General features: G+C 42.9%; 3 protein-coding genes across 10 annotated transcripts in view; 1 reads left to right on the plus strand and 2 right to left on the minus strand.

The window, feature by feature from the left end:
• Positions 1-2,712: 2,712 nt before the first annotated feature.
• On the minus strand, positions 2,713-3,582 carry Otud6a (OTU deubiquitinase 6A). The gene has a single exon (XM_027431715.1). It carries the CDS (start codon positions 3,580-3,582, stop codon positions 2,713-2,715), a length of 870 nt encoding a protein of 289 aa, XP_027287516.1.
• Positions 3,583-23,878: 20,296 nt separating this feature from the next.
• On the plus strand, positions 23,879-35,305 carry Awat2 (acyl-CoA wax alcohol acyltransferase 2). The gene is made up of 7 exons (XM_027431769.2): positions 23,879-23,963; positions 32,376-32,486; positions 32,844-32,914; positions 33,116-33,320; positions 33,545-33,719; positions 34,738-34,937; positions 35,151-35,305. Exons 1-7 carry the CDS (start codon positions 23,879-23,881, stop codon positions 35,303-35,305), a joined length of 1,002 nt encoding a protein of 333 aa, XP_027287570.1.
• A 5,622-nt stretch (positions 35,306-40,927) lies between these two features.
• The window catches only part of Eda (ectodysplasin A), a 401,969-nt gene continuing 370,969 nt past the window's right edge, over positions 40,928-71,927 (minus strand). Inside the window, exons 3-8 of one of the 8 annotated variants that reach the window (XM_035450185.1) lie at positions 54,338-54,361; positions 49,084-49,263; positions 47,599-47,633; positions 46,663-46,714; positions 42,939-43,054; positions 40,928-41,179 (exon numbers count right to left, since the gene is read on the minus strand). In XM_035450185.1, the coding sequence (XP_035306076.1) occupies positions 40,928-41,179; positions 42,939-43,054; positions 46,663-46,714; positions 47,599-47,633; positions 49,084-49,263; positions 54,338-54,361 (659 nt within the window). Of the gene's footprint in view, positions 41,180-42,284; positions 42,405-42,932; positions 43,064-46,662; positions 46,715-47,598; positions 47,634-49,083; positions 49,264-54,337; positions 54,362-71,927 lie in introns of those variants that run through there. The other 7 variants (XM_035450184.1, XM_035450188.1, XM_035450183.1 and 4 more) reach the window with 7 other exon arrangements.

Raw genomic sequence — 71,927 nt, forward strand, 5'->3', positions numbered from 1 at the left:
CGGTGAGCTGCTCAATTACTAGCCCGTTCCTCTCTCCACACCTGGGGATTCCTTCACTGTGAAGCTCACTTTCCTGCCTTATTATCCAAACAATCCCACTCTTTACAGGACCCCTTCCCCAGAATGCAGTTTCGTTTCTAGCCAGTTTCCCTTTCTAACCCTGGTCCCCTTCTCATCTCTTTCCTTTCTTTCCCTATAGAACTCACCCCAGCTGACTCAACTCTCCTAACAAAAACCCTTCACCAGCCAGCATCTGTGTCTCTGACATTTAGCCAGGCCTCCTACCTCATCCCAGTGTGCTGCATGTAGTCAGTCAGAACCACTGTCCATCAATATTCCCTGCCTTAGCCAAACAGACCTGCTACTCCAACTCTACGTAGCCCGCCCCATAAATCAACTTTTCCACTTCTATAGCCCGTCAATAGCCTTCACTCACATCCTTAGTCAGGACTCTTCCCTAGACCCCATCCATGTCTTCTCCCTTAGCCAGGCTTCCTTTTATAAATCGTATATTTTTATTTAAATTAGAAACAATTTTATTTTACATATCAATCCCAGTTCCCTCTCCCTCCCATCCTTCCATGGCCCCCACTGAACCCCCATCCCATCCCATCCTAGGCTTCTTTAAAACAAAAAAGCAAAACACACACACATACACACACACACACACACACACACACACACACACACACACACACACACACTCACCACTTTGTGGCCTGTTTCTCATCTTGCCCACTTATTCAGCTTGTTGACACCTCCAGCCCCAGTGTCTAAAGGCTTTCCCTAGGCTGTCTCTGTCCTCAGCCTTCACCCTCTGTCCTGGCCAGGCCTCCTTCTGCAGATAACATCTTTTTCCCAAGCATATTTTCCCTTCCCCAGCCTATGCCTCCCCCCTGAAGCTTGACCCGCTTCTTCCCTGACTCACAATCCCTTCCCCAGTGTTCCTGTCCCTATAACAGGTTTATTTTCTCACAATATACCCCAACACTGTGTTTTTTCAGAGATGGGCTAGCTGAGCTGAAACCTTTTGTTTCCATAGTGAAAACTGTCAGGATTTCAGTATTTGTATTTTGGAAGTGTCCTTCAGTAGACTATAGCAGCATTTCTTCCCCTCCTGCAATGTAGCCTGGCCTGACTGAGGTCTTAGAGTCAGGACTCTTTATCAAACACAGCCAAGAATATCAAAGGAAGCCCTTCCATATGTTTCGGGGAGTGAAACATCAACCCAGGGCATCCTTAGTGTGAATTCCTCCCAAAATTCCAGCCTGGGAAACATTTCATTCCAGGTCACCACCAAGACTGCAGGTGTATTACCCAAAGCCTCATGTGTTCTCACCCCAACTGCTCCGGTTCTTCAGGAGCCCTTTACTGAAGGCCATCTGGCCAAACTTCATATGGATAAGTCAGCTACCCAAGAAATGCAAACCAGGTATTTCAAAAGCTGCTTTTATTTTTAACACATTGCAAGTTGTTTTTGAAAAATTTTAAACTTACATACATTGTTTGAGAACATTTGGAAGGGACAAAGGTTTTTACAAATGGTTTTAAATAACTTCACTGAAATACAGGACCTGATGATTAACCTTAAAAATGACTGCCAATCATTCGGTTCTTGCTCTTCTTCTGGAACATCTTCAGCAGAAGCAAAGCTGTACTGGTCACTGTTTTCCTTTACACAAAGCTGCACCAACTACTGTAGAAACTCTCAAAATTGCTTTTAAAACATTTTTTTTTTCTCTGTAAAAATTAAGTCACTAAGACTGGGTGGTGGTGGCACACACCTTTAATCCCAGCACTCAGGAGGCAAAGGCAGGCGGATCTCTTTGAGTTCGAGACCAGCCTGGTCTACAGAGCTAGTTCCAGGGCAGCCCCCAAAGCCACAGAGAAACCCTGTCTCGAAAAAACCAAAAAAAAAAATAAGTCACTAAGTTCAGATCTTCCACATCTTTGGGGCAGCCCTTACTGGCTCATGTAAACTGAATTTCTGTATCTAACAGTTACATATAGCTTTTAAATTTGAAAACACATTTTTTTTACAGCTTAGAAAACATCAAGAAGTTAAAATCCCATTTGCAGCCTCACAAGTCTAAATGAAAATCAAAACAGTCAAATTACTACTGGAAGGCTTGTTTATAACCCAGGCATTCTAACATTGGTTAAAAGCAATGCAAACAGGCTTTTTTTTTCCTAGGAAAACACAATGAAAAACAGGCATATATCACTTCAGTCATACAAACTTCACTTTTATCAAGTGGGTTGATAGATACTGAGGGAAAATCCAACAAACGGAACCCTTCTACTAAACTTATTTAAACCCAGGTAAACAATGAAAAAAATCGAAAACTTCCATTTCCAGGCTAACGTTAATTAAAGCCTGACCAAGACAAAGGTACCTAAGGGCCAAATCAAGTTAGACTTGATGAAACATAAGCCTCTTGGGTGTTCCAAGGAGGTTTTCTTCTGTGATTATGCCCCTCACCACAAAGAAGACACAAATAACAGTGGGAAAACAACAGAACGAAACAAACAAACAAAAGGAGGCAAGACTTGGAAGGGGTAGATTTCAAGATTTAAGTAAAGCTTGAAAGAAATATAAACCAGCCAAGGAAAAGCAATTGCTCCTACTAAGAAACGCCATAGCTGTTTCGGTTCTCCCAGGATCTGTGGTGTCGAGCATGAAAGAAACATGGCGTCCAGGGTCAGAAACTTCTAGAACAGGCGCGGCGCCATACCTCCAACAGCGCCAGAGTTCTCGATGGGCTTCACTGAATTGTAGTGCTCTCCGAAGTCGCAGGCGTAGTGCAGATAGACCAGTGTGAGAGGCTTCCGGTTGTACTCCTCCCCAATAACAATGATGGGTGAGTTGGCTTGTACTACCTCGATAGGGGTCTGCAGGACATGTGATATGGCTCTCAGTTCTAGCTGGCCGCCCCACGATGCCCTGTACACGATGTCATCACAGTACCTCAGGAAATCTTCACGGGTGTAGAAGTTGCCGGCTTCGGGTTCGGTGAAGAAAGGTAAGAAGTCATCAATGTGTTTCCGCATATAATAGGCCGTGCGGTAACGCAGGCTCTCCACCGTCACCGAGAACACCAGTTGGTCCTGGATGGCACGGTACATGCAATGGCCATCGGCGGGGATGGCCTTCATCTCCAAATTTTTGGCTCCCAGAATGGCAGCGATCTTCTCTTCCTCCTCACGGCGGTGGGTGGCCAGCTGTTCGGCCTGGGCTGCAGGCATTCTTTCCTGGCGTTGTCTCTCCACAAAAACTCTTCGCTTGTGCCTTTTCTGGGACTTCGATGGGCGTGGAGGCACATTCTCGAGGTTCATCTTTGTGAGGTTGGCTGTAACTGACTCCAGGTCAGTATCAAGATCTTCAAATTTCTTCAGCTCTTGCTGGTGCCTTTGCTCCATCTCGGCCTCGAGGCGGGCAGCGTCATCAAGCAACTGCTGTCTTCTGTTCTGGTCATTCTTTGGGACAGAACTTTTTAGGGCCTCAATGTTAGCTTGCAGCTCCCTTTTTTCACGATAGTGGCGGCGGATGACCTGCTGGAATTCGCTCTCGGTGTTATCCATCATCTCAGTGGAAATGAGAACTGAAGTTTGGGAGGAAACAACCAGTTCAAATCAACAGACAGCCTCCCAGAACCTCTGCCTGAGGTAGCTGTTTGACTCTGTTTGACTCAGAGGCTGGTTGCCCCCACCCTACTTACAGCCCTCTCTGCTATTGGCTACTGCCTCACGGCCACGCCCCCAGACAAGCCTGGCTTTGTAACTGGCTTTCAAGAACCCTTAAGAATGCTCTCATTAGACCCCGTAGCACCTCATGCCTCCGGTTTTTAACGGACTTCAAAAGTCACTCCTAGTAGTCTGCCTTTCTACAATGCATGCCGTAATTGGGCTTGTAGAATTTTCAGTCACTCTTACTGCCTATTTCTTTTCCAAGTTTGGACAGAACACAGGCACAGGCCATGCTTGATAACCACATGATAAATATTATCAGCTGAATATGTTCTGACCCCGAACTTGGCTTTTTTCTTTCTGTCCAGGAGGCAGTGTGGCTTTCTCTAGTTTTTCAGGTCTCTTGACAAGTGAACTCTTAAATCTTTGTGTATCAGAACATAGACATTCCCTTACATTCCTGGGAACACAGAGTCCTTTTAATTCATGCTTCAAAACCGGTGGGTCCCATCTCAGTGTAAGACAACCACCCTCCTCAGGAGCACACTACAAATAAATGGATCTTTTGGCTGTGCTAACAGAAATCACCCAAACGCCCCTTTTCTAGGCCCCCATCTTCCTACATGGTTCTCTAGAATATTTGATAACCATCACAAGCCAGTGTTCACTAGGTCATTTCTTCCTGATTCTTCCAGTTTGTTTCAGAAGACTGTTGCAAAAGTTCTGGGGAGAAAAAATCTCTTTCAAATATGCTTTTATTATGTGATAATCTGTCTCTTTGTCAAAATGGCCTTTAGATTGCCCACTTGAGAGCCAGGTTTGTTAACAGAAGCCTGTAACCCTAGTACTTGTCAAGTAGAGGCAGGAGAATGAAAACTTTCAAGGTCATCCTGGGAGATATAGTAAGTTAAAGGCCAGGGTGGGGTATATTGAGACTCTGTCTCAGAAAAACTCAAACCAACCATACAGGACAAACACTAACACAGCAGTGTATTCTCCACACCATATACAGGCTTTTGTGTGAACCTAAGTCCTCATTTCTCTGGACAAAATGCCCAGAATGAAATTGCTGTGCTGTTTTCTAAGTGTATATTATTTTCTTTTAATTTTTAAAATTTTAATTAGAAAGAAGATTATTTTACATGTCAATCCCAGGTCCCTCTCCCTCCCCTCCTCCTCTGCCCCCTCCCAACTAACACCCTACCTATCCCATACCCTTTCTTTTCCCCAGGGAGGGTGAGGCCTTCCATAGGGGCTCTTCAAAGTCTGCTACATCCTTTGGAATAGGGTCTAGGGCAACCCCTGTGTGTCTTGGCTCAGGGAATATCCCTCCATGTGGAATGGGCTCCCCAAGTCCATTCCTATGCTAGAGATAAGTACTGATCCACTACAAGGAGCCCATAGATTTCCAAGGTCTCGTCACTGACACCCACATTCAGGGGGTCTGGATCAGTCCCATGCTGGTTTCCCAGCTATCAGTCTGGGGACCAAGAGCTCTACCTTGTTCAGGTCAGCTGTTTCTGTGGGTTTCACCAGCCTGGTCTTGACCCCTATGCTCATCAGACCTCCTTCTCTGCAACCGGATTTCAGTTCAGTTCAGTGTTTAGCTGTGGGTGTCTGCTTCTACTTCTGCCAGCAGCTGGATGAAGGCTATATGATGGCATATCAATTAGTCATCAATCTCATTATCAGGAGAGGGCATTATTTTTAAAGAAGCTTTTCCAAAAAGACTATAGCAGGTCTATTTTCACTAGAAGTGAATGATCGTTCCAGTTTCTTTGCGTTCTTACCAGCATTTTGGTGTTGTCACTTTTAAAAAGCTTACACTGTTCCAGACCCTCTGAACGAGGATGCCAGTTTGGAGGTCTGGTTAATCTATGGGGCCTCTGGTAGTGGATCAATATTTATCTCTAGTGAACGAATGAACTTTTGGAGCTCATTCCACATAGAGGGATAGTCTCTCAGCCTAGACACACAGTGGAGGGTCTAGGCCCTGCTCCAAATGATATGACAGACTTTGAATATCCCCCATGGAAGACTCACCCTCCCTGGGGAGCAGAAAGGGGTTTGAATAGGGGGTTGGTGGGAGACAGGGGAGGAGGGGAGGGAGAGGGAACTGGGATTGACATGTAAATCAAGCTTGTTTCTAATTTAAATTTAAAAAGGAAAAAAAAACTAATAAATAACGAAGTCCTTGAAAAAAAAAAGCTTCCACTGATGCATCATGATAATCTCATTATGGCTTTAATATTCTCGTGTCTAATGATTTTTTTAGTAGTGTAGATGGAACCCCAGAGCTTTGCATATGCTAGGAAAGTGTTGTACCTTCATGGTCATATTTTAAATTTTTTATTTGTTGTTGCTGTTGGTGTGCATGTGTGCCTGCACAAGTGCCTCTGTCTGTGTGTGTGTGTGTGTGTGTGTGTGTGTGTGTGTGTGTGTGTGTGTGTGTGTGTGATCTATGTGCATGGGCCTACATAGGCCATTGGGAATGTGTAGAAGACAGAGAACAATTTTGTGGAGTTGTTTTTCCCTTTTGCTTCGGGTTCTGGGGATTGGATTCAGGTCAAGTCAGGCTTATAAGGCAAACATTTTTACCCACTGAGAAATTTTGCCTGATGTTTATCTTGTATGTCCTCATTTTTTGTCTATAACATATATTTCTCGATAAAATGTCTATATAATTTGCATATTTTCTAAATGGATTGCTTTTTCTGTTAGCCGTGAGAGTTTTTATATTCTAAATGCCAGCTCTTTGTCAGATGTGTGGTTTGCAAATATTTTCTCCCAGTCTGCAGCTTGTCTTTTCATTTTCTTAGCAGGGTCTTTCTCAAAGCAAAAACATTTCATTTTAAGGCTAGTTTTGTATCTCAGTGGTAGACCACTTCCCTAGCATGTGTGAGGACATGTGTTGCATTGCTAGTGCCACAAAAGGATTTTAACTATAAGTAATTTTTCAGATGGGGGCTTCAAACTCATAATCCTCTGCCTTATGCTCTCAAATGCTGGGGCTGCAGATATAAGCCATTATACTTGCAACATTTTTTAAATTTTGGATTAAGTATAACTACTAGTTTTTCCTAAATGACATTATTTTTAGTGTCAAGTCTAAAGAACTCTTTGTTTAGCCTGGTAGTGGTGGCACATGCCTTTAATTCCAGCATGTGGGAAGCAGAGGCAGGCAGTTCTCTGTGAGTTCGAGGCCAGCCTGGTTTACATAGCAAGTTCCAGGGCAGCCAGAGCTGTTACACAGAGAAACCCTGTCTTGAAACACCCCACCCCAAAAGGAAAAAGAACTCTTTGTCTAGTCTTAAACCCAATGGTTCCACCCCTTTTTAAACTATGAAGAAAAAATTTAAAAATTACATGTATTTAGTGTACATGTACTTGTGCACATGTCATTGTGTACACATGGTAGTCAGAAGACAACTTGTGGGAGTCAATTCTCTCCTTCTATTGTCTACTTGTACCATGTAGGTCCAGGTTATCAGAGTTGCTACAGGCTACTTTACTCACTGAGACATTTTGACATTTCGACAGTCCCCTCAGTTTGTCTGTCTGTCTGTCTGTCTGTCTGTCTGTCTGTCTGTCTGTCTATATCTATCTATCTATCTATCTATCTATCTATCTATCTATCTATCTATCTATCTATCCATCTATCTTCTCTCATATATTACATCCTGACCAGTTTTCTCTTCCTCCACTCCTCCCAGTCTGCAGCTTGTCTTTTCATTTTCTTAGCAGCTACCCCACCACCTTACCTCTTCCCTGTATCCACTGCTCCTCCTTTTCTCTTCAGAAAAAGGCAGGTTTCCCAGGCATATCAACCAAATATGGCATGTCAGGTTACAATAAGCCTGGGTACCTCCCTTCATATTAAGTCTGGATGAGGCAACCCAACAGAAAGAAAAGGGTCCTAAGAGCAGGCAGAAGAGTCAGAAACAGCCTCCACCTTCCGTTCCCACTGTTAGAAGTCCCATAAGAACACCAAGCTACACACACACACACCCCACACCCCCCACACTAATTTTAATTTTTTGGTTTTATGAGACAGGATTTCTCTATGTAGCTTTGGAGCTTGTCCTGGAATTCGCTCTGTAGACCAGGCTGGCCTCAAATTCACAGAGATCCATCTGCCTCTGCTTCCCAAGTGCTGGGATTAAAGGCGTGCACCACCACCGCCTGGTATTTTTTAAATTTTTATTTATTTTTTGCATAAATGATATTTTATGTAACCCCCACTTGTTTATTTTTGTTTTCATTGCTTCCCTGTGCTGTGTGTGTGTGTGTGTGTGTGTGTGTGTGTGTGTGTGTGTGTGTGTGTGTGTGTGTGTGTGTGTGTGTGTGTGTTTGTGTGTGAGAATCAAGAAATTACCACAAAGGACAATGTCATGAAACTTTAAAATGTGAAAAGTATTTGTAAAGTATATGTGTGTTGAAGAATTAGTATCTTGGTGAAGGCTACAGGTTTAGCTGAGTGACAAGGTAACTTGTTTAAAATTCATGAGGCCTTGGATTTGGTCCTCAACATTATGCACAAATATGTGCACACATATACACAGACATTCACATGTGTATATGTTTTTATATATACATATATATACATATATGATTTATTTTTTCTATAACACATTGGAAACAAAAATCCTGACTTTAGTATGCAAAGTGACCAAAAAGACATTTTCCCAAAGAAAGCATGCAAATGACAAACGACCCATGTAAAGTGCTCAATATTACTAATTGTGGGAGACACACAAATTAAAATCCTACTGTCGTACCATAGCACTCTTACTAAGATGTCTATTATCAGTAAGAGATACATGTGCTCTAACAGTACGGCTACTTCAGCCATTTTTTTCCACTGAAGAAACTCCATCTGTTCCCTGTCTTGGCTGCACCAATTTGCATTCTTACCAATGATTTATATTAGCTTTGTTTTCTTCATATCCTCCACATTTACTATTGTTTCTCTTGTTGATATGCTTGTGGCAAGTGGTGGGGCCATCTTTCCTGAGTGTGTGTGGGGGGTGTGCTCCCCCCATGAGGGGCAGAGCTGGCTCTCTTGCTGCAGTATCCAGCAAGGGGCAGGGGCAGGTATCCCAGTGAAGGATAGGGCTGGTTCAGCACAGCATGGTTCCAAGGCCCCCTTGTGATAACGTGGGCTGTGGACATCATCACAGACTCCAGTTGCAGCAGGACTATGACTCTGACATGGCCCTTGGCAGCAGCTCGGGTCCAGCAGCTCTGGGGGCAGCCTGGCCTTTGGGCACCAACATGGTCTCAGGTGACTGACCAGACCCTGCACAGCCCTTGGTGGTAACAGGAGCCACAGAGACCACCTCAGACCCTGGCTGCTGCAGGGCCATGGACACAGACATGACCCTAGGCAAAGGCCTGGGTTTATATGTCTTCATAGCCCCAGGTGACATCACCAGCACCCCCCCCCCAAGATACCTATGGCTTCAGCAGCAGCATGGACCTTTGATACTGACATGATCTCAGGTGGCTGACAAGACCCTGGTCATCTTCATGGCTCTTGGTGGTAACAGGAGCCATGGATATCAAGCCCGACACTGGCTGCTTTAGGGCCACAGACCCAGACATGGCCTAAGACAGAAGCTCTGGCCAGACACCATGGACCCAGGTGACAGCATAGGCCACTAAGATCAGCATGTTCCTGGTGTCAGCACAGCCCTCAGACAACAACATGGTCACAGGTCATGGCCCAGATCCCGGGCATCCATGTGTCCCCTGGTGGCAAAATGGGTCAGCAACATTGACACATACCCTGGCCGAGGCAAGATCATGGACCCAGATATGGTCCACGGTAGCAGCCTCGGCCAGGATGTTACCATTCCCCGGTGGCTGCACAGGCCACTCTCTGATTGGCATAGCCTCCAATGGCAGTGTGGCCCTTGGATACCAACCTGGCCCCATGTGGTGAGGGTTGGGTATAATTTTGTGAATCTGTTTCTGGGAGCTCTGAAAGTCTGTATCTCCACCACCAGACAGTTTTGATTAATTGTATAATAAGTCTTAGAATCAGGTAAACCATTTCCTTTAACTTTATTCCTTTCTAAGTTATTTCAGTGGTCTAGTTTCTTTAACTTTCTGTGTAAATTTTAGAATACTCTTGTCTATAGCTGCAAAAAAAGTCTCACTGGCGTTTGTAGTGGCTATTCTTTGTTGTAAACTTGCTTACACTTGGAATTCACTAAAACCCAAATGGTTCGGCACACCTGTGAGGGATTTTCTTAATTAAATCATTTGAAGTGGGAAGACCCTCTTTTAATCAGGATTTTTAGAGGTGGGGAGATCCATATTTAATACGGATCTTTTGGGGTAGGAAAATTCACCTTTAATTTGCGCAACACCTTCTGCTGGCAGCCTATATAAAGGATATGGAAGGAAACTTCCCCTCTTGTTGCCTGCCTGATCTTGCTCTCACTAGCAAGTCCATTCCTTCACTGGCATTAGTGCTTACTTCTTTGGGATTCTGGCATATACTGAAGACCAACTGAGATCTCCAGCCTCGTGGACTGAACAACTACTGGATTCTTGGAACTTCTGTTGGAAGACAGCCATTTTTGGCCTAGCTGGACCACAGCCTATAAGCCATTCTAATAAATCTCCTTCCTACATATACACAAATTCATTCTATAAGTCTGTTCCTCTAAAGAACCCTGACTTATACACTGCAAAAACCGGGAAGTAAAAAAGGATCATAGGCAAGGGGAAAGAACTCTAGAGAGGTGAATAGTAGGACACTGGTACTATGAAGGAGGAAAGGGGAGGTAACACATGACTCTGGCATCTCCAACATCTTGGCAAGGCAATCCAGGGTTCACATTTAGAACTTCACACAATGGCCTCTCTGGGCCTTCATGCAGGGACACCCCAGACACACACCTGGTCTCAGCAGCTTTCCTTAATCACATAGGGAGGGTCCATAACCCATTTCTTCTATCCTTGATTCTAAAGCCAGAACCATATGGCCAAAGCTGCCAAGTCCTGCTGCTTGCTGGGGCTGGAGCATGATCCTCTCCTTCAATTACGTTGGCATCTGCTTTCTATTGTTGATAGTTTCCTTCAGTGCTTAGGTTTTTCTTTAATTCCTTTTCACAGGTTGGAAGCTTAGTTGGGTGGAGTTTTGTGCTGAGATCACCACTCCTTTTATTCCATTTAGCAACAGGCTTTTCTATAAATATTTTTTATCTCCTTGAGCACTGGACTTGTCTCCAACCAAACCTTTTTGGTTCTCTTTTTATCCTCACATACTTTCTATTTCTCCTAGCCCAACTTGCTCTTTTTCACTATAAATTTACATAAAAGTGACCATTAAGCAGATGCAGAAATCTACAACTAACGAATGGACCAAGCTCTGGAGTACAATCAAAGTGATGGAGGAGCAAAAATATGAACAAAGGAGTCAAGACCATGATGATAAGGAAACCCACAGAATCAGCTGACCTGAGCTAGTGAGAGATCACTGACTCAGGACTGACAAATGGGGAACCTGCATAAGACCAAGCTAGACTCCATTAATAAAAGTGACAATGGTGTGAATGGGACAATATATAAGACCACAACCTGACTTAGTGGAGCCCATTCTATAGGGAGAGATACCACACCTAGCTTAGGCATGGAGGTGTGGGGTTGGGGAGGTGCCTTGGTCTTGCCTCAACGAGGTGATTGGACACACTTAATAGACTTCCTAGGGGAGGCCTTACCCTCTCTTTGGAGCAGATGGGTGGAGGGTGAAGTGGAGGGAGTGGAAGGAAAAGAGGGAGGGAGAAATGGGATTGGAACATAAAAAATAAAATTTTAAAAAAAAATGACCATTAATAATCAGAGGACACAGTCAATATTGTGCTATCTTGAAATCTCCTCTGCCAATGCCATTAATCCAAGAACTCTTCAGTTAACTTCTGACAGATTTTTAGGACAAGAGCAAAAAACATTCTTTGCCAAAATATCACAAGAATGGTCTTTAGAGTAGCTGATAATATTCTTCCCTCCAAAACCTTTTGAGATGGGCCCACATTGTTCTCAGCACCACTATCCTGGTTCCTAGTAGGATGGCCCAGTAAGCCCCATTTAAAGCATTCGACTGCTTTTCTAGTACAAAGTTCCAAAGTTTTTCATATTCTTCTAAACAACAGCATGCTCAGGCTTGTCACAGCAATACCTTTGTCCCCAGTACCAACTTCTGTCTTATTCAGTGTTGTATTGCTCTGAAGGGACACCATGACTAAAGCAACTATTATAAAAGAAAACATTTATTTGGGGACTCGTTTAAAGTTTCAGAGGGTTAGTCCTCCATTATCATCATGGCAGGAAGCATGGCAGCACACATGGCTCTGGAGCAGTAGCTGAGAGTTACATCCTGACCCATAGTCAGAGAGAGAGAGAGAGAGAGAGAGAGAGAGAGAGAGAGAGAGAGAGAAGAGAGGAGAGAGAGAGAGACAGACACAGACACAGACACAGAGAGAGACACAGAGAGACACAGAGACAGACTGGGCCTAGTATGAACTTTTGAAACCTCAAAGCCCACTCCAAGTGACATATATCCCCAACAAGGCCACATCTCCTAATTCTTTTAATCTTTTCAAACAGTACCACTACCTGGTGACTAAGCATTGAAATATATGAGCCTATGTGGGCCATTCTTATTCAACCCACCACAAGGTGTGTATCAATTTGAAGAAAGTTGACATATTTTTATGTTGATCCTTCCAACCCATGAACACTGCGTTCATGTCTCTATTTATTCAAATGGAAATTCTGATGTTCTTTTTCATTACCACTTTATCATTCTTGGCATGTAAATCTGTGTGTATCTTGTTAGATTTACATTTTTTGTTTTGTTTTTGTGAAAGTGAATGAAACTACACTTTAATAACTAGTATTATGGAATTCAAAGCTAACTTTTCAAAAAAAAAGACAATTCAGAAGCTGTATGAAAATTCCAAAGCCACTTCCTAAGCCATTCAATAAAATACCAAGTTTATTCAAATATATTGTTACACACAAAGCCCAGATTTTCCAAATGTGTGTACTTTAAATTGTATAATCTCAACCTCCTGGTAAAAATATAAAACTTTAAGTATATAATTATTTTTACCAGAAAACAAAGGTTTGTGTACTAAAAACTGTCAAGCATATAAGGTAACGCTAAGCATATGGTTGTTTAGATTGGTTTCAGTTAAAAATCATAGATTTACATTTTTTGGTGGTTATGAATGGCATTTACATTAGTTACTTTCCCTCCCTGCTGTCATAAAATACCCAACAAAAGCAACCTAAAAGAAAATTTTATTTTGGCTCATGGTTTGAGAGTATATAGACCATCACCTTGGACCATCCTCAACATATCCCCCTCCCAACTTCATGTCTTCTTCTTTTGGCATCTCACTGAGTTCTCTTAGTGCTGCTCAAATGCACTTGGAAAAATGAGTGTGAGGTCCCTCTCTGGAGCATGGGTAACCTACCAGAGACCATACCTCCAAGGAAAAATGACTTCCCCTCCTTAGAAGCCATCAACTGCCAGTAGCTACTCAGCTAAGACATGCTGTTCCTCCATCCATGCTGGAATTTTGAATGGCTTGATTAAGCCACTTGATCGAGATCTTTTTCAGATCTTATTCAGGTAACCACAGCTGCTCTGAGTTCATGAGTGCAATGGCCATGTGATGTCCAAAAGACAGCATGTCATAGCTCTCCTTTCCATGAACAGATTCTTATTTCCTCTCACCTTCTACTTCTATGATGTTCCTAGAGTCCCAGGGACAGGGGGTATTTAGTATAGATGCTTCATTTAGAGCTGAGCACTCAAGTCACTAATTCTCATCACTCTGACTAGTTGGGACTCTTTACATTAACATCCACTCACTACAATTAGACACGCCTGTGGCCAAGGTTGACAACAGCACAGATCTTTGGGTATAGGCATAAATATTTAGAAGATAGGTTGATAACATGGCCACTTAGCAAAATGATGATAGCAGGTTCCCCCATAGTCTCTGTGACCTCCCAAGCCATAGGCTTTTGACCAAGTTCTTAGTACAAGGCAAACATTCCCTCCTATGATGCAGGCCTCAAATCCAATGAGAAAATGGTTGATCACCACATGTCCATCATGGAATTATTGTAACAGTTAGAAAATATTTCCTGGCAGTTTGATATTATAGCATGCAGGGTCCAACGCTGGGTAAGACCATCATTATTTTTGTCCCTTGGAAGTTTGCATGGGTCACTCTGGAACTATGAAAGCTATAGATCAGGAAGGAAGTTTCCCAGTCAGTTCCCAGATTGATTTCTCTATTCTCTGCAAAACAAAATGTGTGGTGTTCTCAGCAATAGGGTCTTAAGTCAGTGAAAGTCAAATTTCTTCACTAAGTCCCTCAGGAGGGAGAAGGGATGGCTTCATTACTTCTAGATGGGACTGGAAATGGAAGCTCCTCATGTCTCTGCCAGTGTAGTGTGTTCCGGTGGGAGTTGTTACCAGCTGCACACATGGTGGTTTCTGCTTCAGACTTGACCTTCTTTATTTCCACGTTGTCAGAGGATTTAAAGTGTTGAGACATGTCATACAGCCGCATGAGGCAGAGTCTAGGCTCCCCCATTTGTCTTTGCTGGCATGGGTGTATGTATAGATGTGGGTGGACCCACAGGCTTTTCCCCACTTTGGGCTGGATTAGGGTGGTTGTTGTCTGCAAATTTTATGTCTTGCAAGCTTGATATCTTTTGTAACTCTTTGGCTAGAGAGAATAGGTTTTTGTGGGGTTTATTTTGGTCTATGCCTGTTAATGCTTTGGGTCACTATGTTCTTCAACTCCAGGCCTGACACAGGTAAGAAAAAGAGAAGATTGTTGCCATTCCTCCCATCTTGAGGACCACAGGTGGTCTACCTTCTTTCTACTTTCAAGGGCCCCTTTTATGTTTGTTTTACACATAATATACAGGGCTTTAGTTTTAATAGTCAGCTGAATAGAGCAAAGGATTCCTAGTTCATCTTTCTTCCTCCTAGTTTAATTACATTTATTTATTTATTAATGTGCAGTGAGGTGTGTGTGCCATGACACATGTGGAGGTCAGATAACAGTTTTGTGGAGTCATTTCTCTTTCCCCCTTCATAGGGATGCTGGGGATTGAACTCAGTTTTTCAGGCTTATTGACAAGCACTTGTACTCACTGAACTATCTCTCTGACCCTCTTTCTTCTATTAGTTTTTAATTTAAACTTTTTTCCATGCAATATATTTTGATCATGTTTTCCCCTCCCCCACAACTCCTCGTAGGTTCTACCTATCTCCCTACCCACTCAACCTTATGTTCTTTCTTTTAAGTAGAAATGATAAACACCTTCCTTTCTTTAACTAATGTCTCAAAGAAATACTATGTCTTAAAATGATTCTAAGACTATTTTAGAAAATTATTATGTTGATCCTGAAAAAGAAATCTTTTGGACTTTGATAGCTCAATACTAGTGGTCACATATGTCACATTTGTCTGCTGCAATCAAGTTACTTTGTCATATTCTGTGGAAGAGATGACAGATCCTTGAGGTCTTTGTAAATGCCAAGCTCCATTGTGTGGGTTTGTTTCTGTGGCCTGAAGTGAAAAAACACCAGCTTTGCAACATTGAGCTTTACCCTCCATCTTTGTGTTAAGGAAACCATAATTATTGCAATATGTAATATGCTTTCTCCAGCTCTACAATGAAGTTTCCTCTTTCTTTTTTTTAAATCTTTTTTTTTGAAGATTTTATTTATTTATTATGTATACAGTCTTCTGCCTGCTTGCCAGCAGAGGGCACCAGATCTCATTCAAGGTGGTTGTGAGCCACCACGTGGTTGCTGGGAATTGAACTCAGGACCTCTGGAAGAACAGTCAGTGCTCTTAACCGCTGAGCCATCTCTCCAGCCCAAGTTTCCTCTTTCAACATACTCGACCATATAGAAATTATAGTCTAATTATCCTCTATAGCACAGGCTTTGCCTGTATAACTTGCAATAGACAATCTGTCTGCTCTTTAGGCTTTTCTCCAAACTAAATTTTTGATAAGGAATAGATAGCAGAAAATTCAAAATTGTCATTTCTAATAAGAAGTACTGTAAATTGTAAATACCACATTGTTGATCAAGGGCGAGCTTTGCCAGTCAGTGAGATGAGAATGGCAGGAGACTGGATGTCTGTCTTGCAAGGGACTATGATGACTACATGTGTGTCTTGGCTCTAAGGAAGTCAGTAATAAGTGGCAACACTTTTCCTGTGCCTCACCCCCAGTCCCTGCCCCCTAGCTCCTGATCTGCATTCCATAATCCCACATCTTTTTTCTTCCACTCACTACTTTATCAACCCCTGTAGAGGCCTTTAAAGACGGCCAGAGAAAGTGGTTTGACATGCTAATCAGCATTTTCATTCATCTGACATATAATGGTCCTGAAGTGTTTGTACTGGGCTTTCAGTCCACTCCAAAGGAAGGTTTTTCAGTGAGCCGTTGAAAAGAGCATCTAGAGGGCCATTGAGAAAATTGCCATATAGAAGTCATTATATCTAAGTCATCCTCATAGACCACAGCACATGGTGATATCCTGTCTAAAAAGCAGGGGTGTGAGGAAAACATCCCCTTTTGTCCTGGTACCCCAGCTCTTAGGCATCTGGAGAGCCACTGTCTTATCAGGCAGATGAGGGTTATGTTGATGGACTGTAGGTTTTGGAATGTGAGTAAGGAGGTATAGATAATTGAGCAACAGAGAGCCAGCCTCACTGAAAGCTTTTGAGTAAATCCCCAAGGATTGCGCTTTCTTCACTCTCCCACCTGCTCCTAAGGCAATGGGGCCACAAGTTCTTTCCACACCACTTAGGCCTGTTTTCTGTATTGATCACCCAACCTTGTTCTCAACTGTGTTCCTAGATTTGACCTGCTTTGCCCAGTCATTCATTCTGCCACCATTTGTCAGCTGTACAATGTGCTAGACACTGCAAAAATAACAATGAATAAAGTAGACATAAATCTATAAATTCACAGAGTTTATAATCAAATAGATAGATGAAAACCAGAAACTGTAGAATGGCATAGAACATTATGCCAACTTGTATGCAAGAGTAGAGGAGACAGCCATCTCCAGTCCCCTAAGTCATCAGGGGTCCACTTTGGCTCCTCTGAAATGAGTTAGACCTTTATTGCTTCCCCCTACATCATTAAACTATTATTTTCTTTTCTTTGTCAGGCTTCCATCCCTGATCATTCTTGTTTTGCCAAATGAGAGAAGTGGAAAAGTGGCACTTGAGGCAGAATACGTAAAAACACTCTTCCTTTTATAAGGGATGAGCAGCATGGGCATATGGGGGTGGGTGCCAGGCATGCAAGAACCCTGACCACCCTGAACAGTGAAGACACTGTTGAACAGGGAATAAGGATTAGGGAAATGGGACATCTGAGAAATTACATGTGATAGACAAACAGCCTTAATCCACTAAGTGGGATCTTCCACAGTGTAACTTCCAGTGTGCCACTTGCCTTGATCATGTGATCGGGACTCTTAGGGTTGACAAATTTTAGCAAATGAAGGTACAGAACTCTATTAAATTTGAATATTATGTTAACAATGTCTTTATATAAGTATTCCCTATGCAATATTTTTCTGAATCAGTGATGTTTTAGAGTAAATATATCCAGAATATTGCATGAGATATACTCACTATTCACTTTTTTATCTGAAATTCAAACTTAATTGGTCTCCTGTATTTTACTTGGCAATTATGCCTAGGTGATGTGAAAATTACTATGTGAGGAAAGGATTGGTTTTATTTTTGGTCTGTTTTCAGGAGCCTAGAGCAGAACTGGTAAGTGTTGGGCTTGAGTCCAAAGCAGGAAGATGGCTTTCACTAGTAAGGGCTCAATGAAGGCCATGGGCAGGCCATCTCAAGAGGTGGCTTTGAGTTGGAGAACTGGTGCCTCTATTGGAGAATAGCTGTTTCCTTGGGCATGTATGACCATCAGCTATGTTGGGGCAGGGGTTACCATGGTGACCTACCTATACAATGCTTGGCCTTATAGCAATGAAATGCACAAGCAATATAGTGATAGTTAGTTCTATGGTAATGGTTATAGGGTTGTTTATACCCCTTAGTAGAAGGAGGCAGGGAGGGTCAGGAATGCTCACCTGGAACCCACCACTCTGTCCTGCCCCCCCCCCCAGGGATTTATGATCTTAGTAGGTACTAGATTATAAGAGGTAGGATAACTGAAGGTATGTCTCCATCCATGCAGCTTTTGTGAAGTCATCAACCATGATGGGATGGAACTTTTAGGTGATAGAGCTTCTTCAGAGCCACTCACACTTCTATAAGTAACCCTTATCCATGTTCCTTTAAGCAAAACAAAATCACCAAGTTGGTCTTGGGTGAAATGCTTTCTTGGTTCTGAATTTGGCGCATTATGTGGAACCAATAAACATTTGGTCATGTCTCCCCAGGAAAATTAACACAACATTCTCTGAATCTCTAAGGATCTGTGCGCATAAAGCAAAGGAATGATACAAGGGCTAGGACTAAGGATTGGAAGATATTATAAAAAGTCTTGGCCATTCCCATGGTGTTAGGATGGGGATACACACACCAATGCTGAGCACATGATCTTTTCTGTACAGATAAGAAGGAGAGCTTCTAGAATGTTTCAAGTGCTCATGCTGTCAGTGTGAGCTCTTCAATGTCCAACCCCTGCAAGATAATGCCTCTCAGAGGTAAGGCCATCCTAGGACAGGATCACTTTAGCTTTGAGTCTTCCTTAATGTCCTTCACCATTTTCTCCCTTCTCTTAATGATGGTGACGTAAGTAGCCTATGTAGACACCATTTTACAGTTCACAAACTGGCTGGCTATCTGTTGCTGCTTATCATCTCCTATTTACAAATGAGGAAGCCCAGAGGTTTGTTCAGTGCCTCTTAGGCTGAGCCTTTATCTATGTGGACATTTTTTATAACAAATGTCAGCAACCATCTCTTTCCATGGCCTATGTTAGCAGCTTGGCCACAGTAATAGCCCAGAGTTCCCATAGGAGAACAAGTGCATGAACTGTGGGGAATAATACAATTTCTCATGGCCAGATGAATGAGGCCCCTCTGTCAGGGGTAGCTTGTTGGAGGGAAGCTCCATGTATGCTTCCTCTCCAGTGGGCAATTCTTCCTCTCAGAAAGTCTCTATTTGCTGCCTTTGACATTAGTCCCTGGAGGTGTCCTGGATCCCCATTCATTTGGCCCACAGCTCACCACTGAAACAACCCCTTCTTATTGGATAAGTACAAATCTTTGTGCCGTGGGACCCCCAAAGGGCATCACAGAATATTCAGCTCCAACCATTTTTGTCAATTGCAATCTTTCTTTCTAATTCCAACATTAAATAGATTAACAGAGAACTAGTGCTCCATTCTTTTGTTTGTTTTGTAAGACATAGCTTCTCTTATGTAGCCCTGGCTATGTAGACCAGATTGGTCTTGAGCTCAAAGAGATCCACCACCTCTGTCTTCCAAGTACTGTGATTAAAGGTGTGCACCACCATGCCAATATAGGTGCTCTGTTTCAAGATGGCGTGTTGAGGCCAGAATCTTCTATTCAGCATTCCCCTTACTGCTCTGCTACAATTGCCTCTGGAACAAGTCTCTGGAAACCCAGGGTTGACAGAATACACTTCCAAAACCAGCAACTGGCTTTACTACTCACCATGGGACCTGCTTGCCATGGACCCCTTCACTACTGGTGTCCTTACAGAATGTTCCTCTTCCTGTCTTCCAAATCCCCACTTTCCACTGAGACAAAGATGGAATCTTGGTCATCAGTGACTCTTCTCTCCTTGAACCAGCACACTAGGTCCCTGGGCCAACCTTTTTATCACCTCCTTGTACCTGTTCTGTCCTTCATCTTTCTCAGTGTTTATGGACATGGAGCTTTGTTGCCCAAATAGCGATGGTCTTAGAAAGTTGCTCAAATGTGTCAGTAGTAATGGTACATGTCTATAATCCTAGTAGTTTGGAGGCTAAGGGCATGAAGATTGTGAGTTTGAGGCCAGCCTGGGCTATATAATGAGACCCTGTCTCAAGAATGAAACCAGAACCAAAACCAAACAAATTTCCCTGGCAGGAGCCTGGGTCTTAATAGGGTGTGATATACTCCTGTCCTGAACAATTAAGTAAGTGAGATAAAGATGAGATCTGGGCCAGCAGGCCTTCCTATACTGGCTAAGTCCCCATAAGCCTTTAGGGGAACTTAGATCATGAACCATTTACTCTATGTACCTGGTACTGCAAGTAGGTGATAGAGATGAAGGGGATGAGCCATGTGTGAATAATAGAGGTGGCTAGGTTATGACAGCCCATCTCTGCCCCAAAATTACCTTCACTTGGCATTTGGGATGAGTCACTTCCCTGTTTTGAAGCTGACTGCACCTCTCAGTGTCAATAGTTTGAAGGGCAGACTCTATGTATTGGGTTCCAGACTGTTTTAGAGACTGACCCTGATAGCTTTTTCACCCCACTTCTCACAGGCCCTTCACAGAACCAGCAATCTAGGCAGGCAGATGAGTTGCACTCAACATCCACCGTGGGTTTCCTTTAGAGCTACCTGACTCACACTGGGGAGACAGAGATCCTTAGATCTCTGTGAGTTCAAGGCCAGCCTTGGTCTTCATGGTGAGTTCCAGAACAGTCAGTAAGACCCTGACTTCCAAACAAAAAACAAAACAGAGATGCCTGACCCAAGACCAGATGCAGGAATGACTCCAAGCCAGAGAAAGGCTCATGGCAGGTACTCATACAACTTCCCTCTTGAGGCATCTGGGTATCATAAAGGAGAAGGACACCAATGACTTCTATCTCTAAGACCTAACCATGTCATCACCTTCACTATTGCTAACTTAGCTTGAGGAACCATTGTACACCAGAGGATTGTTGAAATAGCCCTTCAAAGATCCTCTCTTTCTTCCCTATTCCTTCAAAAATATAAGCCAATCCTTTCTTTTCTGCTCAGAATCCTTTAATAATTCCCCATTTTGTTCAGGATGAAAAGCGAAGTCCATACATTGTCCTATACAGCCTTTCATGGTCTGAGTCCTACCAATCTCATCCACCTTACACCCTCAGTTCCTGTCACAGATTTGTCTCATGTCTTCTTGCTGTTCCTGGGAACCTGCCAAGCACAACTTATTTCAAGGGCTGGGTGGTGACTGGTCCCTCTGCCTGGAATCATCAGCTACTTGGCTTGCTTCCTCATCTCTTTCAGATCTGTACTCAAGAACTGCCTTTCCAGTGTGGCCATCCATAATACTCATTTTGAAACCGTAATACCTGCTCTTCCTACCCAGTCCCTCCTCAATCTGTATCTTTCCCACTCTGCTCTAACTTTTATCACTCTATACTCGAAGTAATTAATTTAAATCAGCTCTCTCCTCTCACCAGAATGTAAACTTCTTGAGAGCATTAAGTTGTTTAGATTTATTCTCCTCAGTGATGCAACCCAGTTCTGTAGAACAGTGCCCAGCACATTTTATTATCGGCAATTATGTTGCCTGAAGAAACCCTTCTGGTCATTCACTCTTCATGTACTTGGCATCTAGCACACATGTGGCTGGATTGAGATACCTTCATATTTTTCATCTTCACAGCATACACACTTGGAGATGTCACCAACTGATAGGGGTATATAACAAACATGAAGACAACTATAGCTATTTTTGTACATATATCCCCATGTGTAAGTGATGCAGGTACCTGCACTGAGAAATCAGAGTTTAAAATTTGTTTATTTTTACTATGACTTCAAAAGAACTTTAAAAAAAAACATCATTGATCTTGTTAATTATTTTTTGTTGTTTTTGTTTTTTGAGACAGGGTTTCTCTGTAGCTTTGCAGGTTGTCCTGGAACTCACTCAGTAGACCAGGCTGGCCTGGAACTCACAGAGATCCACCTGTCTTTGCCTCCCAAGTGCTGGGATTAAAGGTGCTCACCACCATTGCCTGGCAGAACTTTTTTAAAACTATATTTTATATAGTTTTTTATTTTTATAATTGTAATTAGACCAGTTTTAAATTAGAAACAAGCTTGTTTTACATATCAGTCCCTCTCACTCCCCTCCTCCCCTCCTCCCCTATCCCAACCCCTTTCTGTTCCCCAGGGAGGGTGAGGTCTTCCATGGGGGAATCTTAAAATTCTGTCATATCATTTGGAATAGGGCCTAGGCCCTTCCCCGTATGTCTAGGCTGAGAGAGTATCCCTCTATGTGGAGTGAGCTCCCAAAGTTCATTCATGTACTACGGGTAAATACTGATCCAGTACTAGAGGCCCCATAGATTGCCCAGACCTCCAAACTGACATCCTCGCTCAGGAGGTCTGGGTTGGTCCTATGCTGGTTTCCCAGCTATCAGTCTGGAGTACATGAGCAATCCCTTGTTTGGGTCAGCTGTTTCTGTGGGTTTCTCCAGCCTGGTCTTGACCTCTGCAACTGCAACTTCAGAACTTTTTTTTTTGGGGGGGGGTTCGAGACAGAGTTTCTCTGTGTAGCTTTGGAGCCTATCCTGGCACTCGCTCTGGAGACCAGGCTGGTGTCGAACTCACAGAGATCCACCTGCCTCTGCCTCCCGAGTTCTGGGATTAAAGGCGTGTGCCACCAACGCCCAGCAGAACGTTTTTTTTTTTTAAACAGAATTTGATTATAAAAAGTTGAACCTACAGAACAGTTTAAAGAACCATGTGAGAACCTGACACGTAGGTTGTGCAGATAACATTTTGATCTACCTGTTCCCTACTACGTCCCTCTGTGTGCCTATAAGATACTCTTTGCACATTGAAAATGAATTGCAAACATATTCTTTACCCCAAGCACATCAGCATCAATACAAGTTCAATTTTTTTTTATGTTTTAGGTAAAATTTACATGCAGTGAAATACAGAAATTGTAAACATCTATGTCTTGTATTTAAAAGACCCCTTTTCATTACACTTATTTGTTTATTGTGTTGGGGTGGGACATGAGTATGCCAAGGCACATGCATGGACGTCAAAAGAAAATTTACAGGAGTCAGTTATCTCTATCACTTGGGTCCCTGGGATTGAACTCAGGTTGTCAGGCTTGTTGGCAAGCACTTCTACCTGCTGAGCCATCTCTTCAGCCTGAGTCATTGTATTTATTAAAATAATTTTTTAAAGATTTGCTTATTCATGTGCATGCGTGTTTTGTTTGTGTGTATGTCTGTGCATCACCCAGTGCCCAAGTAGGTCAGAAGAGGGTATTAAATCCCCTGGAACTGAAGTTTTGGACAATTATAGGCTGCCATGTGGGTGCTGGGAATTGAACCTGGGTCCTCTACAAGAACAACAAATGCTCTTAACTATTAGGCCATCTCCCCAGCCCCCCTCACTGTATTTTGACACCTGCTTTTGATATGTGAAACTCAGAATTTTATCAAGATATTGAAAACATTACTGCCCCCCCCAATTTCCATCAAATTACTAGTCAGTTAATCCTTAGCAGATGCAACAACTGCTCTGACTTTTCACACTAGACAAGTTTGTCTATTTTAGAACTCTAAGGACACAGAATAACACAGTGTGCACTAGCATTTATGTAATCATTCAGTAGGAAATTTGCTCAGCACCCACTATCTGCCCACAGTTATGCATGTGATGTCTTCACTTCACTGTAACGATCTGAACGTCAAAGGTGGTATTAGGCCTGCCTTGTGACCTCATCAGCCCTCCAGCTATGTTCTTACTAATCATCAAGAGTTGGGTCTCCAGAGATGTAGGCCCCATGTCTGTCCCATCTGAGTCCAGGATTTCTCCTGCCTACAGCTCTCCCATTTTCAGACAGCTTGGCAGCCTCTCACCAGCCCCATCCCACCCACTCACTTCCCACATCGAGGCTTCATCCACTCTCCAGGTGTACAGTGGGGGTGTCACAATTTCAACCCAGGCTGAGCACAAGTGGGTAAAAGTGCAGGTGGGTAGGCAGCTGGAAGGAACTGGGCAAGCAGAGGCGGTAGGAGGGCCCGCAGTCCTTGGAAGGGTGGGGCAAGGGGCGGAGAATAAGCAACAGTTGGAGAAGAAAGCTGGAGAGGGGAAACATGGTAAGCCCTAGAGCAGTGAGGGCGGAGAGCTGAACAGCATTTACCCGGAGCTACTGAGATTCCAGACATAATGTTCTGGCCCGCCAAGAAGGACATCAAGACTGCCCTGGAGGTCTTTGCTCTTTTCCAGTGGGCCCTCAGTGCCTTCGTTATAGGTGAGTCTTCAAGCTACTTGGGGCATCCAACTACATGGGCTTGCCTCGTATTGAAGGTTCTAGGGTGGTAGGATGTTCAATGTTCAGAATTAGTGTTGTTTTAGGCAAACTAGGACAGTTGTTTACCCTGGCCCCTGTGGCCTCACCAACCTGGGCAGAGTGTTTGTGAAATTTGTGTATGACCACATGGACATGGACATGACATGTATGTGTCTGTGCATCGTCTCTCTCTCTCTCTGTGTGTGTGTGTGTGTGTGTGTGTGTGTGTGTGTGCTCTCACGCACCTTGCTTTAGGTTTGCCTAGTGAGCACCACCCGGTCTACACTGAGGTATAGAGGCCATGTTATGAAATCATGTCAAATAAGTTCATTGAACTCAGCCAAAGAGAAGGGCATGTCTGCAAGCACAGGAAATCAAGCAAACTGTGATGAAAGAGTTGACTTTATGGTAGAGAGAATCTTTTTAAAAATTTAAATTAGAAACAAGCTTCTTTTACATGTCAATCTCAGTTCCCTCTCCCTCCCCTCCTCCCCTGCCCCCCATCGAGCCCCCCATCCCAACCCCTTTCTGCTCCCCAGGGAGGGTGGGGCCTTCCATCGGGGAATCTTCAAAGTCTGTCATATCATTTGGAGCAGGCCCAGTGTGTCTAGGCTGTAGATTGTTCAGACCTCCAAACTGACTTCCTCTTTCAGGGGGTCTGGAACAGTCCTATGCTGGTTTCCCAGCAATCAATCTGGGGGTCCATGAGCTCCCCCTTGTTCAGGTCAGCTGTTTCTGTGGGTTTCTCCAGCCTGGCCTTGACCCCTTTGCTCATCACTCCTTTGGTAGAGGGAATCTTTAGAAACCTGCTGCTGAGAGGAATTTAACCGTATTTCCACCATTTTTCAACATCTATACCATTGGCCCTTCGTGAAAATTCATGTTGGTCATGGTGTTCTATATACTGGAACAAACCGTCCCTGCAGGAGGGGGCCTGAAAAAAAGTCTTGCTTGAACATTTAGTTCATGTGAATACTGACAGGAGTCAAGGGCATGAATCAAGTGATCTCTGGGAATGAAGACTATATATAGGCAGGCCCTGGGAACGTGAGCCTGGTGCAGTGGCATGCCAATGAATAGGATCTTGGGCATTTCTTACTTCAGCCAACCATCAGACTAGAGACACTGAGCAGGGGGGAGGCAAAGGTAGGTACCAGAACCATCTAATACTGAATGATGGATGAGGGCACTCAGAGCTGGAAACAGCCAGATAAAGGAATTCTTAAACATTATTTTGGCCCATGTGTTTTCACATGTATTAATTATTTCATTTTAGCTGGTACTAGCCTTATGAAGTAGAAGCTATTATCATGTTAAAAAGTCATACTGATAGCTATACATGTAATGCTAAATAATACTCACATAGTGTTCCTTAGCATACACAGGCCTCTTTAAATGCTGAACACTAGTCTAGCCGCCGTATGTGACTAATAATCTGCCTGGAGTAGCTGAAGAGGTGAATTCCATGTAGTCAGAGTCTTTTGTCCAAGATCACAAGCTGGGCAGTGGAGGAGCTGGGCTGGTAGTAAACTCACAAAGGCTAACATTTTGTCTGAGATTTTCTTTTGGAATTTTAAATTTTTATTTAAATTAGAAACAAGCTTGCTTCACTTGTCAATCCCAGCTCCCTCTCCCTCCCCTCCTCTCCCGCCCCCACCAAGCCCCCCCAACCTCCCACCCCATACCCTCTCTGCTCCCCAGGGAGGGTGAGGCCCTCCGTGTGGGATCTCTAAAGTCTGTCATATCATCCCAGACAGGGCCTAGGCCCTTCCCCCTTGTGTCCAGGCTGAGAGCATCCCTCCATGTGGAATAGGCTCCCAAAGTCCATTCGTAGTCCAGGGATAAGTACTGATCTACTACCCGAGGCCCCATAGATTTCCGAGGCCTCCTCACTGACACCCACGTTCAAGGGGTCTGGGACAGTCCCATGCTGGCCTTTCAGCCATCAGTCTGGGGATCATGAGCTCCCCCTTATCAAGTTAGCTGTTTCTGTGGGTTTCACCAGCCCGGTCTTGACCCCTTTGCTGTCTTTGTTTTTGGCCTTGGCTCACTGCTGATTGGGAGGTTGGGTGTGGAGCTTTGTGTGCACACTAGACTGGCAGTCTAATGACACTATGTTCTTGTTCACATTAAATGCTCCAAACAGTTTGGCAGGAGTCTCAGCTCACTGTGGACTTTTGTTAAAGTTGGTACAGGCACCACCAACTGTAACTGGAAAATGAAACTTCAGGGGTTACCAAAGCATAGGAAGGGAAGTGTATGGAGAACCATACCAGCTGTTGTGGTAAGTAAGTCATAGTCTTATAGACTTATTAGTGCATCTAGAAGGAGGCAGGCAGGCCTTCTACATTTGCTGAAGCCCTTCAGTAAAAGGTAAAAAAAGACCATCAGCTCACAGTGACCTCTCTTAAGTAAGGGCCAAGATCCTTGTGTGGCTACAAGCTCAGCTCTCCTGTTATCCCTCCAGCTGCTGACAGGGGTGACTGTTACCAGGGAACTGTGGAGAGCACTTGGCCTGTGCCGGCAGGGGTTCATCTACTTAGGTTCACAGGGTGCTTTGACTTTGGTTCCAGGATTCTCAGAAACTTGAATTAGTGGTCTTGCGGCACCTGCAGAGCTACTGTTTAATGGTATGTACCTGTGATCTGAAATTCTTGAGACCAGGTGTTCCAGACTTTGGATTTGGGGGAGTAGGATGGAATTATCTGCACACACATAATGAGGTATACTGAGGGTTGCCAAGACTGAACATTTATGTCTGTGGTAACTTTTATACACTATTTTAGTGCACCTGTATTTTGACAGTGACTGTCACATGAGGTCAAATAGTGAATTTTCTACTTGAAGTGTCATGTCAGTGCTCAAGAATTTTAGACTTTTGGAGCATTTTGGATTTGGGCTTTTTGGATTAGAGATTTTTAACCCACATTGTCTCTCTCAAATTCTTCTATCTCCAGTCTTGGCTTGTTACTATCTTTCTACCTTTCCATCATTGTAACTATATTCCCACAAGACAGAAAAGTTCCCAAGGTCAAAGGGCTGAGTCTGAATTTGGGAAGAATGACTATTCATTGAAGGTCTAGGAAACTTGCACCTAGGCTGCCTTCTCCCCATCTTCAATCCAATCACCAATCTCATTCCTCAAACATAGCTGTGTTTATTGTGTATGTATGTGTATGCATAGCCATAAATGATGGAGATTATAAATGTGTATATAACACATACATATGCACACATATATACATATAGCTATGAGATTATACATATAATATAGGTGTTGAAAACTGTTTCTGAAGTCTAACTGTTCATATTCTAGCTCTACTGTTTATTATCTGTACAACTTTTAGCAAGTTACTTATCCTTTTTCTTTGTAAAATGGGTATATTTAGTGTATATTTATCAGGATACTCTAGGTGAAATCTTGTGGCTTAAGTGAACAAATTATTGTTTCTTGTTAGCACCAAATGTACCAAAAAGGTTGGCAGGAGTCTCAGCTCACAGTGGACTCTATTGTTCAGGTTGGTACAGGCATCACAACTGTAACTGGAATTAGCTTCAGGAATTAGCATAGAATAGGAAGGGAAGTAAATGGAGAACCTACCTGTATGCAGTTCTAGCTACTGTGGAGTGAGAAGATAAACAAGTCACAGTCTTCTTTTGAACTTCCTTAATTGTAAATGAGTTTGAGAATCTTTCTGCATGTCCATCAGCAATTACTTTATTTTTGAGACAGGATCTCACTATGTAGCCCTGCATGGCCTGGAACTCACTATGTAGACCAGGCTGCCTATGTAGACGCTTCTGCCTTTCAAGTGCTGGCTTGAAAGATGTGTGCCACCACACTCAGCTTGAGTTGATTCTTGAAGGGCAAATAAGAAACCGGTGAGGAAGGGATGAGCCTTGGGGCACCACGTGAAAAGGCCAGGATGAGTGAGAAGCTGGAATATTCACAGGGCTGACAGTGACTGAGATGGGAGTGAGCTCAGAATTGTTACTTAACATACCTTTACGGGGAGGAGGAATTGGTGAAACAGGTTGGGGAGAGGTATAGAGAACACTGGAAACTTTAAAGGAGTTTGTTTTTTTTTCCCCCCTGCAAGGTCATCTGGAGCCAGGATAGGGTTTGGCATAGGGTGATGACATTAAGTTTTCGGTTTTCAAAGTCTATTTTAGCTCTTTGGAGTAAAATGACTACAAGAAGACAGGAAGGGAAATGGTGATAGCAGGTTTGGCAGGCTGTTGAGAGAGGGTGGTGATTTGAACCAGGCTAGTAGTTAGGGGGATGGAGAGAAGAAGAAAGGCCATGAGAAAGTCAAGGAAGCAGGGAAGAATTAATATAACATGAGGATCAAAAAAGATGCCAGTGAGCAAAAGAGAAAGCACGATCAAGACCATAGGTTCCAGCATGGGCTGGCAGAAGGGCAGCTGGTACAGAAACAGGTCAAGAATGGCTGAAACAAGGGTGAGTACAGGGAGAAAGCTGTTCCCGAGGCCCTGTACTTCAAATTTGGCTCTGTACAGTACCTACAGGTTGTCTGGCAAGAGCTCTTGGTCCTGGTGACAGGATATGTGGGCACCAAAGCAGGCCTTTCTTTACCAATGGGATGTGTGTGTGTGTGTGTGTGTGTGTGTGTGTGTGTGTGTGTGTGTGTGTGTGTCCCTTCTCAGCCCTCCCAGTTCTTCTCCCTTGGTGGGGCACCATAACCATTTGGACACCAAAGAACTTGAGAGAACACTTCCGGAGGAACTCTGAGAGGAGAGAGAAAACACTTTTTGCACATGAGGAGCTAAGGTTCAATATCGTAAGTGGTAGATCCAAGATCCATCACAGGGCATTCCCCAAGCCATGCTCACAAGATGTCTTTAGCTGTGCTTGGGTTTGAGAAAACCCTAAGAGAAATGAGGTGTCCTTTGGACTAGACCCACACATCTCTTTAATTATCCAAGAAGTTTTCTGTGGTTTGTGTTCTGAGCCTACAACTGCTGGCCTTTGTACCACTCATAGTTCTGTTCCCCAGTAACAGTCATTTTGAAATGTGTCTTTTTCTTTCTTTTCTTTTTTTTTTTTTTCATTTTTCGAGACAGGGTTTCTCTGCGTAGTTTTGGAGCCTATCCTGGCACTCTGGTGGAATGTGTCTTTAAAAAAAAAAACTTCTGAATTTTATTATTTGGAATTTCTAAACACTAATATTATATGATGTAACAATTTTAGGCATTCTCTGTGGACTTCCCAACACAGGAAATGAGAATTGAGTTCTATATGATATTGCTTGAATATATTTACCTCTTCCTTCCAAAGTTGTTGTCATTTCTTCTTCTCCTCCTCACCCCGCCTCTGCCTGCTCTTCCTCTTTCTTCTCCTTCTTCAAGATAGGGTCTCTACATAGCCCTGGCTGTCTTGGAACTCACTATGTAGAGGAGGCTGCCCCAGAACTCAGAAATCTGCCTGCTTCTGCCTCCCCAGTGTCAGGCCCCTTCCAAAATTCTTATAATATTGTTTTGGTTAAATGTCTAACAGTTAGGAAATAATTGTATTTTCTTGTGTGACTTGTTTTTTCTTGGAACTAATATTGTATTTTCTTGGAACCAATATTGTATTTTCTTGTGTGTCTTATTTTTTCTTGGAACGAATAATCGACTCATTTATATTTTTTCATTTATATTTTTAATTAACAATTTTAAAGATTTATTTATTTTTACTGTATAATGTGACTGTTTCATCTGCATGCATGTGCATACACCATGTGCTTGCCTGTTGACCCTCTGGAACTGGGGTTACAGATGATTTCGAATCATGATGTGAGTACTGGGACTCAAGCCCAGGTCTTCTGCAACAGCAACAAGTGCTTTTTTTTTTTTAACTGCTGAGCCATTTCTCCAGCTCCCTGTTCTGTTTCATTTACTAGATATCTCTTAGTTATTCCTAATTTACCCACAAGCATTTCACCCACATGGTAATCTTTCAATCTGTGCAAACACATCGGGAATCTTTAATATGTCTCATGTTTTCTTTCTTTGAGGACAGCATTGCTGGAACCTAGCATCTCCCTCTTACAGTCTGGCCTTATACACAGCTGTTATTACCAGAGTGCTTGAGGCAACTTAGGCAAAATTTAAGGCGCTCACTCTTGGGATATGCAATGTTAGGCTGAACTTGAATGTGGCTAAGAGTGGGTATCTCTTTAAATTTGTACCCTAGGAGCCTTACTTATTTATTTCCAGCCGTGCCCATGCTCAATTTCCTCCGTTCTTGGACCTTTTGCCGTCATGGATTCTATGCCTTCTCCCTCGTTTGGTGTAGCATGCCATCTAGTAGTATTCAGAAAAAAGGACATGGGAAACCAATTACCCGAGACTGTGTGTATCTGAAATTGTCTGTCCTCTCATTTGAGCAATTATTTACCTGCACATAGAATATTTCAACTGTAGCTCATGCCCATGCAGAAGTTCTCCAAGTTACAGTAAGTTCTAAATACTATGAATCACGAAGACATTAGCCAGGCAAGATGTCTTACAACTGTAATCCTAATACTTTGGAAGCTGAAGGAGGAGGACTGCTATGAGTTGAGGCCCAGCCTGGGCTGTCATACTGTATTGTGAAACAGTCTCAAACCAGTCAACCAACCAACCACCCACCCAACCAACAAGAATACATTGGATATACCTATTGTGTCGAACACCATAGCTTGGTAACACAGCACACTTGCCCATGTTGGTTGTGTATCCTCATGGTGGTGTGGCTGACTGGAAGCTGTGGTTTGTTGCTGCTGTCCACCATGCAACAGAACAGTACCATATATTGCTAGTCCGGGAAAAGAGCAAAATTCAGTTTCTGTTGGATTCCTGTTGCTTTCCCACCATCATAAAGTATAAAATGTTGTAAGTTAATCTGTTTTAAATTGAAAACCACCTGTATCTGGGTCCAGAATATTTTTTTATTCTTTTCTCACATAGTAGATCCTCACCACAGTTTCCTCTCCTGCCACTCCTCCCAGTCTCTCCCTCCACCTCCAAAAACAGGCAAAAGGGTCAGAGATATCCCCTCAACGCCCACTTTTGGGAGTCCCACAAGAGCACCAAGCCTCATAACCATAACATATGTGCAGATGACCTGGTGCAGGCTCTGTGAATACAGACTATTTTTTGGTTCAGTTTTTCAGAGAATAATCCTTCCACTGACCGTTTGCCTAGAGGAGAAACGACCCAGTGTTCTAACTAGTTCCTTGTCAGGAATTCACCCAGGCTTCTGCTGTTTGAGCCTCTTGTGATGCCTGATCCTTCAGGTGCCAAGTCTTGCCTGACTTTTCCAATGCAAGCGGGCATCTCCTTTGCAGCTGCTTAGAGATCAGCTTGCTGCTTTCTGTTATTTCTCCCGTCATCCACTTCATGTGAACAGATGTTTTATTGATACCTCTAATCTACTGTTGGCACATTTCTGATTCTTCTCTTTGTGGACCTATATTCCTAAAATATTTAAATCATTTTTGCTAAGCTCCAATAAGAAGTCAAGACACAATGTGTTCGATCTAGTATGTCTTTTTGTCTTTTCCGACTTCTATTTGACCCATTTCCCACATAATTTCTTACTCTTGGCTGCTTACATTTCTAGTAGTAATTCCAAGTGAATGTGGTGTCCCGTGAGTGACACTTGAGTCATTCTTTCCCATCTTACTTCAGCTGAGCACAGCCCCTTATCTTATTCCAGTCCAGCTTTTATTTTCCTTTGCTCCTCGCTTTGTCTGCTTCCAATCTGGTGAAGACAGGTTTTAGCTTTCTCTGGCATCCCCTCCACTGATAGCTTACAGCAGTGCTTCTCAACCTTCCTAATGCTGTGATCCTTTAATACAGTGCCTCATGTTGTGGAGACCCCAAACATGAAATTATTTTCATTGCTACTTCATAATTCTGCTGCTGTTACGAATTGTGATATAAATACCTGATATGTAGGATATCTGATGTTTGACCTCCAAGGGGGTCAGACCCACAGGTTGAGAACCACTACCTTACAGGGATGATGTTAAGAAAATATATGTCAGAGAAAACTATTCTAAGAGTTCAAATACTCAGTGGCCATCAGTAGCTCCCTGTCCTGACCCACACTATATACAGATCCCAGTACAGTGCTGCGGCAGGTTCTAGGGATGGGGGCTTTGTGTTTTGAACCAAAATCAGGTTCAAAAGGTCAAGGGGTTAGCACAGGGTACATGGACGTGTGTGTGTGTGTGTGTGTGTGTGTGTGTGTGTGTGTGTGTGTGTGTGTGTGTGTGTGTGTGTGTAGAATGGGCCTCAGTCAGAGTGTGACTTTGGGGTGGGGATGATATGGATAGGAGAGATTGTTCACAATTCATTGACTTTGGGCTGGATTCTCTCTAGCAACCACTGTGATCTTTGTCAACCTCTACTTGGTGGTGTTCACATCATACTGGTTTCTCACTGTGCTGCTGCTTATCTGGCTGGCTTTTGACTGGAAGACCCCTGAGCGAGGTAAGGGCCTACCGGGATGTATTGCCATGTGTTCCTCCTGCTACTCTCCTAAGCCTGGGAGGCTCTGGTCGATTCCCAGGCAGTCTTTCAGCCTGTTCCTCTCTGGGCTGGGAAATCTGAGGGAAGCAGTCCTTTTAAAGTCTTAGAAAGACTCATTTTGAAACTGGAGTTGGTAAGAGGAAGATAGGGGTGGGTGCGGCTAATGAAGCAGAGACTGGGCCCATTCTCAGTTGTTCTTGATATGCCTAATCTAGTTGCCATGTAAGAGGGCAGGAAAAGGTTAGAGGACCCCGTGATGTCCCCAAAGGGACCTAGAAAAGGAGAGTGGGGGTGAACAGTGGTTGTCTGTGCTTTCAGGAGGCCGCCGTTTCTCCTGTGTGAGGAGGTGGAGTCTGTGGAAACACTACTGCAATTACTTCCCAATCAAGGTGAGCCTGGGCCAGCATTTGGGTCAGGATTGGGGTACACGGTGCAACCGTATGGGTGCTTGGGAAAGCGATGATCCCTGGAGATGCATATTGCCCAGCCCACAAGGTGGAACCTACAATCCTTTTTTTCCCCAGTTCTCTAGCCAAAAGAGGGGTTTCTTTCTCTATCTTTAGCTCTCCTGTCTCCACTTTCCTCTACAGATTCTGAAGACTCATGATATTTCCCCCAGCCACAACTACATCCTTGCCTGCCATCCTCATGGGCTCATGTCCCATTCATGCTTTGGCCATTTTGCCACTGACACATCAGACTTCTCCAAGACCTTTCCTGGCATCACTCCTTACATGCTCACACTAGGAGCCTTTTTCTGGGTGCCTTTCTTAAGAGAGTATGTAATGTCTACAGGTGAGTGACATACAGCCATATAGAGGGTGACCCTAGGGAGAACCACAGGATGTGTAAGAGCAATGTGAAATCTGAGATCTTTTTAGGTGCTAAACAGCTCCCCAGAATCACAGGCTGGAGATAATGCTCCTTGCTTTGCTGCTCCTAAGAGAGGGGCCTGGGGGGGAAGGGTTTACAGGGGTTGGGAAGTAACTAAGGACCTTTGGGCTTTTTCTGCCTACCAGGGGCCTGCTCTGTGAGCCAATCCTCCATGGACTATCTGCTTACCCATAAGGGCACAGGCAACATGCTTGTGGTGGTGGTTGGTGGCCTGGCTGAATGCAGATACAGCATGCCAGGCTCTACCACCCTGGTCTTGAAGAAGCGGTATGGCTTTGTGCGCATGGCCCTTCGACATGGGTAAGGATAGCTGCCGGACATGGGGGTGGGATGCGGTGGGAAGGATGTCCAAAAGCCCAGCAGGGAAGAATACTAGGCTTTGTGGTATCTAAAGATAAAGGAAGAAGTATGCAAACAATTGTTAATAAATAGAGCCATCATAAAAATATACACATGGTGTGTGTGTGCGTGTATGTGTGTATGTATGTATGTATGTATGTATGTATGTATGTATGTATGTATGTATGTGTATACGTGTGTCTGTGCACACGTGCAAGCTTGCCATGAGTCCCTACATGTGGAGGACAGAGGTAAATTTGTGTATTGTTTCTCAGGCTCTCTCCATCTTGGTTTTTTGAGACAGGGTGTGTCACTGGACTGGAATTTGCTTCGTAGAGTAGGCTTAACCAGCAAGCTTTAAAGATCCACTCATCTCCATCTCCCTAGCACTTGGATTACAATGGCATATTTTTTGAGTATGGGTTCTGGGCATTGAACTCAGGTCCTCATGCCTGCATAAGAAGCATTTTACCAACTGAGCTAGCACTCTAGCCTTCTCTAAACAAATTTTATTCAGTTTTGTCAGTTAAAAATAAAGAAAAGAACAGAGGGAAAGAAAATCACCTATGGGTTAGAAGAGAGCTGGGCAGGGTATTGCCCAGGTCCTGCACTAGCCTAGACTCTCATTTAGGCCAGTCTCTCTACAAAAGTACTGTGGTTGTACCATACAGCAGAGAAAGCCAAACTTCTTACCATCTAAGGGGAAGAAACCAAATGAAATGGCCTTTGGGCATGATCTGACATTGGTTCGGATTTGGGTATTCCAAGGAATCACTGAGCTAGTGGAAGCTTCTGCTTTATCCCTAAAGGCAGCTTGGCCTAGGCCATCGGCCACCAGAGTCAGCTGGGACTTTGGTACAGCTGGATTCGAGGTCTAGGGAGCCTGTACTCAGACTCAGGGGATGCTGGTGTTCAGCATGTCACCTTCAGCATGGTCCCCATCTTTCTGGATATTCAAGGACATGCTTTTCTTCTGCAGGGTGTCACTAATCCCTGCTTATGTCTTTGGAGAGACGGACCTCTACGATCAGTACATTTTCACTCCTGGGGGCTATATCAATCGCTTCCAGGAGTGGTTCCAGAAGATGATACATGTCTACCCCTGTGCTTTCTATGGGCGTGGCTTTACCAAGAACTCCAGGGGCCTTCTGCCCTATTCTCAGCCAGTAACCACTGTTGGTGAGTGGGCCCTTCTATTGGTTTAAGTTCTAGGATTCACTTCTGTGGCTGAGCCTCAGAACCCCGACTGTGGTTGGAGGCAGGGAGGCTGGCTGGGATGAGTGGTGAGCAGAGGGTCAGGGTGGAGAGAAACTGAGCTCCAGGATGTGGGCTGTGTTATGGAGTGAGCTATTCTGATGCTTTTCTCCTTCCCTTTTCGATTCCCCTTGGCAGTTGGGGAACCTCTACCACTGCCCAAGATTGAGAATCCGAGCCAGGAGATTGTGGCCAAATACCACACACTTTATATCGACGCCCTACGCAAATTGTTTGATCAACATAAGACCAAGTTTGGCATCTCAGAGACCCAGGAGCTGGTGATAGTTTGAAAGACATTCCCCTGGCTGGATGGTGTGGAAGCGGTGACAACAGGCCAATGTTACATACAGAGCTTCACTTGGACTGCAGCAGTCCTCACTGGAGGGAAGTGGGGGCGTGTCCATTTGGTTGTTTTCTGTGACCATGATTTTTTCTACTTCCACCTCTTTCGCCTAGTTTTCATTTTCTTTTTCTCTGAGACAGAGAAGACCCTAGACAGAGGTTCACTGAAGTCACTGGAGGTTGCTGAGGAAACTTGGGATACAATAAACAGCCCATCTCTGGTACTGTGTGCTCCAGCTAGTCTGTTTGGAGAGCTCTAGGAACTTGTGTGTCTGTCATTTCATGGCTTCAAGACTCTTATAGGACTCTGTACGAGAGCCAGGGGACACTGGGTTCAGACAGCAGCATATCCAAGACCTGTGATTCTTTTAGGGGCAACCCATCACCTCTTCTCTTCATCCTGTCGATCCTGACAGGGAAGGACTAATAATCTTTCTCTCTGCCTACCTTAAAGACTGCTGCCAAGTTTAAATGCTACTGCATGTTACTAAACCTGGTAAACTGGAGAGATACATAAAGTTATTCTTTGCCAGCCGTCTAACCCATTTCCTACCCCTAAGCAATCTTCCTAACCCTAAGATACGGTTCACAGTATCTCAGTTTCTAAAAGAAAGTGCAGGGTGGTATTTTGAAAGTTTAAGTAATTTGATATCCCTTGGTGACTCTTGTCCATTCCTACTTTTCAGGATTGGTCAATGGTTTAGATCTAATTTTCCCATTTCCACTCAAGAAACTTGCCTGCACTACTCTGGCCCTATTAACTCTGCTGTTCATTGGCGAATCACATGGGATGCCTGGCTTCCAGTAGCCATTGAAGAACTTGCTTTCTGAGTTTCTAAGTGGCAAGTCTCTCACACTCTTAGCCAAGTGGTTGTTGTAATCACATATTACACATTTTGGTGCACAGGCATTCTTGGATGGATGTCATCTGGTCCAATCATTTACCTGCATCGTTTGTCAAGTTAGTTTAAGACATCCTGTGTACTTATTACAGTGTGACACTCCTTCTCTGTCTTCAATGCCTATCTCATGTGGTTGGTTGTACACTGTATGACAGAGGTGTGATCTTTAGCTATTTTATACCTTTGCTGTTTCTTGTGCCAGAGGTTTCACTTTCCCTGACATTTCCTTTCCTTAAGGTGCCATTTTTGGTGCTGGTAATCAAACCTGGGGCCTGACGCTAAAGATATAGTCTACCACTGAGCGACATCCCAAGGCATTCTTAAATTTTCCAGATTTCTGCAACTGAAACCCTCTCTCCAAAGCAGCCAGAGGACCAACCTGGGTATCAATATCCAAGCCGTGCTCATCTGACCATGGCAGGTTGGTCCACATTACTTGAGGGTCACAGTCTCCACAACAGGACAAAGGCTGCTGGGGTTGTGAAAAGTCCCATCAACTATTCTGGGCTACCTATTACTTGCTATCTGTTCTTGTGATCTTCCTTAAAATAGCTTGTAAGAGTTTCTCCAGCAAACAGCATGGTTCCAGGCAGTGCAGGCAGTATGGCAGAGCGGAAAGCATACCAGGGAACAAGCTAGGCTGAGACACTTACTAGTTGAGTAGTCTTGGGGGAGCTACTTAATATCCTTGAGCACTGGCTTTTGTCTGCAAAATGAGCCACTTTGTGTATTAATGAGAAGCTGAAAGTTGGATCTCTTCAAGCTGTTTTGGGCAAGGCTTGAAATGTAGATGCCGCATTCTCAAGTTGAAGGTGGCTCATGCTGTGTGTTCTTGTCTTGTGACAATATGACTCTGGCAAGACAACATGCTAAAGTGGAGTGGAGGTATGTAGTTTGGTGGAAGAGACCACATGGGATGTACTGTTAAGAATCTTAGACAAGTTTCCTTCTGGTGCTTTCACCAAAATGGGTTTCTTGATCCTTTCCCGGAGCTCATGTGTAGTGGCATCATTTATGAAGAAGCATGTGACATGTAGGAGAGCTCAAGCTGATTTCAAGAGTGGGGAGGGGAGCACTTTATTTGCAAAGAATAAACCGTTAATTTACACAAACTTACATCCCTGTTTATATACATTATATATAGTTTATATACACAGTATCTCACACAGGATGCTGACCCCCAAAGCAGCATTGGCCTGCTCCAGGCCATTCTCACAACAAATCCCCTCACCCCCATCTCAGCTGGGAACTTTTTGAATAAAGAAACACACCTCAGCCCTCTCCTGGAAAGAGCCCTGAAATGGATTAAGAAAACAAATCAGGTTCTGGGTTGCACATAGCCTAGGTACACCCAGACAAGGGTGGGAACTCATGTAACACTGCGGAGGCTTAAAAGCTGCCTGGCTCTGAGCCAGTCTAGAGCCTTCCAGCCCAGAGGCAGGAGCTGCACAAATGCCTTGGGGGGAGTGTGTGTGAGGAGGCGAGTTCGGATGAAGACTGCAGCCACAGTCCCTGCCTGGCCAGGCTCCTGAAGGGAGACAAGCACTTCTAGCCTTGAGTCTGTGGGTGTATGAAAGAGGAGACCCTCATGGGACAAGCTGCCCCTTTCCATTGCTGAGTCTGGAGGTGGAGACCTGCTCACTGCCCTAGGCAGACCACTTTCCCTGTCTGAGCATCAGTTTCACATGAGTAACAGGATGGGATGTAGGTTGGGCTGAATTCCCTCTAATTGCCTTTCTAGGTCAAAATTTCTCTAAATCTGTTTGCATCTACTAGAAGATACATAAAGTACAAGCACTCAAATGAGGATCAAAGTCCTTGCTTACCTCTAGGGTCCTTAGCTCTTGCTTCCTAAGCTACAGAGATTTGACTCAAGATGGCTAAAGGGGCAGCTAAGGCAAATGCTACATCTTCCAGGGAACCAGTAGCCAAATAACACCCAGCAGCTGCATTTTGTGCCGGGTTGGCTTCTGAATCTCAAGCAGCTGGTAGGGGCTCCTGCCATGCAATTTTCCTTCAAACCTGTCATCTGCTGACCCAAACATGTCCCATTCTGTATGCTAGCCTTGGGGTAACTTCACATCATAACAATTCCAAACTGTAAGTCTATCTCCCTATCCTCCTATCACTAAAACACTCCACCACTTTGCCAATGATCACAGCACAAAAGGCCTCCTACTCTCTACTACTTCCTTCCCCAGCACTCTTCCTCTAGGGCTCCTTGTGAGGGTTTAGAATGAACAAAGGGTAGAGAGAAGCCTAATTCTCCTATGGTCTCTATGCACAGAGGATGTGATGGATGGGGTTGGCATTTCCTGCAGGGACACAGTTAGGAAACTCCTTCCCTCACAGCCATCTGGCTTTGGAATGGTCCTTTCAGGTTCCCCCCTCCCCATTCTTGAGAGACTCTGGCAACATCAAGGTCATTGTAACATGGCAGTTGGAGAGAAGGAATTCATGAAACTACAGAAAGCAGACTGGCTCCCAGCACTTGTGTCTAGGGTTAGGAATGGAAGTGTGATGGCTTGTGTGACAGCTGCTGCTTTTATCAGATGGGTGACAGATCCTAAAGGCTATCCACTCTGTGGGACCCAGAGCTTGAATGGAAGATTTTTCTCAAGACAAGAACTCTTAAGATTGACCACCGGGGCTGTTTTCCAAGAAAATACCCAGTCTTCTTCCAAAGAACTCCTGGCAGGGATTGGCTTGGGAGTCAGACCTCACTAAAGGCTCAGGTCTGTGACTTATGCTGGGTGAGGTCTTAGTCAAAGCTCTTTACTTTTCCTGGCCTTCCCTATACAATGGAACTGTGATATTCTCTACCCTGCCTTCTTCAAAGGAAATAGTAAAAGAGGAAGTGATCTTCAAATACTGAGGAGAGGGTTTGTTAGTTCCTGCTACCACTGCTGATTGTTCAAGGCCTTCAGGGTCAGATGCATATCTAAAGTTTACCTCAGTTCTGGTTATAAGGATGTCATTAGCATTAGACAAAAAGGAGGCTTAGCCTACCACTTCTTGCCCTGACCCTTTTAGGACCAAGCAATGTGGCTACTTGGAAATGGAGGCAGGAAACCTTTTGTGCTTGATGAATGTCAGGGATGTATTCTATCTCTTCAAAAAGAAATAAATTTCAAGAGCAAGGGGATCAGGCTGTACAAGGTTGATCCTCCCTGCTTTGGGCAGCACCTGGCACCCTGAAGCCAGGCAATTGGAAAGAAACTTTGTGAATAATCCTATCATATGACCATGCAGGTAAATTGGTGGAGGTGCCTTTGGATCTGAACTAGGGGTCAGAGCCCTACCCAATAGCCAGACAGTTGATTTCTCTTGAGTCTGGCTCTAGGAGAGCAGCACAGACCTCTATGGCAACAGTAATTGGTTTCTGAAGAAAGACTGGGTGAGTGGGCCATCAGCTGCTGTTCTTTCAGATAAGACCCGACCTAATGGTCACTTGGGTTGACCTAATGATCACTTGGGTTGACCTAATGATCACTTGGGTTGCAACAAACATGAACAAAACTCCCTGTTTTAGATTTCCACTACTCCCCGTTTCTGGGAAAGGTATAAACATCCTGCTTTGGTAATGTCCAAGATAGCCTAGGGTTTGGGAATTCAGAAGTCTACTGTGGCAGGTCACTGTTGAGAGACACCAATATTCAAACTCTAAAGGGCTTTTAGAGGTCATCCTGTTTAACCATCTGTTCCCAGACACAACTTGGTTAGAATTAGATGACTAATAATTGTATTGCTTATTAGTGCCCAGGTTATTTAAAGACTACACCAGACTCATGTGAGCATGCGTCCCACACAAGGCACCTGTCTCAGACAGAGGTAGGCACTGTGGAGAAAGAAGATAGGATTTCTAGGCAGTCTGGGGAGGGTGACTGGTGGGAAGACTCCAGGTAGTTTTTGGAGCGTGGAGCATAGCTGTAAACAAAGAGAAATGCATGGCCCCAAGTCTAGATTTGGGTTCTTAAATAGGCAGGCTTATGGCCATGCCTGCAATGATTCCAAGGCAGAGCAAAGTTCCCAGCTCTGGAGTCCAGCAAGCTGCCACAGTGTACTTCTCGGCCTGAGTGGGAAGAGTTTTTTGAGCCTCTTGTAGGGTATAGTGCAATACAGCAAGGGTGGCTCCTCTGCCAAGGATGCTTGCTTGGCAGGTTATCGTCTGGGTCTCTGCCATAAGCACTTGCCTTCTTCCTGACCCTCTCCTTAAGTTGCAACCTAATGCCACTCCCAGCCAAGAGAGAAGCAGCAGCCCCCTTGGAGTCAGATAGTCACCCCTAGAATCTGGAGTGCACTTTTGCTTTTTGTGACCTACTGTCTTAGATCCTCAGTTTAGTGCAACAAATGATAAATCTGATGAGGGACCTAGGGGTTGAGGAGTCACCACAAGTCAGTCAGCAGGTAGCCTAAGAAGGCTCTGATTCTTGAACACCCTGGGGCTTCATCAACTGTCCTGGCAACTCAAGGTCATTCTGGGAAGTCACTTAGGCCTCGTCATCCTGGAGTCACTGGGGAATAAATAGCACTGGGGCATTTCTCTCTGTGGCTGCAACGCCAATATACCTCACTCCACAGCAGCACTTAGAGGTTCTGGGAGTCCTGGCTCCCAAACCCGGGGCAGGGGCAAGGGCCAGGGCCAGGGCCAGGATGGAATGGGAGAATCTAGGATGCAGGGGCTTCGCCCAGCCTGATGGCCCCAAAGAAGGTGGTGTGCTTGCTCATATTGATCGAGATGTCAGCGTGCACCATCTTCACGGCAATTTTCTGCCGGGCCTTGAGGAGGCACACGCCTGCAGTATAGCAAGTGTTGTAGTTGGTCTTTCCTGTCTCAATGCTGCGGGTGCACTGCAGGAAGGGCTTCTCATCCACCACCACCTCGTAGCTGGCAAAGTCAGTGAAGTTGATGTAGTACACCTGGGTGAGAGGCAACGAGAAGGGATTGGGGGAGAGAGGAAAAAGAGGGTGGGGCCCTCCCCTGGTGAGCTGATAAAACCTCCTCAGATGAGCTGCCAGTATACTCTGTGCAGGGGGCAGTGCTACCTGAAAGTGTGCCTGTTGGTCAACAGGAACATCAGGGTGACAGGATCACTGTCCTTCCCCTGCTCCATGGGTTCAGGGGGCTGAGCACACCTTTCTTACAGACTGCTTGAGTCCAAGAACTGCACCTTACTTGCCATTTCACCGGCCCCATTCCCTAGCCCTGATATGAAACAATGCTTTGCACATTGATGGAGGTGCTTAATCAACGCTCCAGATAAGCTAACTTCCAGTTCCCATCCTAGAGACTACTTAGGAATACACTTAGGAATCCTTGATGCCTGAGGAAGGTCACAGTAATGACTTCCCTTTTCTCCAGCTTGTGAACAGAAATGCCCCGAGCTTGCAACATACTCTCCTGCACTGCATTCCTCTCCTCACTCATCACACCTTGGCCCTCTCACTTGCTGACTGAAGAAGATGACTGAGAGATGGAAAGCTAGCCCATACAAATGAGATCACGGATGCAAACCCTAGTCTCCTAACTTCATTCTCAGGCCAGGAGGAAGTATAAACCTACTACCTGGTCTCATGGAGACTTTTTAGCTCATATGGGCCACTCCTAATCCTCTCCTGGATCCAGAAATTTAATTTCCATCCTTCATTACCTTTTGTCAGCACAGTCCACTCTGAGCTTTGATTTTTCACCACTACCAAATGGAATTTAGTCCACAGGATATTGGTGTTATGGCCACATGTCCCATAGGAGTGAGGACCTTCTTTCATCTGACAACTTAAATTACTTCATCAAAATGACTCCATGGGCTCTTTGATTGAAAAAAGTGTATTTAAGTGCTGCATAATCTCTTGGGTCAGGACCAAGCTATGTCAGGACATGCTGTGTGCCAGGCAGGTGCTTGTTAGCCCAACTTCTCTGGTCACTTCCTCTTGAAAGCCAGCTTGTTGGCTCTTCAGTCCTTCTGTTCATCTGCCTGTTTGCTGCCTGCCTCCCAGAAACCATGACCTCTAGGCTCATCTACTTCTAGCTCTGAGGAGAGCCCTGATGGAGGCACACATGAGGGATGGAAACAGATGGCCACTGGCAGACCTGGGGGGAGTGGGCCCAGGGCAGGAAAAGGACAAAAGTGGAGGGGAGAGAGGTCTGGGAGAAAGACATCAAGAAGGAGGCAAGAACAACAGAAACAGACAGAAACACATGGGAGAAAGAGGAAGGAAAGACAGTCAGAAATCTTTTTGAGGTAGAGAGAAGGTCCGCAGGAGCACTGCCCATTATCATGCCCAAGCTAGCAGTGTTGTGGGGAGGGGTCTGAGCAGCTCTGGGACTTAGTCTCAAAAACTTAAGAGCAAGGTCAGGTCCATCTGTGGAACCAACAACACAGAGGGGAAACAAGGGCCTGGGGCCCTGCAAGAGGGAGTCAGACAGCAGGGTGTAGGAGGGGTCTCTTTACAGTTTTTCAGTGATATTTTGCTAGGGAAAAAAAATGAAACAGGTTCCCTTGGTCTTTCCTCCCTTCAAAGCCCTCCCACTGTGGAATCCACCACCCCTTTCCCCAGCATAGCAGGAAGTAAGCCATTGGATGGTCTTGGCTTGCTCCACAGTGCCCCTAGGTGGCCTGCACCAGATCTGCACCCTGGATATAAAAAGAGTTAGGCCTAAGACCGTACTCACTTCTACCTGACTATAGATGAAGTAGGTGCCGTCCACCAGTACCTCCAGCTCCCCGCTGCGGGGATGTAGCTTAAACACCTTGGGGTTCATAGTGATGCGGGACCAGTCATTGAGCACTCCACCTGAAAGATCTCAGTATGAGAGAAGGGCAGTCACTCAGTACATGTCAAAATAATCTGGGCAACAGAAATAAATACCAAGCAGTACCACTCCCTCATTCCCCACTAACCCTATCTAGCTCTGGTGACCACAAAAGTTTCAAGTGCCAAGCTTTAAGAAGAACATTTGGAAGCAGGAAAGGCATACTCTTTGTAAAATGGTTTCTAGGCCTGTCTCAGGACCTACAGATCTGTGTGTCAGTCGTTATCCTTGCATTCTTGACCTTTCATCAGCAAGGCTCTTTACCTTCTAGCTGGAATCTGAGGTGGTGATGCTGGAAGAGGAGAGTAGGTACATAACCATATTTTCTTTGTTGTTATGGTGACTGCACAGGCAAAATCCAGACACTGAGTGGCAGACTAAGTCTTAGTATTCAATTTCACTTTCCTGGCAATATCACCCGAATTCCTCTCTTGTCTCAGAGGTTCGTGTGTTTTTTGCCTTCTTCTTAATAGATTCTTTTCTGTGGCTTCTCCACACCCACTCCTTTCTGGGAAGCCTCCAGAGGGCCCCAGGAAACCACTTAATCAAACGATCTATCTGTCTGGAAAACTAGATAGTTCAGTATCAGGGGTGATCAAACATACTCCAAGGCAATTGGGGATAGTGAGCACCAGTAACCAGGTCCCATGGTTGAGGGAGAGCTCTATGATACTTGCGGATAACCTGCCAGGTTACAGTAGACCAGCTAGGAGGATATGGGAAAGTGTGTAGGGATTGAGGCATCCTTGGCAAAGCATCTGTTTCATATACCCAATTCAGTTGGGGACACAGCATGGGATGACAGAGGGATATTTCTCTTTCCATCCTGCAGATAGAAAGATGTCCCTTCCTACCATAAAAGGAGGGAACCTACACACCGGGGGCTTTTTCTCTCAGCCATTTGTTCTTCACATAAAAATATTATGGTTTAAACATCCACACTTGGCCAGTGTCAGAAGGTCGGCCTCTCTGAAGTATGAGGGAAAAGGAAGCCATCTGAGTTAACAGTAGATTCTGGTTCCAGTACTTCAGTGGCCTTCTCTGTCTAGTGTCCTCTCACTGCCACCTCCCTCACTTCTGGTAGTCAGTGTAAACTACTACTGTGAATTAACTAGCCTAAGGGATTAGAAATTGTCTTGCTCTTTTATGGTAGTGGAGGCAAGATGAGTGGCTTCTGCCATAGAATGAACATTAAGGCCACCACTTAGATACCCAAGCAAATCTTGTTCCTTTCTGACTATGGTCTTCCAGGTGGGTGGTGATTACGGCTCACTTGGGACCCTGGGTCCCACAGTGCTTGATCCTCTGCAGGGATCCTAGGAGTTTTCTCTTCTCTGCTCCTATTTGTACTTGTGAGGCTATTAGGCTGGGGTGGTGGTTTGAATAGAAATGGACCCCACAGAATCTTGTAATTGAATCCTTGGTCCATAGGGAGTGTCACTGTTAAAAGATATGGCCTTGTTGGAGAAAGTGTGTCACTGTTGTGGCGGACTTTGAGGTCTCATATGCTCAAGCTATGTCCAATGTGGCTCAAAATCTCCTTCCACTGCCTGGGGATAAAAGAGAACTCTTGGCTCCTTCTCCAGCATCAAGTCTGCCTGCATGCTGCCATACTTCTTGCCATGATGATAATGGACTAAATCTCTGAAACAGTAGGCCAGCCTCAATTAAATGTTTTACTTTCCAAGAGTTGCTGTGGTCATGGTGTCTCTTTATAGCAATAGAAACTCTAACTAAGACAGCTGGGTATTCAAGTCACAGTCAAGTGAGTAACTAAGTCCAATGATTAGGGGATCTCAGCACAGACAGTTCAGGACTGACTGAACTCTTTTTTTTTCCAACTTTTTAAATTTGAATTAGAAACAGGATTGTTTTACATGACAATCCCAGTTCCCTTCTCCCATCCATCCTCCCCTACCCTCCCAACTAAAACCTTATCTGTCACATATCTTTTCTGCTCCCCCTGGATGGTGAGGCCTTCCATAGGGTGTCATCAGTGTCTATTGTATCCTTTGGGATAGGGCCTAGGCCCACCCCTGTATCTTGGCTCAGGGAGCATTCCATATGGAATGGGCTCCCAAAGTCCACACCTATGCTAGGGATAAATACTAGGCTTCTACAGGAGGTCCCATAGATTTCTGAGGTTTCCTCACAGAAACTCATGTTCCTGGGGTCTGGATCAGTCCCATGCTGGTATTCCAGCTATCAGACTGGGGAGCAAGAGTTCCCGGATGATCAGGTCAGCTGTTTATGTGGGTTTCACCAGCCTAGTCTGGACCTCTGTGCTCTTTTTTTTTCAAGACAGGTTTTCTCTGTGTTACAGTTCTGACTGTCCTGTAATCCACTTTGTAGACCAGGCTGGCCTCGAACTACAGAGATCTGCCTGTCTCTACCTCCCGAGTGCTGGGATTAAAGGTGTGTGCCACCACTGCCTGGCTGACTGACTGCACTCTTAGAAGCTGTCCCCATGTAGCAGGTTTTGTAGCCTTCATTTATTGTTTCTGCTCACAGCCCCTCCCTTCCACTCCAAGCTCTGTAAGCATCTGGCATCTTGGCTGGCTTGTTGTTTCCCAAGACTCCTGGGGGTTCATGTATTTTAGGCTTTGGGCACCCTGGAGACTGGACATTATTTCAAAGTGATGTTCTTTAATGAATGCTCATGTCTCTTTGGGGGAAGTGAATGAGCCTAATCATTCAGTGGAGTGTATACACACATCACCGAAGTAGCATAGCACAGTGCCAAGAGTCAGAAAGATGTGCTTTTGAATCTTAGTTCCCAACTTAACTACAAAATCTTAGACCAGTTAATTAAGTTCTCTGAGCTTTGTTTCTGTGTCTGTAAAAAAGGAGAATTGCAATGCCCACCTCATAGAGTAGTTGTGAATGTTAAATGAAACAAAAGACAAAATATTCGGGATTTCTACAGTGCCTTGCAAACATAAGGCAGCATGGTTCCTCTTTGTATTTCCACTCTCTTTGGGACTCTGTTTTCCCATCTCATAAATGAGGGTATAACATTAAATCAGCATTTCTCAGCCCCCCACATGTTTTCACGTTTGATAGACACTAGTGTGTCACATTTTCTGGTGGAAACACCCTTTCCACCCATTTTCTGTATAGAGGAATCAGACAAAATAATTTATTTAATATAGTTCTATATTCCTTAGTTTTCACTGTGAAAATGCTTATCAAAATACAAATTCTGTGATGACTCTAACATAACTATCAAGACAACCTAGATAGATGATGTCCGAGGTCTATTCAGATCCCATATTAGTGGATTTCAAGAGCAATTTAGGGCCTGAGGATGCACTTCAATGGTAGTGTGCTGTGCTAGCATTCACAAGGCCCTGGGTTTGCCCCCTTGCACTGCAAAAACAAAACTAAATGCAATTAGGGTGTAGCAACTGGCCTTGGTGCAAGCAGTTACTTATTATAGCCAGTAGAGGGCACGATGGAGTAGGAAATGCCCTTCTATACCAAGGATATGCAGGGACTTGGGAGGAGCTAGACTGGCTGATTATTTGGAGGCTGGGAATGAGGGAAGGGAGAAACTCCTTGTAGGGAGAGAGACTACTTTGATTCTTACCATTCTTGACTTGAATTGCTGACCCTTGGCCCTGAAGATGCACCACAGCTGGCTGGGAGGATGAGAAGAAGAGAGTCACTGTGATGGCTGCTTGCTATGTCATGCAGTCCCCGTGTTTTTACCTCTGGCTCCTAGACTCCTTTTTATCCCAATTCTGACCCCTTTTCTCTGTCTTGAAATAGCTTTCTTAAAAAAATTAGTAGGACTCTGTAGTTCTACCACTTCTTCAGCCAAATTTGATGCCTCTGAGCTTTATTTCCCCAACTGTAAAATGGGAATTACAAGAATCTCTGTCTGGCCATTCTCACAAGGGCACCTGCAGATCTAATAAGGAAGTGAATATAAAATTGCCCACAAGCCATGAAGAACTGTGCAACTGTGTAGATTTATCATTGTGGCCAAACAACTGTAGTTGCCGGGAGGAGACAAGGCCAGACTAGGCAGTAGAATTTGCCAGAAGAGACAGATTGGGAAGCTCAAAGAACAGGAAGGACCCTATCAGGACATTAAGGGAAGCCCAGACTGCCCTTGGCCTAGAGCTAGTTGGCTGCTTTTCAAAGACACACTTTTAAACTTCTCAGCTGCAGAGTCTGAGTGCCCATTGGGCATCTGGGGTGGCTTGGAAGTCAGAGCCCTAGATGTATAGGCTTGGCAGGCAGGTTATTTCTATGGACTACTGAACCTGGCCGTAGAGACATTCTGTCACTCATGGAATGAGTAAAATGGTCCAGGCAAGACTGTTCTCTTAGCTAAAGGCACATCCTTGGGGCAAATCTTTTCAATTCAGACCTTGGCAGTGGCTGCCAGTGAAAACCTCAGAACCTCCAGGGCAACACAAAATAAAGGCTCTCAGAATTTCGTAGGAAGCAGACTCCAAGGTGACCCCAAGCCTGAGGTCATCCCTCATCCCCAGGACGACAGTAATCGACAGCTAACCTGGTTTTCTCGAGTTCCAGTTTTATCAGCAGCACCTGCAAAATAGGACAGGGCAGTGAGTGTTGTACTCTTTCCTACTTCCCTTTTCTATTTCAGCAACCAGGGGTTCAGAGTCCAGATCCCCACAGCCATCCCTGGAGGAATTTTCTACTCCAGGTCTTACAGCTGGAGGGAGTCACAGTACAACATGGGGCCTGTCAACGGGGGTAGAGAATAGTCCCTCCTTCCTATTCCTGTGCCTGACCTTCATCTTCAGAGGGCCCATATCCCATCAAGGCAAGCCCCACTGTGCTCCCATGGAGACCAAAAAGCAGCCATGCTATGCCTGTCATTGTGTGTCCCTAAGACAATGGCACTTGCTTTTTTAGCCCTTTGTTCTTTTCTTACTGACTTCACAAGGACCACTGTCATTTATAAAGATCTTGTTCCTTTACATGTGTCTCTTTGACTCTAGGACATAAACTCTGAGAACAGGGACCACTTAGCAAAATATATCTTTGCACACAGAAATTGCTCAATTAATATTTGTGGAATGATTGGACAAAAAACAACTTTATCTCTTGTGGCCATGGTAACACTGCTGAGCCCTGTTTGAATTACAAGTGAAAGAATCTGCATCCTGCTGCTGAATTTTTAGAGCTAGAGGATTCAGCTGTAAGAGTCCATTTCTTAAAAAACCTAAGATACAGGAGGAGAGCAGGAGAAGGAAATAACAACTAGCATAAGTTCAGGCAGTCTGCCTCCTGTCAACTCTAATTAGGCAGGTTTGGATCTGCAGCTGTACCTGTTGCATGCCCTGCTGGGCTCCAGGAGAAAGATGCAAAGGGATGGAATGGCATTTGAATGAGCAGCCTGGTATTTAAGGATGTACTATGAGAAGTACTTGGCTCAGGGTCAGAGTGGTCTTGGTGTCTGGGTTTGCTACAGACACAGCCTGGGTGATTCATAAATTTCTAACCACTTGACGAGAAGTGGCTACTTGTCCACACCAATGGGAAAGGAATCTCAGAGTACATGGGGGGAAGCTATGATAGGGTTGTCATTTTGTCCAGTCCCCAACATTCCTCCTTACAAACTGTTTCCATGCAAACATCATGTGGCACTCCATGCTGGAAATCAGAGTAGGCCAAATCTGTAAGTACAGGAACTCCTCTGAGTGGCTGGGACCTCTTTCTCATACCTCTGTTTTTGGCTCACATGAGTTTATTGGCTCACTATATGAAGGCCTAGAGCCAAAGACGGAATGTGATGGAAGGGTTGGCATGGACCAAGAACAGATGGCCTGTCTGGCACAGCTTGATCTCAACAAGAGTTAGAGCAGGCCAGGCCCTACAAGAGCTTGTTGAGTTCCTAGCTCTACACTGGACTAGGGATTTCTTACTGTACATCACCACTGTTTGAAACTTCCCTGAATATTACCTGCTCCTACTCTACAAAAGCACCTTTTGTAGAGGTTTCTAAGGGGTGGGAGATAGGAGAACTTACCAGAAGGTCCTTGGAGGCCAGGGGGTCCTTGAGGACCAGGAGGGCCAGGAGGGCCAGGTGGTCCCATAACCGTTGTTCCTGGAATCCCAGGAATTCCTGGAATCCCTGGGGGTCCCTGTGGTCCTGGAGGTCCTGGAGGTCCAGGGGGGCCATTGGGCCCAGGGGGCCCTGCTTTCTTTCCTATAATGATAGGATTCAGTGTTATAATTGGAGTTAGTTACTGTGAAGAATATAGTGTCAAGAGTTTACTTTCAGGGGTTCCAGAGCTTCCCAATGATACAAGGTCAGCCATCTAGGAGTTTTTGCTAAAGAGCTGGACATGTTTATACTGCCTCGTCTGACCTACACTTCAAGGAATATTTAAAGACATAGAAATAAACAGCCCCTAAGGAGCCCTGTGCTGTAGGGAAAAGGTTATAACATATTAGAAGTGCCACATTAATGATAGGGACCAAATGTTAAAACAGGTCAGAATGCAAACTTCAAAAAAAGGAGCCTTTGATCTGAGTCCAAAGGATAAGAAGTATTAGGAAATCAGACTTAGGGGCCTCTGTGGTTCTTTTTAGACTTTGACTGTCATTGATAAGTGTGGGGCTTCATTTCATGTCCAGTTGGGTGGACTTGATGTGATTAAAAGAGGATAACGGAAGTCTGACCCCAGGAACACCATCAGCTCCAGGAAGATTTGTCAGGAGTCAGATGTGCAAGGGATGGGGGTGGATCGGCGGCGGCGGGGGGCGGGGGGGGGCAGCACTGGTTGCAAAAGGAGAGTGAGAAGGAGGTTTGGAGATGAAGGTGGAAAGAGAGGGCGAGGGACAAAAGATATCAAGAAACAACAGAAAAGAAGGAGTAGCAGGCAGAGAGAGACCTGATGAGGAGGCAGCAGGCACAGCTTTCTCAGCTGACCTCTCTAAACTCTATTTTTAAAGATCCCTGGGAAAGGAAATTCTGCAAACTCTCTTGGTTACATGTTCCAGTGTTTATCACCCCTCACTGCTCACTGTTAGGAAGTTCTTTGGTATATTTAACTGAAATCCCTCCTGTGGCCATTTGAACTTTTATTCTATTCTTTGTGTAGCTAGGGAAGAGTAGTTATCACCATATACTCAAAACCTCATATACTCAAACACATTAGGCTACCTATCAACTTCCATCTTTGTAGGCAAAATAATCCACCTTCCCAGAGATTTTCTTTAGAGGCTGTATTCTCAAGTGCATCATTTATCTGGCCTATCAACTCGCCTCCTTTTCTTCTCACTGTCTTTCCAGAACATCCTCAGCCCTCCCATTTCTTATTATAGTCCTTCTAACATTGCTTCTAGGGCGTAGTCACAGTAAGCGAATCATAACTGTTCCTCCTATAGGCTTGCTTTTTTTTGTAGCAGACCCACCAAAGGACTGTAGGTGGTCATAGATAGGCTTCTTTCTTTCCTTTCTACACTCCTAGAATTTCAATGAAAGTCCTAGGATTGGAAATCTTTAATGGTATCCGCCCCTGAGATAGTTTCTCAGCTTCAAATATAAACTTCTTTACCTTCTGTCTTAGTGTTTCTACTGCTATGATAAACACCATAACCAAAAGAAACTTGGGGAGGAAAGTGTGTTTTTTGAGTCCTTTGAGGAAACCCAAAGAAGCAACTCAAGGCAGGAACCTGGAAGCAAGAAATGAAGCAAGGACCATAGAGGAACACTGCTTACTGGCTGCCTCCTCAAGACTTGTTCATCTTGATTTCTTATACAACTCAGGACCACCTGCTTCTGGGTGGCACCACCACAGTGGAACAGGCCTACCCATACTAATCATTAATCAAGAAAATGCCTTGCAGAGTTGCCTATAGGCAATCTGATAGAGGTATTTTTCTCAGTTGAGGTTCTGTTTCCCAAATAACTCTAGCTTGTGTCAAGTTGACAAACAAACAAAATCCCCAAATCAACAAACAATGACACAACAACAACAAAATAACAACCAGGACACCTTTACTTCAAAACTTTCCTACTGGCTCTACCTCCTCAGTCCTCAAGCATTTTAGTCTGGAAAATTCTGTCCTGACTTACAAGGTTCTCCTCCTTACCTGTCTAAAAAAAAAAAAAGAACCCAAGTATTCAAGAAAAGGCCCATAAAGAGGCCAAGCATCCATGTGTAAGCACATGCTCATTTGGAAAGATACAGTGGGTCACTATGGAACCTCCTCTTCAGAGAAGAAAGAGTAGTCCTGAGAACATTTCTTCAAGATGGCCTATAGGGCAGTAAAGACTTAGAGGGCCGAAGTAAGGCATTTGCTTTGAGCTTAGTAGTTAAGATTGGATCTGCCCAGTTTCTAGACCTAGTCAATTTTAAGATTCTAAATAGGAAAACCATCTCCATTTGGATTTGTGTAGCTTCCAAATCAGGCTTATTCGTCACCCAAATTTCAATTCTAGTTAGTGTAGTGGAAAGAACCCAGGATCTGGACTCTGGAGATAAGGATGCAAACCCCAGCCCTGCCACAGAGTCACTTTGAACCTTAGTTTCTCCATCTGGGAAACAAGGAGCTTGACCTCAGTGCTTTCTGTCTCCTTTTAGACTGAGGTTCCACAAGGAAGACTGAACTATTGTCACTTGGGAAACTCACCCAGCCTAGATGTAAGGTGTGCTTTTCCCTGCTTATTTTCGAGTTAGAGTATACATAGAAGTTGATGCATATTAGGCTGTCCTGGGTTCCCACATTTTCAGGCTTCACAGATTTTCCAGCTAGAGGGTGTTCTGTGGGTAGCACAAGCTCAAGCTCCAAGAATGTGAGTCCTCTGTAACTGCTTAATATAATTTTAGAAGAATTACATCCAGAGCCTCCTCCAGTCCAAGAAAATAACTGTTGCAGTGTAAACAGAGAGTGATCACTTATGAAAATGTTAGCAGGCATCTGAGAAATGGAATCTGCTTCAGCAGCTGGCCCTCTGCTTCTCTGAGAGTTTCATTCCTCTAGAAAGTTAGGGCCAGAGAACAGTGTGCAGAAAATGACCTCTGGACCAAGAGATTGAATTCCTTCTTTAGATTCCCTAACTTTGACAGAATACTTCATGATACAAAAGCCTAGAGACGTTTGTACTGAGAAAGTTACCCTGTGTAGTCACAGATAAAAGAATAATCACATCATTTCAAAGCTAAACTTCATCAAAGGGGCATTTCCCTAACCTTTCAGCGAAGTCCCAAATGTTGAAAGAACAATGGAAAGCAAGTGAGTAAAGGGAGGCTGGGTTGGGGGCGGGGAAGAAAGGGTGTAATAGGAAGAGAGAGGGAGAGAGCTGTGGGAGTAGGAAAATTCCATTAAAGGGTGAAAATTAAGTGAACATTCGATTTCTCTCTTCAAGTGCCTATTCACTGTGTCCAAGGAAATCCATATTAAATGGCTTTTAAATCACCTCTGGCCGGGTGTTGGTGGCACACGCCTTTAATCCCAGCACTCGGGAGGCAGAGGCAGGCAGATCTCTGTGAGTTCGAGACCAGCCTGGTCTACAAGAGCTAGTTCCAGGACAGGCTCCAAAGCCACAGAGAAACCCTGTCTCGAAAAACCAAAAAAAAAAAAAAATCACCTCTAAACAAAGTAGATGTTCAAAGCTTATGAGTATTTTCTTCTCAATAATGTTTCATACATAAGGTAGCAATACTAGGCAATCATGTGAGTTATAATTTCTATCTTAAAGAGATGTAATGAGTTCAGAACCGAATGCTTGAAACTCAAATTTATTTATTTATTTTTAACAGACAGAGCATCCTAGTGGTGAAACCTGGGAAATAGCAGAAGGACTCCATGCTTACTCCTGCTCTTTGGTGTTTATTAACTTTGTCCAGTTCAGGTCTTCAGAAAGCTGGGCAAATTTCCAGCCTTTTTTTCTTCAATAGGACCACACATTTGTGAGCCACCTTGTAGGTGCTGGGAACCACACCAAAGTCCTCTATCAGAGCAATGTGTGCTCTTAACAGCTAAAATATCTTTGCAGCCCTGGTAAAGCATTTTAAGGTTCACAATCCAAGCGGATTGGGAGGCCTAGGCAGGCAGATCACTAAGTTTAAGGTCAGTCAGGGCTACAGATTGAGTTCAAGGCCAGCCTCAACAACTAAGTGAGATCATGTCTCATTCAAAGAAAGTGAAAGAGGGCTAGTGATATAGTCCAATAATAGTGTATCTGCCTAGCACATCCAAAGCCCTGGGTTAAATTTCCAGTATCATACAGACAGAGCAAAAAGGAAGGATTTTTAAAGGGATAACTTACTAGTTTTACATTATCCCTGTCTTCCTTTCATGTCAGAACCCAGAAACAAACTGGTACATAAGCTGATTTCACAGTTGGTTCTTTTACTGCAAATGAGTGGATTTCATTTGCCTAGTCCTTACAACCTGCTTTCTCTTTGGATCCTTTTTTTAGACAGGCAAACAAGAACTCCATGTTCATCTAGCTAGTCCCATGTTAGGTGCAATGTGGACTTAAGAAACCAAGGGCAGCACAGTGAAATGCTCCAACTAGCATCTACTTCAGAAACATGAAAGGAACAGAGTAACACAGCAGCATAAGTTTTTTTTTTCTTTTTCTTCATTACAGAGAAAATGATATTGAATTCTCAAAGCAAGAGGTATCATCTTTGATCATCTGGGAAATTGAATAAAGACAGCTTTTAGGCTGAGAACCAAAGTATTGATACTTTTCCATAGGTAGTGTTTCTTTTCTCTATAAGTGGTCTTAGGTCTTCATTCATGTCTGATAACTGATCTGCTAAAGGAGGGGGAATGGAGAAAAAAGAAGGCAATGGACAGAGCAAGAAAGGAAATAAATATGAGCTGGAAACAGATATGTAAAAAGGAACAAGAAAGAACCAAAAACTGAGGGCTTGGAGTAGATTGTAGTGGTAGAACTTTTGCCTAATATTCTTAAGGCGTAGGTGCTAGGTCTGATATCCAGTGAAAGGGAAAAGGGAGGACACAAGGGACAAATAATAATAATAATAATAATAATAATAATAATAATAATAATAATCATCATCATCATCATCATCATCATCCAACAAAGATAACTTGCACGTGTTGCTAGAGTCAATTCTATTTTCCATGGCTTGTTACTGAAAAACTAATTCTTGCTCTTTATAAAGAGTAACACTCAAGTAAATGATTGAATAAAACAATGGAAAACTAATGTTGACAGAAATTAGTGCAAAATCCTACCTCATTCATTTTTTTCTAATTAAAAAAGACAATGTAATAAAATCAAGAGCACAACTTACCCTTTTTCTTGTTTTTAACAGGACCTATTAGAAACAGAAGATGGAAGATTAAGTTAGTAGAAATTTTAAAAAATGGTTGTTCTCTAGAAAGTCACTAAGAGGGTCCCTCATGGCACTTCAGATTTAAGAGAACCGCATAGCTATGGGCCAGGTTTTAGACAATATATCCATTACCCAATTATCAAGCTTCTTCCATCTGTTTTCTGGCTGTGGAAATACATGAAAAAAAAAAACCACACGGAGGATTCCTCCCTTAAGAAAACCAAAACTTTCCACTTTAGTTAGTAGTGAGAGAAATGGTATTCCTCTGTAGAAATGAAATGCCCAGAAACGCACAACTCAACAACCTCAGGACAGCAATCCAGTAGTTTTGAGAGTCCTGAGGTTGCAGAGTCATGCATTCAGGTGAAGCTGTGACACAAAGGTTTAGATGGGGATACTAGAAGGGAAAAAGTGGTGTTCTTATGGAAGGAGCAGAGCAACAGTAGTTTACTTTCTAGTCACTTCTTTATTGTGATCTAATTTGTTAGTTGTTAGAACAGTGCAACCATAATCTATTCATGTGGGGCCACATGTACTCCCATAGCAATTTACCATAACTTAATAGATGCTTTAAAGGAAATGTCAACAGTTTCATTGGTAGTAGAATCAGAAGTGTCTTCTCATGTATTGCTCCTAAGGAAAGCAGTTTAAATCAATACAGAGAACCCAGAAAACCAAAGGCATGTCTAATATAGTTAGTTGGCATTAGATGACAACCACTCCCTAGAAAGACATAGTTTAGGTATCAGGTCACTTTTATTCATAGGGATTCGGGTTTCTTCTTTCTTCAGATGAATCTAACATTTTTCAGACACAGGTATTTAAACTCTGTTACAACTTGCCACAGACCAATATTGCACAGGACTAAACAGCCATCAGTGTCCTTAGGAGCATTCTATAGTCTTCAGTTTACAGATCATGCTTCTGTGTATTATCTAACTTGATTCTTGTAACAAGACTACAGTGATCTTCACATATGAGATCAGGTTTCATAGCAAGTTAATAGAGTCTCTAATCTGGAAGATTTCCAGTTCCCTTAGATTTCTCTCACAAAGGAATGTGTAGCGGTAGGAATTTTGTGCACTGTGCAGATGTTTCCGGTTTGGTGGAGCAATTGAAGATCATGAATTTCTCATTTCATATCCTTCTTTTCCTTATGTCTTCTCTTCCTAGTCCTTTGGCATCTATGTGTTTTGGATTTTTGAGATAGGGTTTAAATGCATAGTCTAGCTTGGCCTTGAACTGCAATCCACCTGCCTCAGTCTCCTGAGTGCTGGGACACAGGCATGAGCCATACTTGGCTCCTTTATGTTGTTTTTCAAAACATTAAGCATTCCTGAGAATGTGCATAAAGGTTCTGACAGGGAAACATGGCTAGGACTGGATAAGAGACAACAATATAACCTGAGAAGGGACTTCTTATTGACTAAGAAAGCTGTTTAAGGAAGGGTTTACACTCCTCCACCAGCTAGTTACCAGTTGGCCAGTTAGCCACCCCAGCCTCATAAGTAAGAACAGTAGGATGACAGCTGCTGGAGCTGCCCTGCCCTTGTAGCCAAGGTGGCCTAGCCCTGGTCTACTTTTTGGCCATTTCAGCTATTGCATCAGATGCTGAGGAAACCAGGTCATCGCCAGCCAGCTGGTCTTTTCTGGGCATCCCTATGGAAGGTAGCACAGTAAATAGTGCCTGAACACCACTATCAATAAAACTGACAAGTTGGATAGGAAAATATTAAATAAGGGGTACCTTAGGAGTAATGCTGTCTAGTTGGGTTGAGGAATAAAAGTTTTAGGGACCTTCCCCACTGTTGCTAGGAGTCTTAGTTAGGATCATCCTTATGAATTACTGGGAACTGGCCTTCCTCTTTAATCAGATTAGTGAATACCCTAACTGTCAACATAGAACCTACATCCAGTAACTGATGGAGGCAGATGCAGTGATCCACAGTCACACACTGATTTGAGCTCCTGGAGTTCAGTTGAAGAGAGGGAGTAGGGATCACATGAGCAAAGGGGGGGGCAAGATCATGATGGGGAAAACCACAGAGACAGGTGACCTGAACTAGTAGGAGCTCACAGACTACAGACTGACAGCTGGGGAGCCTCCATAGGACCAAACTAGGCCCTCTGAACATAAGTAACAGTTATGTGGCTTGATCTGTTTGGTGTGAGTGGGGGCACTGGTAGTGGGACCAGGACCTATCCTGGGTGCATGAATGGCTTTTTTGGAGTACATTCCCTATGGTGAGATACCTTGCTCAGCCATGATACAGGGGGGGGGGAGGAGCTTGGTCCCGCCTCACCTTGGTATGTCAGACTTTGCTGACTTCCCAAGGGAGGCCTTAGCCCCACTGAGGAGTGGATGGGGAGAGGTGGAAGGGGTGGGAGAAGGGGGGGTAGGGGCAACTGGGGTTGATATGTAAAATGAAAAAAATTTCAATAAAAATGTTTTAGGGAAAAAGTTCTCCTTAAATGTACAAGGGAAAGAGGACACCTTTCATTTGTTTGTGTTTGGACACAGGACCTTGCTATACAACCCTGTCTAGCTTGGAATTTACTTGTCCCAGAATGGCTTTGAACTCAGAACTCAGAACTCAGAGCAATCCTCTTGCTTCAGCCCCCCAAGTGTTTGGGATTTACAGTGATGTGCCACACTACACCTGAGTTGGGAAAGGGAATTTAAAAGACAATTTCTACTACAAATCTGGCCAAGAATCTATGATTGGGAAGCTCACAGGCTCTAGGGGGTGAATCTACCACTACTATTATTAGTGCAGCTCTCAGACCTCACCAGAGAAGTGTGCAGTGGATGGTGGTTAATGCAGAAACTCATAAGTGTCAAAGTGCAGAGAATAAGTGTTAGTGGAGTGCTCAGCCATAAACTATTGTCCTGGCTACCTTTTTTAAAGTTTTTTTAATCATTTTTTATTTGAATTACAAACAAGGTTGAATTACATGACAATCCCAGTTCCCTTCTCCCTCCCTTCCTCCCCTACCACCCCCCAACTAAAACCTTACCTATCACATATCCTTTCTTCTAATCTACACCTGACTCAACCTTTCTGCTCCCTCATGTCCTCTGAATCCTTCCTCTTCTTCCCTTCTCATTCTCCTAGCTCCCTACCCCTCTTCCCATGCTCTCAATTTGCTCAGGGGATCTTGACCCTTTCCCCTTCTTCAGGGGACAAAGTTTGTCTCTTTTAGGATCCTCCTTGTTTACTAGTTTCTCTGGCAGTGTGAATTGTAAGCTGATAATCCCTTACTCTATGTTTAAAACCCTCATATGAGTGAGTACCTATCATGTTTGTCTTTTTGTGATTGGGTTACCTGGCTCAGAATGGTTTCTTCTAGTTCCATCCATTTTCCTGCAAATTTCAAGATTCCATTGTTTTTTTCTGCTGAGTAGTACTCCATTGTGTAAATGTAGCACATTTTCTCTATCCATTCTTCAGTTGAGGGGCATCTAGGTTGTTTCCAGTTTCCGGCTATTACAAATAGTGCTGCTATGAACATCGTTGAGCAGATGTCCTTGTTGTATGAATGTGCTTCTTTTGGGTATATGCCTAAGAGTGGAATTGCTGGATCTTGTGGTAGACTCATTCCCATTTTCTTGAGGAGTTCCCATACTGATTTCCAAAGTGGCTGTACAAGTTGGCACTCCCACCAGCAGTGGAGAAGTGTTCCCCTTTCTCCACATCCTCTCCAGCATAAACTGTCATTGGTGTTTTTGATTTTGGCTATTCTGACAGGAGTAAGATGGTATCTCAGAGTTGTTTTGATTTGCATTTCCCTGATGGCTAAGGATGTTGAACACTTTCTTATGTGTCTTTCAGCCATTTTAGATTCCTCTATTGAGAATTGTCTATTTAGTTCTGTACCCCACTTTTTAATTGGATTGTTTGGTGTTTTGGAGACTAGCTTCTTGAGTTCTTTGTATATTTTGGAGATCAGCCCTCTGTCAGATGTGGGGTTGGTGAATATCTTTTCCCAGTCTGTGGGCTGCTGTTTTGTCTTGCTGACTGTCTCCTTTGCCTTACAGAAGCTTCTCAGTTTCAGGAGGTCCCATTTATTAATTGTTGATCTCAGTGTCTGTGCTACTGGTGTAATGTTCAGGAAGTGGTCTCCTGTACCAATTAATTCAAGGGTATTTCCCACTTTATCTTCTAAAAGGTTCAGTGTGGCTGGGTTTATGTTGAGGTCTTTGATCCCTTTTGACTTAAGTTTTGTGCAGGGCGAAAGGTTTGGGTCTATCTGTAGTCTTCTACATGTTTGCATCCAGTTATGGTCCTGGCTCTTTTTATGTCAACTTGACACAAGCTAGAGTCATTTGAGAGGAGGGAACCTCAATTGAGAAGATGCCTCCATAAAAGTAGGCTGTAGGGAAGCCAGTAGGGCATTTTCTTAATTAGTGATTCATAGCAGAGGGCCCAGCTCATTGTGGGTGGTGCCATTCCTGAGCTGGTGGTCCTGGGTCCTATAAGAAAGCCAGCTGAGTAAGTGATGAGGGGTAAGCCAGTAAGCAGCATCCCTCTGCATCAGGTCCTGCCTCCAGGTTCCTGTCCTGTTTGAGTGCCTGTCCTAACTTTCTTTGATGATGATGAACTGTGATGTGGAAGTGTAAGACAAATAAACCCTTTCCTCCCCAACTTGCTTTTGGTCATGGTGTTTCATCACAGCAACAGTAACCCAAACTAAGACAACTATCTAACCTATTTCCTCCTCCCCATAACACTCAGGGTCCATCATGGATGAGGACTCTGTCTTCTGGACATGACAGGATAGCTGCACTCATGAACTCATTACAGCTGTGGTTGCCCATGCAACACCTGGAGAAGGCCAATCCAGTCAATAAGGCAGCATGGATGTATGAGTGGGAGTCAGTTTTCTTTAAGGGTATGGCTCCCGGTAGGTCTACCATCCTTCAGTGGATAGTCTCACACCCATAAGTACATGGTCAAGCACAAATTAAACTCAGCGGGTTAGCCAAGAAATGTAAACAACCTAGATGTCCATCAACTGATGAATGGATAATGAAAATGTGGTACATTTATACAACGGAGTATTATTCAGCTGTTAAGAAAAACAGAGTTATGAAATTTGCAAGTAAACAAACATTCTGAGTGAGATAAATCAAATTCAGAAAGGCAAATGTCATTTTTCTTATTTGTAGATGTTAATTGTTGTTGCTATTTTTTGTTTGCTTTTTGAGACAGGGTATCTCTATGTAACCTTGGCTGGTCTTGAACTTTCTATGAACACCTTACTAGCCTTGAACTCACAGAAATCCACTTGCCTTTGCCTCCAGAGTGGTAGGATTAAAGATGTGTGCCACTACATCCCACCCAATGGACAATAATTTTGGATCTTCAGATACTGGTGTTTCATTTGGAATATCCACAAAGGTTAGGGGATAAGTAAGGGGCTACACAGGTGGGGCTTTCGAGAGAGGGGAGATAGAATACTATGGTATAATGGGAGAATAACAGAGCAGGAAGGACTAAAAGGAGTTGGGGATAGAGGGCAAGGTAGAGGAGGAAGTATAGGAATGGGTATTAACACTAAAGATCCTTTCAAAGAGTTATATGGAAATTTACTATTGTAGAAAGTTCCTAAAATACACACACACACACACACACACACACACACACACACACCCCACATTAGTTTAGAGTTATTCTATTGCAGGACAACATGACCCTACTAGATTCCACAGGCTAACAAATAAAAAGCTCAGTGTCAGGATTGGGTTGCCTCTTCTGGAGTTGTTGGCTAGTGAGTTCTTTTAAACCCTCACCTCTCAAACAATATAAGCTCTTGACTACCTTCCAGAAATTGACGATAAGACCCTATTGCTGAAGGCACCACATACTTGAGTCATAGAACATGTAGAAATCAAGCTAATACCTGGAAACTTCATCCCTACTGGATAGTTTTTATAGTGCTACCAGAAAAGAAAAGTAATCCTCAATCTTACCCAGCTGTCAACACTGAGAGTTATAATAACAACTGGCATGGTAAGACATGTCCACTGGTGCAAGTATGGCATGAATGTCATGAGAGTAGCCAATCACTTTTTGATTGAATTTGAGGCCCACTCCCAAGATGAAACCTATATCTGGCACCATTATCCAGGCCAAGGAATTGTGTCTAGAGAGGTCACAGGCCTTAAAGGAGAACATGCTACTATTATTCTGCTAAATGGGCATAGTTATTAAACTGACTCTGGCTTGCAGTTTATAGCCATAGATTAATGCTTCTCTCAACTCCCATCAGAGAAGCTTCTTTTTGTAATAGATAGTAATTAACACAAAGCCCAGACTGGTTAAGGTGCAGTGAATAAGAGAACCAAAGTGCTTAGCCATAAATGAGAAAACTGTATCACACCACTGATCCCAAGACTCAGGGACCATTGTGGAAGAGACTTTAAGAGCCAGACACGGTGAATAAATACAAGGAAACTGTTTTCTGGATACAACAGGGCAGTTGAACATATGAAGTCACAACAGATGTGACAATGCACAAGACCCCCATAAGCTCAATCCAGATAAAATCCCAACATGGAGAGGGAAGGTGGGTATGAAGTCACACCACTAGCTAGGCAGCTGTTGGCAACTGACAGCTGCTGGGAGAGCAAGAGACAGTTTTCTTTAAGGGTGTGGCATCTGCTGCTTGACCATGCTCCAGTGGAAGGCCATTCATCAAGAGTATTTGGACAGCACAAATTGTACTTGATGCGGGGGGGGGGTGGTAGAGGAGGAAGGGAGGGAGAAGGGAACTGGGATCGTCATGTAATTCAATCTTGTTTGTAATTCAAATATATAAAAAATAACATAAAAAACAAATTGTACTTGATGGGTGACAAAAAGACACAGAATTGGCTGGGTAGAGAAAGGGGATGGATCTCAAAGGAGTTAGGTGAATATAATCAAAATACATTGTATAAAATTCTCAAAGAACTAATAAAATAAAATATATAGTAAAATGAAAAAAGGGGGGTGTAGGAAGTAGTTGGGTTGGGCTGAGATGAGGGAAGAAGTGGGAGTAAACAGGATCAAAGTACATTATATGCATTCATGCATGAAATTCTCAAAGAATTAATACAAATACTATATTAAAATAAGTCATTTTAAAATTAAAAAGGTTTTCAACTTTATAGCAGAATTCTTGTTACATGTATATATTCACATAAAAGAGGAACAGAGAAATATCTTATAAAGTATCCATTAATAATCACTAACTTTTTTGGCTTATTTAGAAAGCTTGCAGGCATATTAATATATATTTTTATTAAATATGATCAAAATAAAATATATTTTTAGTGCAAACAGAAAATAAAAGTTTATATAAAAATACAAAGTAAATAATTGACTCTCAGAGTATTTGTAGGAGAAAGAATATTTTCTACCTGTAATCTCCAAAGTTTAATAATTGAACCTATTAAATATAATAAAAACATAATGATTAAGTGCATTCATATACACAGGAGGCTACCAAGACAGGAGACCAGAGGGAGTCCAGTGTCAGCTCTAGGAGACTCTGTACACACTGCCTAAGTGTTTGTGAGCTCACATCGACATCAATCCTGTTGATTTTTTCCATTTTTATTTAAATTAGAAACAAGTTTATTTTACATGTCAATCCCAGTTCTCTCTCCCTCCCCTCCTCCCGTGGCCCCCCCAACACCCTACCTATCCTATCCCCTATCTGCTCCCCAGGGAGGGCAAGGCTTTCCATGAGGGATCTTCAGAGTCTGTCACATCCTTTGGGATAGGGCGTAGGCCCTCCCCCACGTGTCTAGGCTGAAAGAGTATCCTTCTATGTGGAATGGGCTCCCAAAGTCCATTCCTATGCTAGAGATAAGTACTGATCAAAATAAAATCTTGTTTGATGATCTTTTTGTATGTAAAGTATTTGCCTATTTGTTTTGTAGTGTTGGTGATCAAACCCAAGGACTTGAACACACTAGTCTATTACCAAGCAACATCTTCAATTTTTCTTTTTCTATCTAAATAATTATATTTCTACATTGTTTGTTAACATTTTTTCAAATTTACTTCCAACTGATTTATTTTTTGTTTTATTAACATTAATTATACATAATGGTTTCATTTTGCCATTTTCTTATATGTAATGATATAATTTATGTTGTTTTCTTTTTTTATTTAAATTATAAACAAGCTTCTTTTACATGCCAATTCCAGTTCCCTCTCCCTCCCCTCCTCCCCTGCCCTCCATCGACCCCCTATCCCATCCCATTTCTGCTCCCCAGGGAGGGCGAGGCCTTCCATGGGGGATCTTCAAAGTCTATAACAGTAATGATATAATTTAATCACATTCACCATTTCCATTACCCTGTCTTGTTCCCCTGCTACTTTTCCTAATTACCTTGTTGTTTTTTAATATGTAGACATTTAACTAATCATCTTTGATGGACATTTAGGTTGGTTTTTTATTCTAATTAAAATATAATTTAAAATTATAATAAATATAACACATAAAAGGGTTCTCAAAATCTTTTCTTATACTTTTTTTCTGGTCACAGAAGGACTTCTGCTTAGTAAGCCATTGTCCTCTTGTGGGGCGACACAAAAATATAGTTAAGATTGTTAGTAGATTATATTACATTTCCCACAAGCACTAATGAGTAAATCATAACAATACGAGGATTCCTTGTTGTTCTAACATCATTCAATGTGGCCAATAAATCATTCTTATGAATTCCAATAGGGCCTTCTAAGCCCAGTCCCTATAACTGTTACATCCATTCCTTTCTCTTCAAGGCCATAGTAGTTTTCTAGTTTTTAGAGAGAAAATGGTAGGGAGCTAGAGCTGTGCCATACTAGAAGTATCTCAGTAACAGAGACCAAATCAATAACTCCTTCTCAATTCCATAATCTGCAAGATAAACTCATGTTTCCTTAATATGCTTCAGAACCTTATTCTTACCAAATTTGGAGCACTACCATTGTTATGTGCTTGTTTCATGATAAGAACCAATATTTCTATATCCTTCCAATGCCCCTATTTGTAATCATCATATTTTCTAGATACCAAACTCTACAGATATATCGGAGTGGGAAAGATATCTGTGAAGTAGTTCAGACTGCTTTGATAAGAGTAAGATTGAGATGAGATAGGTTTTGATCAACATATGCAGACAGTCTGCTTTTCTGCCATTAGGAAAAGAGTGCTTTATGATAGAATCAGGGTTAGCATGGCCCAGTGAGATTCTAGTTCTAAACTAACCACAAAATGATCATAAGGCAAGTGAGGTTCCTTCTGATTCCTCATATGCTCTATTAGGGAACACTACATACTTCATCTTTATTGAAGACCTAGGATCTGTAGAGGGAAGTGTCTGTCATACCTGGTTCCACAGCCTTGTAGCCCCAAATAAACACATAGAAGCTAATATTAATTATTACTTTGTTTTACAGATGGCTCAGGCTTCTTGTTGGCTACCTCTCTCTTAATTATTAACCCATTTCTATTCATCTATCTCCACATGGTCTTAGCTTACAGGTGTTGCACAGATCTCTTGCTTCCTCAGAAGCTACATGGCATCTCCTTGACTCCACCTTTCTCTGTCCCTGTTTGGATTTCCCACCTGGCTAAATCCTGCATGTCCATTGGCCAGAACAGCTTTATTCATTAACCAATAAGAGAAACATATATTCACAGCATACAGAAGGACATCTGCCATCAAGGATCAACAAAGTAAAACAAACATGCTGGACTTCCATATCCCATGAAATTCTCCTTTCAAAAAGGAGAAATAGACTCTCTAACAAATAAAAATCAAGGAAATTTGTTGCCAGTAGATATACCTTGGAAGAAATGTTAACAGAGAAGGAATATGACACAGGTCAGAAATGTGGATCTACATAAAGAAGGGAAGTGAGTTAGAGAACAGATGAAGGCGGATAAAGAAACGAGATCTAAAGAAGTATAACACCAATAGATATGCTAATATGGAAGAGGAAATCTCATAGGCCTCACCCAGACAAAGCAGCTAACAACTGCAGAGAGGAGGAGAAATAGTCCTCCCAGGGATGAGTGATGGGCCCTTAATTGGTTATCCAAGACCAAGTAGTCGGCCCTGAAGTCATATACACACATGCATCATTAAATGAACTCAGCAGGTTGCACTGACTTATTTAAGTGTTTATATATGTAACAAGGAAAAAGGCCATGATTTTGGAAGGAAGGAAGGTAAGGAGGGAACAGGGAGGGGTAGGAGGAAGGAAAGGGAAGCAGGGAAATGATGCAGTTAGATTTTACTTTTAAAAACTAAAAAAAATAATAAATTTCAGGAAGTAATATGCTTTAAAACATTTTACTTTTTATTCTCAATTTAGTAGGTAACAGTTTTGTTCAAAATAATAATAGGAAATGTATATTTCATAGTTATGACTCATGGATCTGTGAAAAAAGTCATAGCCAGGGCTGTCCATGTGACTGTGGATATCAAACTATCCATTGGAGCACAGTGGGCTCATTGGTGGCTACACAACTGGAGACAAGGACGGCCTTCCCTAACCTCTGTAAATAGCCGATACCTTCCCAGGGAACAGTGAGCCACATGTGCCTCTCTTCCTCATGACTTACTGTTGACAGACTCAGTCTTGTGCAGATCTAGTGCAGACAACTGCAATTGCTCTGAGTTCACAGTTGTAATGACTGTGTCATGCCCAGAAGGTAGCATTTTCACAGCCCTTCTCCCTATCATCTGGTTCTTATATTCTTTCTACACCTCGGTCATGATGTTCCCTGAGCCTTAAAAGGGGTGGTATTGTTTAGTTCTGAGTACTCAACAGTCACTTATTCTCAGCTATGAGTCTTCTCTGACTGCTATTCATTATAAAAAGAGGTTTCCTCAAGGCTGAGAATACAATGTGCGTATAGATATAAGTATAAACATAAATATTTAGAAAGTGGCTTGATGCCATGTTCATTTAGTGAAACAACAATAGAAAACTCAGTGAGGTTTTATTTTTAGCCAGTTTTATAGCATCAAGTATGTATTTCCTTCTGTGGAGCAGGTCTCAAATTTATCAGAGTGGCTAGTTGCCCTCATAATACTATCCACTATTGCACCAGTGGACAAATTTTGGTGGATAGGTGGTATTATAGGACACAAGTTCTGCATTTGGGTGGAATGACTGATGAGTTTTATGTTGGTGAGTTTTCTCCCCCAGCATCCTCATATGTTAGCTGAGGGAGCTTCCAGTTAAGTTACAGCATGATTTGTCTGTGTCATGCAACCAAGGTATGTGATGTCTTTAGCTATAGAGTCTTACTCTCTAGTTCTGGTGGGAAACCAATAATGATGGCAACAGGCTGTGAGAACTTCTTGATCATCAACTTAGGAAGGTGTCCATATATCTTCTTACATTCTTAATTTTGGTTAACCCTCTGTCTCTACCTCCTCCTGTCCTTTGTCCTTCCAGACCCCTTCCCATTTAACCCTTACCACCCCAGTAGTCTTCCCCCATACTTTCATTTCACATAAGCTCTGTTGTCCCATTCAGGCCTCTTTTCTCAACCCATGACTCTTATATAACCTCCTGCTCTCTGTAGATATTCTAAGTTAAACACAAGAATCTAAAATTTTGAAATTATGGTCTACATATGAGAGGGAACATGCAATATTTAACTTTCTAGGCCTTTTTCTCAGCACTAATTTTCCAGTTCAATTTTTCTAAAATATTAATACTTTCACTTTTTAGCATTGAATAGAGAATTCCATTGTGAAACTATATCATAAATTTTCAGTATCTCTATCAGTTGATGGACATACATCTTATTTAGGGTTTCTGTTGCTAGAATAGAACAATAAAATCAAAAGCAACTTGGGGAGGAAAAGATTATTTAATCTTATAACTCCAGGTCACAGTTCATCACTGAGGGAAATCAGGGCAGGAACTCAAGGCAGGAACATGGAGTCAGGAACGGAACAGAGACCATAGAGAATGCTTACTGGCTTGTTGTTAATGGCTTACTTAGTCTGCTTTCTTTTTTTTTTCATTCATTTATTTAGCTCATAAATAAAGTCATGCACAATTATGATACACAATAAAGTATGTTCACAATGGCATGGCTAAATTAAACAAATTAACATGTTATATCACACATATTCATCATTTTTGTTTTGAGAACACTTAAAGTATACTTCTTATACAACTCAGGACAACTTGCTCAGGGGTAGCACCACCCTGCCATAGAATGGTTCTACCCTATCTAGTTGGGGACATTTTCCCAATTGAGATTTACTTTTCCCAAACAGCTCCCACTTGTGTCAAGTCAAAAAAGCAACCAACACAAAGTTTAGGCTGATTTGTTTACCTAGCTATTGTGAAGGAGTCATGAATGAACATAGATGTGCAGGTATTCCTGACATAGAGTCCTTTGGGCATACATACAGGAATGGTATAGTTGGGTCATGTGGCAGATCCATTTCTAGCTTTTTGAGGATACACACTGATTTCCACAGTAACTGTACATGTTTACACCCCTGCCAACAGTCTCTTTCCCCACATCCTCACCAGCATTTTTTGTAATATATTTTCTTCTTAAAGACCCACTGTTAACTGGGATGAAATGGACTCTCAAAGTGGGTTTTGACTGCATTTACCTGATGGCTAGAGATGTTGAACACTTTTAAAAGTGCTTATCAATCATTTTTTATTTCCTCTTTTTGAGAACTCTGTGTTCAATTTCATAGTCCATAGATTGTGTTGTTTTCTTGAAGTTTAAGTGTTTTGAGTTATTTGTATTTTCTAGAGATTGTGGTGTTTTCTTGAAGTTTAAGTGTTTTGAGTTATTTGTATTTTCTAGATATTAATCTACTGTCAGGTTTATAGCTGGAAAGTTTTCTTCCCATTCTCCAGTTTACCTCTTAGCTCAATTAGCCACTTCTGTAGCAATACAAAAACCTTTTTATTTTAATAAGGCTCCATTTGTAAACTGTTAGAATTATTTTCTGAGCAACCAGTGTGTCTTATTCAGAAAGCCTGTACTTGTGCCTATGTCTTGTTGTATACACCCTATGTGCTCTACCAATTCCAGAGTTTCAGGTGATACAATGAGACCCTGACCCATTTGGAGTCCTTCTCGTGTGTGTGTGTGTGTGTGTGTGTGTGTGTGTGTGTGTGTGTGTGTGTGTGTGTGTGTGTGGTGTGTGAGATAAGACCACATTCCCAGTTACACAAAGGTTTTAATTCCAGAGATTCTTAATCCAAAATATCACATGAACAGCATGGTTAAGAGTCTTTGCTTCCATCTACAGGTTCAATGCAATCCCCATCAAAATCCCAACACAATTCTTCACAAACCTTGAAAGAATAATTCTCAAGTTTATAACGAGAAACAAAAGACCCAGGATACCCAAAACAACCCTGGACAATAGAGGAGCTTCTGGAGACATCACCATCCCTGATTTCCAGTGCTATTACAGAGCTATAGTCCTGAAAACAGCTTGTTATTGGCACAAAATAGACAGGTAAACCAATGGAATAGAGTTGAAAACACTGATATTAACCCACAAAACTACGAACACCTGACTTTTGACGAACAATCCAAATTTATACGCTGGAACAAAGAGAACATCTTCAACAAATGGTGCTGGCATAACTGGATGTGGACATGTAGAAGACTACAGATAGACCCAAACCATTCGCCCTGAGCAAAACTTAAGTCAAAAGAGATCAAAGACCTCAACATAAACCCAGTCACACAGAACCTATTAGAAGACAAAGTGGCAAATACCCTTGAATTAATTGGTACAGGAGACCGCTTCCTGAACATAACACCAGTAGCACAGACACTGAGATCAACAATTAATAAATGGGACCTCCTGAAACTGAGAAGCTGCTATAAGGCAAAGGAGACAGTCAGAAAGACAAAACGGCAGCCCACAGACTGGGAAAAGATATTTACCAACACCATATCTGACAGAGGGCTGATCTCTAAAATATACAAAGAACCTTAAGAAGCTAGTCTCCAAAACACCAAACAATCCAATTAAAAAGTGGGGTACAGAACTAAATAGACAATTCTCAATAGAGGAATCTAAAATGGCTGAAAGACACATAAGAAAGTGTTCAACATCCTTAGCCATCAGGGAAATACAAATCAAAACAACTCTGAGATACCATCTTACTCCTGTCAGAATGGCCAAAATCAAAAACACAATGACAGTTTATGCTGGAGAGGATGTGGAGAAAGGGGAACACTCCTCCACTGCTGGTGGGAGTGCCAACTTGTACAGCCACTTTGGAAATCAGTATGGCGACTCCTCAAGAAAATGAGAATGAGTCTACCACAAGATCCAGCAATTCCACTCTTAGGCATATACCCAAAAGAAGCACATTCATAGAACAAGGACATCTGCTCAACGATGTTCATAGCAGCACTATTTGTAATAGCCGGAAACTGGAAGCAGCCTAGATGCCCCTCAACTGAAGAATGGATAGAAAAAATGTAGTACATTTACACAATGGAATGTGACAGCATAAACTGTCATTACACAATGGAGTACTACTCAGCAGAAAAAACAATGGAATCTTGAAATTTGCAGGAAAATGGATGGAACTAGAAGAAACCATTCTGAGCGAGGTAACCCAATCACAAAAAGACAAACATGGTATGTACTCATTCATTTGCGGATTTGAGACATAGAGTAAAGGATTACCATCCTACAATCCACACTGCCAGAGAAACTAGTAAACAAGGAGGACCCTAAAAGAGACATTGTCTCCTGGAGAAGGGGAAAGGGTCAAGATCCCCTGAGCAAATTGAGAGCATGGGAAGATGGGGTAGGGAGCTATGAGAATGAGAAGGGAAGAAGAGGAAGGATGCAGAGGTCATGAGGGAGCAGAAAGGTTGAGTCAGGTGAAGAATTGAAGAAAGGGTATGTGATAGGTAGGGTTTTAGTTGGGGTGTAGTAGGGGAGGAAGGGAGGGAGAAGGGAACTGGGATTGTCATGTAAATCAATCTTGTTTTAATTCAAATAAAAAAATGATAAAAACCCCAATATCCTGGCCAAAAAAGTAAAAAGATTCTTTGCTTCCCTATAAAACTTCACAAGCCAGACCTCCATCACCTGCATTTCTCTTAACAGTATCTTCCAAATCCCTGATCAGTTCATTAAGCTCTGAGCACTCGATGGCTTTTCTAGCCTAAAGCTACAAAATTCTCCTCCTTCCTCCCACAAATCATTCCAAGGCATAAAAGCCACATGGTCAGGACCATCACAGCAAGAGCCTACTCTCTGGTGCTGATTGTTTTTTGTTTTTCTGGTTCTGTGATAAAACACTGACCAAAAGTAGCATGAGAAGGAAAAGGTTTATTTGGCTTACACATCCCAACCACAGTCTATCAAGGAGAGAATTCAATAACAAGAAGAGGCAGGAGCCATGTTTATTGACCTGTGGGATACCATCTTTCCAGATGACTTGAATTTGTGTCAACGTGACACAAACTAACCATGTGTACACATGCCAATGCTTACTTGAAAACAAATCAACTATACATTTTTAAAATAAATTTTCTAGCTCTAGGCATTTTATTACAATAACAGAAAATGTACTGAGACAACAACCAGGAAGGATTTATTCCTTATATGTAAGGCTAGATTAACATAAAAATCAACCAATTCAATCCATCTTATATCAATAAGCTAAAGAAGAAAAATCAGTCATAACAATAGATGTAGAAAAATATCTTAAATGAAATTTCACATCCTATATGATGAAAAAATCCTTCCAATTGTGGTCAAGGGAATTTCCTCAATTTAATTAAGAATTCTATAAGAAATTCCATATAGAACAATGTTGAGATAACTAGATGCTATCCTCTTAGAACTAAGAACAAGTAAAGGGCTTCCTTTCTCATTACTATAATTCAGCAATCATTCTGGAAATCCTTGCTCATGTAACAAGGTAAGAAAGGAAAGAAAAGGAAAGGAAGAACTAAGACTGTATTTTCATAAATTTTTACAGTAGAAAATCTTCAAATGACTCCTGGGACTAAATAGAAATTAACATAATGTTTCACAGTTACAGTCTAAGATACAGAAGTCAAATTCTTTCCTACATATCAGTAATGAACAGCTAAAATTTGAAATAAAAGATTACAGCATTAATGAGAATGAGAAAGAAGGGGTGGTATTTAGGTATAGATATAACAAAATATGAGTATCAATATGAGCAAAAATACAAAAATTCTATGTAAGAAATAAATATCTAAATAGAAGGATATCCCATGTTTGTGGAAAACAATTTAATATTGTTAAAATATCACTTCTTCCAAACTTAACCAGTAGATTAAATGCAATTCTGATGAAACTCTTCAGAAGATTTTTAGATATTAACAAACTGAATCCAAGTTTATACAGAAAGGTAACAGATATAGAATATCAAATATAGTATTGTGGAATAAAAAAAGTTGGAGATCTGCCATTCTTTGATTCAAAATTTACTATAAAACTATAGCAATCTCCAGGCAATGGTGGCACATGCCTTTAATCCCAGCACTTGGGAGGCAGAGGCAGTAGGATCTCTGTGCGTTCGAGGCCAGCCTGGTCTACAGAGCAAGTGCCAGGGCAGGCTCCAAAGCCTGAGAAAGAAACTCTGTCTTGAAAAACCAAAGAAACAAAACAAAACAAACCAAAACCAAAACCCAAAACAAACAAACAAACAAACAAAAAACCTATAGTAATCAAACCACTGTGGTATTGGGGAAATAGACACAGATTAGTGAAATACTAATACAAACATAAAAATAGACCTAAAAATAGAGTCAACTGATATTTCACAAAGGAGAAAAGGCAACCCAACAAAAAATGATAGTTTTTATATTTGGTGCTATAACAATTGGGCATCTACATGCAGACAAGTGAATCTAGAACAGACTTTACACTTTTCACAAAATGAACTCAAAAGGGGTCAGTGATCTGAACCTTAAACACAAAACTATAAAAATCTTGTGAGACAACATATTAGACCACTAGTCAACTTTGGGCTTGATAATGAGATTTTAGATAGAAAACCAGAAGTATAACACGAGGGAAAAAAGTTATTTGGATTTCCCTAAAATTAAAACATGTTCAGAGAATGGCATCATTAAGTGATCTTTTTAAAGAAGCTGTGGATGCTGGATGTGGTGGCAAATGCACTTGGGAAGCAGAGACAGGCAGATCTTTGAGTTTAAAGCCAACCTTGTCTACAGAGAGAGTTCCAGGACAGCCATCCACAAAGAGAAACCCTGACTCAAAACAAACAAACAAACAAACAAACAAACAAAAAACAAAGGTATAAATACACACAAAACCAAAACCAAAAATAATCAAACAAACAAAAAGAAGCTGGAGAAATATTTACAGAAACACATGACCCATGCTTTTATAAACTAATTTTATTAAAAATATTTGAAATTAAAGAAGAAAACAGAGAACTCAATTAAGAAATAGGCAAACGTCTAGTAAAGCAAAGGATAACCAGGCTACAATCCTCAGCCCCAGAGAAGCTAGGTAACAAGGAGGACCCTA

This window comes from Cricetulus griseus, chromosome X (assembly GCF_003668045.3).
Source record: "Cricetulus griseus strain 17A/GY chromosome X, alternate assembly CriGri-PICRH-1.0, whole genome shotgun sequence".
NCBI classification, from domain to species: Eukaryota; Metazoa; Chordata; class Mammalia; order Rodentia; family Cricetidae; genus Cricetulus; species Cricetulus griseus.

Coding starts and splice junctions, on each gene's coding strand:
- Otud6a (XM_027431715.1), bottom strand. CDS start 3,582: ATGGATAACACCGAGAGCGAATTCCAGCAGGTCATCCGCCGCCACTAT.
- Awat2 (XM_027431769.2), top strand. CDS start 23,879: ATGTTCTGGCCCGCCAAGAAGGACATCAAGACTGCCCTGGAGGTCTTT. Junction 23,964..32,375: donor CCTCAGTGCCTTCGTTATAG/GTGAGTCTTCAA, acceptor GATTCTCTCTAG/CAACCACTGTGATCTTTGTC. Junction 32,915..33,115: donor GCAATTACTTCCCAATCAAG/GTGAGCCTGGGC, acceptor TTTCCTCTACAG/ATTCTGAAGACTCATGATAT.